Source organism: Engystomops pustulosus, chromosome 2 (assembly GCF_040894005.1).
Source record: "Engystomops pustulosus chromosome 2, aEngPut4.maternal, whole genome shotgun sequence".
NCBI lineage: Eukaryota > Metazoa > Chordata > Amphibia > Anura > Leptodactylidae > Engystomops > Engystomops pustulosus.
This window is the reverse complement of record NC_092412.1, coordinates 48,985,667-49,041,821: the sequence shown is the minus strand read 5'-3', so window position 1 is coordinate 49,041,821 and position 56,155 is coordinate 48,985,667. Positions and strand designations below refer to the sequence as shown.

Sequence of the window (56,155 nt, the reverse complement as noted above, 5' to 3'; positions counted from 1 at the left end):
TTTCGGAAACAACCGCTGTTCTTGTAACTTCCAATAAGGTAAATAGGAGTTTTGGAAGTAGCTGCTTCCATTACAGAAATTTCCAGAGAAATTACAGAAACAGTGTAATTTAAATAAAATCTGTTCTTCTGTTCCATCTACAGCTGCAGAAATTATGGAAACTGCATAGAACAGCAAGGCCTGAATAGATCCATAACTTCTGAACACCTTGAGAGATGGCAGATGAACAAATTAAGTGTTTTGTACTATTTTCTTTTATGTGGGTCATATCAGAAGATCCAGCAGTAGTCTGCTGTGATATTTAGGGTCATATATTTTTATTTTGGAAAAAATGAGATGATAAACCACTCACTTCCTTTATCTTTAGGTTTAGCTTTTAATACCTGGGAAAAACTGTTTTTTCTTCAATTTTTCTGGCATATGTTTTCACAGATCCATATAAATTTTAGGGTGATGCCTCAAGTGGTGTTTTTGGTCCATTTTTAAGCATGCATTTTCAGTCTGTTTAAAACATTTTATGTGTTTTACTGCTTTGAACATGTTTATCAAACAGGTTCAAAGCAGCCAAACACATGGAAAACAGTAAAAAATCAGATGAGTTTTTAAATGGACTGAAAACATATGCTTAAAAACGGACCAAAAATGCCACGTGTGGTATCACCCTTAGGGTGATGGCACACGTTCAGTTTTTCAGATGCAGTTTTTGAAGCCAAAAGCAGGTGTGGATTATAATGGGTGAGACAAATAATTGAAAGGTGCTCCTCCTACTTTTACTCCATTCCTGGTTTGGGCATCAAAAACTGCATCTGAAAAACTGAACGTGTGACATCATTCTTAATCTCACTAATTTTTTTAAGGATCAGCTGCATGGTCCAATGAAATAATGGCCATAGGAACTGAACCATTTAAAAGTTTTGCATTGAGTGCAGTGCACAGACAATTTACATTGTTGTGCACATCAGTCCTTACATAATAATCTTTATTTATATAGAGCCATCATATTACATAGCGCCTTACAATTCTGGGTGGCAAATAGAAATAAAAAAAACAAAAATTACATTGTAAATACAAAGCCCTGCTCATAAGAGCTTACATTCTATGTGGATGAGGGGGTGACACAAGAGGTATAAGAGCTTGGATAATGGCCCCGACATTCTTTATAAGGGAAAGGAATACAAATTATGTAATAAAGATCCTGTTGCTTGAACCATACATCAGCCTCCATCTTATATATGAAGTCTAAGGTCAGTGGGACTGCAGAGAAGCCTTGAGCTTGATATCTGGTGTCTTCTGGATAACTGAAGGGAATAACACCGGATGGGTTAATAATAATAATAATAATAATCTTTATTTATATAGCGCCATCATATTCCGTAGCGCTTTACAAATCATAGGGGACAAATACAAATATAATAAAACATGACAGAGCACAAACATTCGTATGGAACAAGAGGAGTGAGGTCCCTGCTCGCAAGAGCTTACAGTTTATGAGGAGGAGTGGGGAGACACAAGAGGTAAAAGAATATATATTGGTCAAGACATTTTTCTTAAGGGAATAGAACAAAATATAATAAATGGGATTGCTGTCGCTTGAACCAATCATCAGCCGTCATCTTATATACAAGGTTCAGGGTGAATCGGACCGCAGAGAAGTCTGGTGCCTGCTGGTTGCTGGATAACAGATGGGAGGAGTTTGTAAAAAGAGAGTGAAGTTTTAGGCAGGTGTGGAATGTTATAGGCCTGCCCAAAGAGTTTGGTTGTAAGAACATGTTTGAAACTTTGAAAGTTGATTATTAGTCTGATAGTCCAGGGTCGCACATTCCAGAGAGTTGGTCCAGATTGGGAGACGTCCTGGAGACATGAATGGGAGTTTCGAATTAAAGAAGAGAATAATCTATGATCACAGGCAGATCGAAAAGCATAGGTTTGGCAACAGAAATGGGAGAGGAGACGTATGGAGGTGTGGCAATATGCAGAGCTTTGTGTATGCGGGTTATTAGTTGGTAACTGTATTTGGAAGGAGACGAATAATGCATAGTACGAAAACCAGATTGTAGGGGATCAAGGAAGAAGTTAGCTGAGAGATAATGGGGGCTATTTATCATTAGTCAGGCTCCTTGGGACAGTTCATTCATTGTTCACTGCTGCCCATCAGATTCATTAAAGTGGCTTTGGCCCTTTAAAGGAAACCTACCACCACGGATCTGCCTATTAAGGCCTCTTTAGGGCTAATCCTTTACTCCATTGTATCTTTTATAATCTTTAATCAGGGTAATATGCAAATTCTCTAAAGAGGCTACCGGGGTGTGGAGTAGTCGGAGTTGAGGCTACACTGCGCGGCTACTGCACACTCCAGTATCCTCTTCGATCCTCCCATCCAGATATCTTCAGCGTGCCGCTACAAGGAGCTGTGCGCACTTGTCCACAAAGCCGGAGTTCTCTGCATGCGCAGTAGTTCCAGCTTCGGAGCCGAGATCTCGCAGTGTCGACCTTGGTTCTGCACATTCCAGCTGTGCGGATGAGAGTGCAGTGCTTGATTCATTCTGCCTGTCAGGGAAAGCATAGTGAATACAGTGTTCTCTGAAGTAGTGCATAATTAGGGTAAGGGGAGAAGCGCCGGGGCAGCCACAGGAGCGACAAACCCTCATTATACTAATTTTATAATTGTTTTTTCAGTAAAAGGAGATGGGGGATAGTGCACAGTTTCTGTGAGACAGAGAATGTTAATGGGACGTGGTTTCCCGGGATGTGTTATAGGTGGGCATATTCTGCGATGGAGAAAAATTATAGAGAGTAAAAGAGGAGAGGTTATGGTCTAACACAGGGACCCCCAAACTACGGCCCACGGCCCACATGCGGCCCGCTTCTATCCTGCCCCCGGCCCATCCAGCGCAATGGAGTAAATGATTAAGCCGCGGCCTATGATTAAACCGCGGCCTTCGGCAGTCGGGCAGGGGTCTCCGTCCGTCCGGACAGGAAGCTCCTGCCCGTCACTGAATAGTGCTCGATGCGTCCGGAAACGGCCGCTCGAGCACTATTATTGCAGGTGGAGCGATGTGGCCGGAAAACAACCCCAGCGCACATCGCTCCTATGCTGCCCCTTATGAGGGGCAGCATAGGAAATAATTAATGGTGGGGGGCAACATAGGAAATAATTAATGGTGGGGGCAGCATAGGAAATAAATAATGGTGGGGTGCAGCATAGGAAATAATTAATTATGAGGGGCAGTCTAGTAAATAATGGGGGGAGGGCAGCATATTTAATAATTAATTGACCCAATTAATTCATTAATTGGGCCAGTAAATAAAATAGTTCACAAAGGGGTGCAGTATATTAAATAATTAATTGAGGGGGTCCAGTGTATTACGGATGCGGTCACATGTACCGCTAGCACTGTGTTTTCAAGGAATTTCTTATATTTTTTTTATTTTTAAACTTCAGTCCAGCCCTCCAACGGTCTGAGAGGGACAGTGAACGCCCCCCTATGTAAAAAGTTTGGGGACCCCTGGTCTAACAGGTAGGATACATGAAGTCAGAAGATGAAGATGGTCAGGTAAAGACCAAGTCAAGGATGTTTCCCCCCTGGGGAGTAGGAGAATCAGACGGCTGTGAGAGACCTAAAGAGATAATAAGTGATGAAAGCGGAGAGACAGAAAATCCTGATCTGACAAATACACAACCTCCAAAGTTTCCAAAGTGCTCTTAAATCCCATTTCTTTTGGCAAGTCTATCACATTCCCTAACTGCAGAAAATTTCAACTCTCTTTTTACTAACCTAACCTATGTCATCATCCAGTCTGCAATGTAGTGAAAACAAATACCAAACTCCAGGCTTCTCTGCAGTCCCATTGACCTTGGACCTTGTATATTAGTGATTTGCGTGAACGACATGAGCCGGCTCACCTCAGTGAGCCGATGATTCACTAAACCCCGCCCCTAAATGGCTCACCACGCCCCTTATGACCCGATAAAATTGGGGAAAAGTGGTGTGGGGTGACTGACTGACCTGTGGCTCCCTACTACATATTTAATAGGGAGCCGTTCATGAGCCAAAAGAGCCAGCTCTTCTTAGTGAGCGGAGCCTATTGAGCCAGCTCGCTAAGAAGAGCCGGACTTCCCATCACTACTGTAGATAAGATGGTGGCTGATGGCTGGTTCAAGAAATTATTAAATTATTTTAATTCTGTTCCTTTTGTAAAGGTTGGACCATTATACAAGCTCTTATACCTCTTTGGCCCTCACTCCCATTGTTCCATAGGACTATGTTTTCACTTTGTAATGTCTTATTTTATTTCCATATGTCCCCCGATAAATTGTAAAGCTCTACGGAATATAATGATTGATATAAACAAAAATTATCATTATCTTCTCTTTTGTCTCACTAACATTTTCAGAGGATGAGTCGTCAGTAAGAAAAATGCATGGGGTCCTGAAAAACTAATATTATTTTTGGATTAAGAATCCCCTAATTTCAGTAAAGCATGTTTGCCAGTTTTTTTCTTTAAAAATAAGATGTAGCGGGATTATGTGTACTGGTCAGTAGTATTTGTTTCTCAAATAAAACCCTGAAGTCAGAGAACAGTCACGGCAGAAGAATATTATATAATAACAAGTACAAGGGAGATAAGAACAGGTTTCCTAAGTAACTTATTTTGTACAGTTGTATTTTCAAAATATTTGTAACCAAAGATACTATAAAATGCAAATAATATTTCCCATACACAACAATAAAAAACGGGAAATATCAAGTGTGTTAATCCAGCCTTACCCTATCTGCACACAAAGGAGTGCTGTTCTCAGATCTGTGGTCCGTCCGTCTTCTGTGTTTAATCTGCTTCTGATCCATACGTCTGCAAAACGGTCCATGTGTCATTCTCAGGAGCGTAACTACAGGGGTAGCAGCCATAGCGGCCGCTATGTCAGGGGGACCCAGCATCAAGGGTATTGGGTGAGTTTTGGGTGTGAATATGCTATACGTGTGTGTGTGGTCTGTATAAACTGTATTTGTATGTGTACTTGTACGCTGTATGTCTGTATATGGTATTACATATATGTGTGTATTTGCTCTTTTTATATGTGATGTGCATATTTTTGTTTGTATTTATGATGCATGGGTGTATATGTTACTATATGTATCTGTGTATATGATGTATATATGGTGTGAGTATACAAATATGTGGCATCCGTGGCAAATGTGGCATCTATATTTTCTACGAAAAGACATAGCCCTCAAACATAGGCAGAAATAGGACCTGCTCTGAGTTTTCTACACCTTACAGACAGATCCTCAATAAACATGTTAAAGTCCATGGGTCAATTTAAGCCTGTGTTCAAATTTTGTGTTTTGTTTGTGTTAATACATGTGTTTTGAAACATACCACAATAGCTGAGAAGAGGGGATTTGCCTAATTACAATAGATGTCCACATTTAATTTACAAAATGCAGGTGTTATTACATGTTAACATTATGTTAACAAACTCATGCTTTTTTTTACAATGTGGGGGACGTACATATACGTTGTATACATGTCCCCCATTGGCCGGCAACGGTGGCATGGAGCCGTACGGAGTGGTTCCGTACCCGAGAAAAAGATAGGTCATGTCCTATGTTTTCCCGTATTATGGCGCTGTGCGCCATGTATCGCTATGGAGAGGGGTGGGGTGAGCAGTGCTCACACCCTCCTCTCCTGTGACCAATGTCTAAGGGCAGAACTGTCCTAGTTGCCCATGGCGGCCAATCAGAGCTCAGCTTTCATTTTCCCACAGCTGTTCATAAAATCAAAGCAGAGATCTGATTGGTTTCCATGGGCAACTGGAACAGTTTTACCTCAAACACTTCTCTTTTCCCAGTAGCTTATTCTCCCGCCTTCCGATGCCATGACGAGCCCCTGTACCTGTCATTCCGCGGATCTCCCCTAGGTGGCGCTGTTGGCACCGTCCTTTTATATGAGGCGGTGGCAGGCCCAGTGACGTCAGTGAGTAGGTGGGCCGTGCAGGTGCGGGGGTTTGCGGGGCTGTAGCAGGTGCGGGCTGATCACGGTGTGGACGCTGCTTATAGTCCGGGAGCGGAGAAGACGCATCAGCGGCAGAGGAACAGAGCACTAGTCCGGCCCGGGTGAGGTGAGTCTCCATTACGTCCGTAACTGGGTCACACATGATGCGGGGCTGATGACCGGTAACTTTCCGTCCGTTCTGCGCCTCTAACTGCAGCTCCTGCTGGTGGCTCTTCTAGTCCTACTCTGATAACATATGTACCTGTGGAATAACCGCAGCTTGTGAACTTTGCCTTAATCATTGTGAGTATTTATTAACGTTATAGAGTTATGACATCTTATATCAGGTATATGTGATATAACCGTGCACACCTGGCATATACTGTAGTAGATGTTTGTATCCTTACATTTATCCATAATACAATCCTTCTATTTGTATCCATAATAATATACATTGTGTATACATAATAATCTTATGTAATCTTGATACATACAGGCTACCTTCTGCTATAGTGTATCCATATTGCTATACTATATATGTATACATTGCAGCTAGTGGACGATGTGTATATAAATTTTTTAATAAAACTTGATATTTGGTAAATGATAACCCCCCCCCCTCCCTACTATCAGCTTTCACATATATAACAGGGTGCAATTTGCCCTGCATAGGTCCACTCCCTATCCCAGGACTGTATGTCATCCACACCTGTTCTGCAGTATGTGAACTGTGCTCTAATACTGTAATAGTAGCAGGTGGGATGTAAGTAACCTGAGAGCTGCTGGTTATGCTGCACCTGTATCCTTATCATAGGACTCTCCTCTCTCTCCCTGCTAGCTTGCAGTACCAAAAATTCCCTGTATGTGAAGCTAATTACCATCTCCTATGTTTTCACTGTGAATCTTTATACATAAACAGCAAATATTTTTATAGGCTTGTGTGATATTCTAATATGTTCCAGGTGTAGATTTGACAGTCTGCTACTATAGATCCAGGGCTAGTCCTTTTTTTATAAGATGGTTTGGATAATCCTTCACCCCTGCCTGTCTGTTAACGGTGCAGGATGTTGGTGACCTTTGGGTTAATGCTTCTGGCAGAGAATGCTACTGTATGCATGGAGTTCTATAAAAGATGTCTGACCCGCCCTTTAAAATGGTGGAGATTTAAAGGAAGCTTCCAGTGAAAGCTGGATAATGCATTGAGCAATGCATGGTGCAGGGCCTGAAGGGAGGAGCATGTGCTCATTGTATTCCTAGAACCTTACTAGAAACTGGAGTCCTGCTGCTCCCTTCAGGCTCTGCTCAAGGTATAATTCAACAATCTGCTTTGACTGGAGTGTTCCTTTAAGGGAAGGGTGCAGTATTTTTTTTAATGCTGTATTTTGTTCAGGATTTCTAGCTTTAAAGAAGTGCTGTTGGGTCGTTTTGGAACCTTAAACCAGCTACAGCTCCTTGTGGAACAGTTTTTGCGTCCCAAATTGACCTTTTTCACGACTTTGTGTTAAAGTGTTAACATACTTGTCTAGATGTGAGTCTGATAAGGCGCATCGGACCCGCATCAGAAGCGCTGGTGCCTCCTATTGCAATACCTGAAGTTATGCCAGGGCAATATATCTACGGCGTCTGCGCAGTGAAGCTGGGTGTAACAAGACTTCACTTGCTGAAAAACGTACAGGGACTGAGTTGAGGATTTTATTTTATTTTTTTATCTGATTAAAAAGAATTTCAAACGGTGCGATTTGTGGCAGTAAACAACTGGTCCATAAGGGCCTGTGGGTGGTGTAGTGCCCCTAATTGCCCTGACGGGTTCTCTTTAACGTACCTTGTGTTCAGCATTTTGTGAATAACCGGTGGTGAGCTAAAATTGCTAGCACCAATATGTATAGTAAGACTACAAGCTACCAACTCGCCCTACAAGTAAACCTGCATTGTCCAGTCAGTTTTCAAGTTTCCTAATAATCTGTCTGTCATAAGGAAGATTGAATTTTATTTATTTTTTTTTTTATCCTGAAATTATTCCCGCTGTGCCTGCTGGTGGTACAGCAGTTTCCTTCTTTTTGTGGCAATTTCACGGTTTTAAAGGTGCTGGTATGGCTGTCTGCATAGAAAGAAAAGGTGTTGGGACTCTAGTAAAAGGGAGAATGAGTAGACAGGGCCGAATTCTCTGGAGGACCTCCTGCTGGCCCCATGATTCTCTGTGTACAGAGGGACACTGGAAAGAAGCTAAAATTATGCAAATTTTCCCTCCTTTCTACTGTGTTGGTGTCCTCAGGAGGCCAGTAAGATTGAACATTGTTGAACAGGGAGCAATAAGATACTGCTTTAATTTTTGCGCTAAATGAAGCAGATTTCGGTTTGCAGTTTGGGCACTCGGTCTCTAAAAGGTTCGCCATCACTGCTTTATAGTGACCCTTTAGGCAGGTTTTTTTTCCTCTAAGCTAATTAAGTGTAATAATATTATTAAAGTGGATTTATTTATATTCTAAGTGGAAATCCTGCCAGGCTGATTTTATTGTTGATCCAATCCTTGTTCCTATTTTTGTGTACAAGCTCCTTTGTGTAGATATGTTTATGTAAATTGATGATTTGTTTTGCTATCTTTTGTTTCCTCTGCCTGTAGGTCACCTTTGTAAGATGTGTATCTTTTGCAGGTAGACATTAGAGTTAATAATCTATGCGTGTACGGATGACAAATCATGCAGGAATGAGGGCAGTGATCCTACGGAAAGCTCATTGTGGTGACCTGGCAGTGACGAGTTTGTCTGGTTTTTCGCACTGCAGGTTATGTTTCACCACTTCATATATTTGGTTGCTCAGTATTTCGCCTGGAGATGGTTTATTCATGTGTTCAAGTCATTTGTACTTGTGCCTGGAGTGTATTTCTCTAGTGCAGATATCTGCTATAGAAAGTCGGTTTGCTATTACTCATGATTTCTCGGAAGTTCTCTAGGGCAAGTTTGCTTTATGGGTGTTCGAGGGTGTGTTCAGGGATTGGCATCGATTTAGAGGAAGGACGATGGGCTTGCACTAATAGGATTGATATCTATATGTTATAGCTATACTGCTGCTTACTTGTATGTGAGATGTGAACACTGCTCAATACACCCATCTTGTACTACTCCATTACTTAGATGTGACAGATTTATTATTTTTTCAAATCATGTTTACCAACAGAGCCCAAAAAGTCCCATTGAAATAGAAGCCACTGATATGGGCAGTGTCTATATTGCTGGATGTCAACTGCAAATTATCATCATTCAATGATAGTACACTACTTGTACTTGCATGTTTGTTCTGTAATGTTGATTTTTGTGAAACTTTTTTGCTTTATCTTAGAATGGTGTGATTATAGACGGTTTTAAAAATGTGAAAATTGCCAGCTACGTCACTAGTGCCCATCTATGTGCCCCCCCCCCCCTCTCGACGTCCCATAGCTACAGCTGGCTGAGAGCCATGTAGAAGATGACACCAGCTTGTCTGAATGATGGGTCCTCAACCATTATCATCCACTCCTGCTTTTGGCTTCAAAAACTGCATATGAAAAATGAAACGTTTGAATGCAGCCTCAAGAAGTCTGATCTGGGCTACTGTTGTCTATAGCCATGAGGCTGCAGTACAGCAGGCCATTAAATGCTGTAGTTTGGACAGGGTGGCAGCCCCCATAATCCTGGACACAAAATGGACAAAGAAAAATCTTCAGACCTTTTAAAATAAAAACTATAAGAAAAATGTCTTGATGTGCAAAAATGCAAATTGGTGAGGCCTTCCATAGTTACATCTGTCTGTATAGGCTTTTACATGTTTACCTTAAGCATTCGTGGTTAGTAGACTGTCGAATAGAGGGCAATTGTTTGCTTACTCTATCTCACCAGTGCTTCATTATGCAAGTATTTTCAGGCCTTTCTCTGAATCTATAAATGAATGACTTGTTGAAGTCTCTGTCAGCAAGAAGTTCTGCTTAGTATGTGCTTTTTTTTTTTTTTTTTTTTTACAAGATTAATAATAATCTATTTCTTGTTTTAATACCCCAGGTTTCTTAACATGGACACGTCTGGGTTTAAAAGAGGTCAGTGGGCCTCCCAGTCCCTCCGAGTAACGGCCAGAGAGTTGTCTCTTGTGAAGCCGAAGAATGCTGCTATAATGGAACGGTTTTCCAAGTAAGTTTTTTTTTTTTTTATTTCTTTTTTTGTTTGTAAGGAAACACAAGCCATTGGATTACAATGCTATAAGAAACTCATTCAATGTGTAAGTTGACTTTTGCACTGTTTGTACACGGTGGAGTCTTGTAGCTTTATCACTGTTCCTACTATTGTTTTAGAGAAATGGTAGTAAGCGTCTGACTCCAGAAAGTCACTGGTTCACTCTGAGTAGAAGGGCTGCATTCTCATGAATATTAAACAGGTTATCCAAAAAATTTAATAGCCGGTCTGGGAAGGAATTTATTGAAAAATTAAAGCTGCACTTGCCTGCTTCCAGTATCCCATGGTCCGTCAGAGCCACGCCCTTGTTTGTTTACCGGGGAACAGAAGCTCTGCTCCGACAACTTCCAATAGTCGGACAACCCCTTTAATACAGTTCATAAAATTGCTGATTTTCTTAACGGCTTGCGGTGAAAAGTCCCATAGATCACGGTAAGGGCTTTCACATTGTCGTTGATGATCAGCTTCAGTTGAGCATCTGTTGCGTTCGGTCTCCATTTATTTTATTTTTTTTTCTGCTTTGTCTCCATGTCCACAAAAAACTTTGAAGAGGAGTTTTGAAAGCAATGAACGAAAGTGTTTTTACCAGTTTTTATTTTTCTTACGCGGACTCAAAGACTTCTATTGCTTTTGTGATCCGCATTCGTGAAAGCAATGGGACATGTTTCATAATTTTTTTTTTTTTTTTTCCCCTACGGACAACATATCAGTGACAATACAAGCCAATGTGAAAACACCCATAGAAATCAATGGCACTTTGAGGCATCTGTACAAGTCATTGTACCAGGGATGTGAAAAACAGTCTTAACATTGTGTTTTTTTTGTTGTTTTTTTTTAGTCCTTCCTCTCTAATACACTTTGTCTCAATGTCAGAATGCATTCCTCCTATTAATAGCTCAATTTTTACTGATTTATATTATAAATTCACTTGAATTCACTATTGAAAGAAACTATGGCAAAACCCTACAGACTTGATGGTGTCTTTTAATATGAGACAAAATTAAAGATGTAAGCCTTACTATTCTGTATTAATGTATCTAGTTGGGAAACCTTTGTTAAAACCAGCAGGACTCTCATCATGGGTACAAAGACTGTGGTTGGTCCGCGTGCCTAGCATCTAACAGCCAGTGAATTAATTTATTTACTAAAGGATCTTATTTCCCAACCCCAGCCCACTATGTACATTTGTTCTCTGACAACATGATAGGATTTGACTGCTCATTGGGGGGTCTGACACTTGGGAAGATAAGTTCCTGATGAATGAAGCTCTTGTGCACATGTTTGACAAGTGCTTCATTCACTTCATTAGGAATGAGGGCTGATGGCTGTCCTGAAAGTCTTAGTATGAATTCCGTGCTGGTTGTGTTAAAATGTCTCTTGAGTACCTGTTATTCCAAGTTTTTGAGCTGCGAGTACTAGTCACACCCCAGAATGTCCTGGAGAGCTGATTTTGCCTTCTGAGTTTTAAGATTTATATTTTGTTTTCAAAATGACCACCCACTTTTTGATTTATTGAAGTTACCTGCAATACTATTCTTGTATGGGAATCTGGCATATCACACCTGATTGAACTTTGGATTTTGCTTCATGCCTGCATGGGCTTTTCTTCCCCTTCATGCAATGAGCCTTGATGTTTGTGTCTTAGTAGGGTAATGAGACCGCATTCAGATCTCAGTAGTACAGGAAGCCATTTATTTAGTGCCAAGAATGGGATCGGGTCCAGTCATGTGTAATGAGGAAAGCCTTTACCAAAGCTCCTTTTTAATTGGAGGGCATGTTTCTGTGATAAGTCCACAGGCCACATTCTGGATGGTATCTTGTCATGGCTAATGTGAGAGATTACAATCTGTATACATAGCCGCAGCATATTTGTTACATATCTGCATCATGACACAATTGACTGCGCAGCTGCTGTTGTAGCAATGTGCGATCCTATTACTGATGAGGAAAGTTTGTCTCATGTTCCAGTGCTTGTAGACAGGTAGAATCTTGCCCTGAACACTCCTGGGAAGGTTACTCAGGTTCCTCAAGAGAATTTGCTAACCCTTCCCTGTTGTTGGGAAGCCGCTCCTATGTGTGTTGTCGGAGGCTCAGTAATGTAACTGTAGGGGTAACGGAATATGTTTTGACAGCTAGAAATCATTTATTCAATCAATCTTTGGTGTAACTGTTATGTCGGGCACCTTGCTGTTAAGCTACCCATTTATGGATCTAAAGCGGCGACCTTGGCCATTCATGCAGTTTTTTATATTTGCTTTATCCTCTAGTATAATCCTATTTCATGGCATATTGACACTTTGGCCACCAGCCTCTGGTGCTTTCTCACACGCAGTTTTGGTCAAAACTAAGCAGGATCTGACCTAAATAACTTCTGGCTACCTTATGCTCTACTCTTGACATTGACTTCATTTACTGGGTGGGGGGGTAGTTCAGTAAAATGTATTTTAATATGAAGAACTGCTCCCAATCCCCCACAGCACTCGATTTTCGGGTTATATTGTTCTAATGAGCAGTGGTCTCCTCAGCTAGTAATTTTCCCATTATATATATCGATCTACATGGCTCACTCTGCTCTATAACATGGAGACTGGGTTGCTTAAATATTTAATTTTATCTGAGTTCTTGTATAGATCTTTCTGTTGTTCAGTGAGATTCAATATTGAAGTGTTTTTAGGTTGACGGTAAAATTATCAGCTATGAAATTCCAGTGATGGCCGAGCACATAGGTCGCTCCATGATTTATGAGGCTTGAACATTGCGTATTTATTTTACCCCCCACCATTACTGTTTTACATAACTAAGGCTGGCTATAACCTCACGTTACCAGGGTTAATTATTCAGTGACATTCTCGCTAAGGTAACCTATTGCAATAAAGGTTCACTTCTTTCTTGGTGAAGAATGTAGGGCTAACAGGACTTCACTAGACTTGCCTTAGAGAAGAATGACCTTATTGTATAAGTTAAAAACAAGGCCTTTAAACGGCATTGTCCCTTATAAGTGTGCCACCCCTGTGCCTGTATTTCATTGCAGCTTGAGTCAGTTTTCTAATTCTTTACCACTTTACCACAACTGTCCATATTTTCAGCTATCACCATTCTAGAAATCTTGAGAACTCTTGATTGAATGTAATAAAATTAAGTAATTTGTAATTGTACAATATACATCGTCATTTGTTTTCTTTGACAACCATCTCAATTCATAAATTTGTACAGTCTGACATTGTCCAATAAGTGATTACACTGTGAGCCTATTCCAGGAGGAACAGTGGAGCAGCACAACATGGCTACCGTAATTGTTTTGAGGTGAGGATGGGGGTCGCTTTAGGTTTGCTTCCAAAGATAATGATTCTCCCCCTGACTCTGACCTCCACTGGAAAGGGAGGGTTATTTACGAAGGCTTCTAACTGTGCAAAAGTAAGAGGCTGTAGATATAAAATTTTTCTTTTTGTCAATTAATAAACGCAGAAATAATCCTGCATTGGGCCAGGATTAGATCTAGATGACATGCACAGGTAAGGTTGCCTGGAAAACACGTCTTGAAGTGTCAACCCACAGGGGGACAGTAGGTAGCTACAGTGGTTTGATATAGCATGTATCAACACCTATGCCGACTAAAAGATGTAGTCAGACACAGCTGTCAGCAGGTCAGGCTATCAGATTGTCAGCACTTTTCTGGCGTCACACACACAGATTTTAGTTTTGTACTCCTACTGCAACACATGCACACCCCACCCCCTCCTAGTCTGCCCATGATTCTAGTCTAAAGTACTCAGTCGTGCACGTAGTCGGTGGATCCTGCTATTTAAAACTTATTGCCAGAAGACCCCCAACATGTTTTGACGATTGCATGACTTCCTCATGGGTAATGGGCTAAGACTATAGTCTTTCAAGACTATTGTGGAGCAATAGTCACAGCACACGCACATCTCCCACAACAATCTGCCCTACTCAATTTTGAGTTGCTGCACTTTGCAGGTACACCACTATATTTGTCCAGATTCGGTTGCTAGTCTGGCTACCCGGCAAGACCAATTCTAGCTGAATCATTACACTCCAATGGTGGCTTTCCTGTGTTTTTAGGTCTTTACATTATCCTTTTTTGTTTGTCATTCATTTTATTAATATATTACTAATAAAAGTTACATTTTAATCTCCTGGCTATGGTGCCTTTGGGTTGATTGATACCCCTTTTTGGATTTTCTTTAACCTGCCTAGGAGAGATCCCTCTCCCCTCTTTAAGCTTGTCAAAATCTAATTGATTTTAAAGGAAATCTACCATTAAACTCAATTGTGAGGAACCAGAGACACTTGCTCATAGATCCAGGCACCATGCCTGTGGAAATCTTCTTATATTTGGGCACCTTGCTTCTAAAATGAACTTTTACATTCATGCTGATAATGAGGGGGGGAGCTATTTAATAATCTAGGGTTGTAGATGAATGTACATGAAATTGTGTGACCACCTGTGAAGCTGCATCATACAAGGGTTCTGGTAACACAACCCCTCCCAGTGCCTGGATCTATATGTCACTGGTTTATAATGATGAATTTTGATGATGGATTTTTTTAAAATGGTTATGTATGCACATGTGTTTAGACACAAGTATTCTTGAAAATCTCTACTTGGTACCCTGATGTGTTCTTGCAACCTAGAAATTTACAAATAAACTGAGTTGTCCAGCTTGTTAAATTCAAGTTGTTTATCTGTTCTTTTTTTTTTCTTTCAGATATCAGAAGGCAGCTGAGGAAGCCAGTCAGGATAAGAAGAAAACTGTAAGTAGCCTTTTGATCATGGATATTAGGAGTACATTACATGTGTCTTGAGGGCACAGGTCCCTTGTAGAAGCTCGTGATTCAGTAGCTGCTGCAGAAAATAAATCTGGACCTGAGATTGATGGCTATTGCCCTTTGACCTGGTAGTGTGTTGTTTTGTTTTTTTTTATTCCCCTTAATGAGGCACCCCCTATGTAAATTATAACCTACATCATTTTCTGGAGAGGCAATGGCTATTTAGTTTCAAAGTTGAGGAAAGTGCACCAATAGTTGTGGGAAGTGTTAAAAACCTTTGATAAACTACAAAATGCCTTAACCACTACAATTCTTGTTTAAAAGCTAAAATGCTCCTGGTATCTTCCAGTTGCATAAGAGGCCATAAGGGGGAGACTTATAATTTTTAATCCAAAATACCAAAACAATCTTCGCTATTAAAGGGATTGTGCAATGAAAGACACTTTCACCATTGCCAGTTCTACTGCTTCTCGGCCTGCTCTCCTTAAAAAATACTTAGCTGTCCTAGAAATTTCCTAGTTGGGAATGGAGTACAGGTTATGCACTGGTTTTACTCTCAATAGTGGCCTCTTTTGTCATACAACCCCTATCATGAAAGCTGCCACTTTTGCAATGGTTGTCAAAAGTGTGTACATTAGAGTGTATGAAAACTGCAATTCTTCAGTTTGGCACAATGTTCAGCTTTCACATGGCCCTACTATGGTCAAATGTCAAAAACCTGTGCAAAACTCCACCAGCTGTCAAATGTATCAGCTTGGCACACATTTTGTGATGGGCTTAGAAAATCTGTCAGGTCTTGCTACCACCTCGCTGTCCTGTTTGTTATGGTGCAGATCCTCAATCCGCAGGATAGATGGTAAGTCTGCTTGCTGAAACGCCCACTGGAGGAGAGCATGTGACCCGCTACTTCCATTAATGTGTATTAGCGGGAAGGAGATATTCAAACACTTTTTCAGCTGTTGTACACTACATTTATTGGGGAATGGGACCCCATTCAGGCTGGTATCTTGACATCTGTTGAACACCATTTCATTTCTTAACTCAATTTCTGGACCATGTTTGATCTCATCTTTAGACTTCAAGACTAATTCAGCAGAATTAACACTGGGTGTTTTTTTTTTTTTTTTTTTTTTTTATAACCTATTATAAGGTTTCTTATATTCACTTGTCAGGTGACCATCCATGCCCTCGATGTTGAAAGCTTTTTGACCATTATGTGATTTCAACCATGCTAAATCTTTTGTAATCCTATTAATATTTTGGCTTTATTGATCTGACATTTATTTTTCTTCCCATATGATTAAACACTCCCCCCCCCCCCCCCCCCCCTTCGATTAGATTTTTGATTTGTATTGAATATAGAAAAAATTCAAGATGTGTTAAGAGAAATGAGAAATGCTTTGTAAGGCATGGTGGGCTAGCCTGTGTGAGCTTTTCAGGGTCTACAAAATGGTGTACAACCCTAATGTGAACGGAGTGTGAAAGCTTGCACTTGTATCAATTGTAATTATTTGAGAAATTTGAGGCTATCCTATGACATAATAGATGAAATCCCCTGATATGTGTTACTTTGAATGTCCGGTAGTTTCCCAGTACAGTGTTTTAATAAAGAAAGTGGAAACCCCCAAGCTTGTCAGTTCCAGGACCTTTGTATTTCTTGTCTTGAGAAATGGGCCTTTTCATCGGGATGCCAGTAATGCCCTAGAGCTGCTGAAAGCTAGATGAGGCCATTGTTGTACTGTATGTCTTTTTTCCTCTGATTAATCGCATGAGCACTTGAGCTCCTTGTGAGGAGAGGTGACAGACATTCCAGGGATGGACGGTGAGGAGTGAGTAAGCGGAGGGCCATGAGCTGTAATCCTGCCCAGATTGACTGATTGCTTTAGAAGTGGCGTTTTTCTTATCTGATAACATTCGACTTTAGCGAATAAGATTTTCCTCGTTAAGAAATGCTGACCTTTTTAACTCAGATTTGTTTGATTAAATTAGGGAAAAAAAACCTGAAAATAAAACATGGCTATAAACGCAAAACAAAGTAATATGAAACTAAAACCAAATGAGTAAAACATTGTGTTGATAAGATTGAGTCAGTTCTCATGTACTTGTGTCATTTGAGTCTAGGGAGATGTACAGAGTATAATATCTATACTAGAAAGACCAATCGTTCTATAAAAATATATATAATTTTTTTCTGGAATACATGAATTGAAGAATAAAATTCATGCTATATGTGCTTATGTATATAGGGACCAAAGCATAAAATTGCTTTTATGTCAAGTGGGCCATGTGCTGAAGATTTTAGGCAAATCATATTCCATAGTGCTTGATAAATCATGGGGGACATGTGTAGATAAAATATTACATAAGAGTAAAAACGCTCATTTGGAGCAATAGGATCATTGTCTGCATTGCTTTGTGCTTCGAGGGGAAACCTTTGATAATATTTAAGTGTGATTTATTTGTAGTGCACCATGGATAACTCAAATTCCAAGACAAAAAATCGGTGTGTCATAAGGCAAGATACAAAAACTACTTTATTAGATTAACAGTAACAATGTACAGAAAAACACACACAAGGTTAAAATCACTTAAAAGGTACAAAAAGTACATACAAAACATGCAAAGTTGGCTGCACAGGTAAGTATAGCCAACAACACCCCCTCACACTCTGAGTGAAGTATCTCAGGAATAATCAATGGTAACCTGACTCGGTGAGCTAGCTAGTCCCATAACTGGACAAAAGGCAAATGAAAAATCACGATATGCGGATAGCCAAATCCTACAGTAGGTCAAAATACATTACGCTATGCTCCACTCGGAACTATGTGGTTCCAGTCAGTCAAAAACAGGTCAAAAACGTAGCATCACAAGATAGCGGTCTTGTGATGCTACGTTTTTGACCTGTTTTTGACTGACTGGAACCACATAGTTCCGAGTGGAGCATAGCGTAATGTATTTTGACCTACTGTAGGATTTGGCTATCCGCATATCGTGATTTTTCATTTGCCTTTTGTCCAGTTATGGGACTAGCTAGCTCACAGAGTCAGGTTACCATTGATTATTCCTGAGATACTTCACTCAGAGTGTGAGGGGGTGTTGTTGGCTATACTTACCTGTGCAGCCAACTTTGCATGTTTTGTATGTACTTTTTGTACCTTTTAAGTGATTTTAACCTTGTGTGTTTTTCTGTACATTGTTACTGTTAATCTAATAAAGTAGTTTTTGTATCTTGCCTTATGACACACCGATTTTTTTTTTTTTTTTTTTTTTTTTTTTTTTTTTTTTTTTTTTTGTCTTGGAATTTGCGATATTGTTTATGGTGTGTCGGCTCTTATTATATGTGACTAGGCTGTGCTAGGTCATTTTTCTTGGCACCATGGATAACTCTTACAACAGCTTTTTACAGAGCTTTTTGCGTTTCTCCAATATTTAGTTACAGATGGTGATCCAAGGACCCTTTCAAAATATTTTTTTTCCCGGTTTATAGCTCAGTTTTTACTTTAGACCAGTGGTTCTCAACCTTTCCAATGCTGTGACCCCGCAATACAGTTCCTCATGCTGTGGTGACCCCAAACCATGCAACTAGCAGTAAAAACACAGTAAAATTGCAGCTCCGATGGCTTTAGGCAACCCCCGGTTTTGGTCGTTCGACCCCCACTGGGGTCCCGACCCACAGGTTGAGAACCACTGCTTTAGACTATAGTTCTGCCGGTTGGCAGTCTTTGCCATCAGTTTAGATTGCGGAACGGTATCTGTTCTATGAATGGTTACCATATGTAGCTCAAATTGGACATTGTAGAGTTGGACATTACTCACCAATAAGCAGTGCAAAAGCTTTTATTACTGTTCCTTTGCTATGGCTACGCTTTCTTGCGGGAGCAGCAGGGTTAAATTTTTTTTTTTTTTTTTTTTTTGAGGGTTCTTCCTATTCGTGTCTTTCACTGAACTTAAACATGGTGCTGTTTCTTTGGCATGTAATAAGGTGAGAGGGTTTAGGGTTACAATCCCGATATAGCTGCTAATCGCCTCTAATTCTTTAAAGCCTGGCAGCCTGTCACTGCGGCTACACTCCTGCTGAAAGCTCTACCAGGCAGAGGCCGCAGCCATGCACCGAAAACAGGTATATGGGCTCCTGGTTTTGGGCATCAATCCTAACACCCCCCCCCCCCCCCCTACCAATTTTTGCTTCTAGTTTTCTAATGAACTACACAGTGAAATCTCTTGCCCTCATTGTGGCAGGGCCCTTGCCATGCTCTACATCACTATCATGGGCTTCTCCTGTAATTGGGCATCTTGTTGATTGCACCCACCCTTTTATCTGCATGGCTTGATTAAAGCTGTCCTTGCTTGCTCATGGCACTGAATACAAATTGTATAATTGTTAAAAGTAACTTTTATAGTTTTGCATTTGGTTTTCTAGAAAATGTTCCTGTTGTCAGCATAAACAAGACTGAATCTGACTTTTCTCTCCCATTTCATGTCATGGCTTCTTCCTTGTTACATGAGTCACTTTCTCATAAATTTTTTTTTTGCCTTGTTCTTCCCATCTGTTTGCCCATATAAGGATATCCTTTTTTTTTTTTTTTTTTTTTTTTTTTTTTTCCCTTAAACTTCCTGCCTGATCATTCCTCCGCCTCTCATCCCCCCCTGGGCTAAATGCTTTTTTTTTCCCTATATGTGGCAAAGACAAAAAAAAAAACTAGTGAGCAGCTGTCTGGATGTGGATCTGCCGGAGACTTTTCTTTTCCTGACTTTAAGCAGCCACCTCCTTAATCATTCGCTTTATGTTCTTTCTAGAACACAGAAACTCTTCCATCCTCTTTTAATCGAGGGTCCCTGAGCGTGTTAAGGAAGAAGTGGGAGATCTCTGGTCCTGTTGCACGGACAGAAATTAAGCACAGTAGCAGCTTTGCCATAAGGCAGAGAGTCAGCAGCCCTAAGATAGAAACAGTCCCTGCTGACCGTCCTGAGATCGAAACCACCAAGATTCGCACTCCAGTGCAGGAACAAAGCCGCTTCCGCTATCCCAGTGCCTCGGAAATTCATTCTTCCTCCACTGAGGTTGAAAGCATGGAACAGGATTCGGAGACTACAACATTGGATGTCCCTGAACCTTCTCCAAAGATTGAGAAGTTTAATGTTCCTTTAACCAGCCTGAAGATGATGTTTGAGAAGGGTGAAGCTACCAACAATAAGGTAAGACTTGAGCAGAACCTGAGAGCAATCCTTCAATCCATTTAATCCCTCATTGCTTAGCAGTTGCTCTTCTGACAGCTGGACCACAGTCCCTCCAGTGTCATGTCCAGGCTCTTAGCCCTGGTGATCTGTGGATTCAACACTTGCCTTAAATTGCCAACCTTTTGTGAGCTCACGCAGCTGTCCATGGCTCTGCTGGAAGGAATGGAGGGGACTTTACCAAATTAGCTTATAGCATCTTAAAAACCTTCCCACTAGACTAATCCTATTTAGAGCCTCCCTTTTCTTTTGAACTAAAAGTCCCAGCAATATTTTTTTGCCATGTTGCCTCCGTGTTAGAACAGAAATGACTCCAGGGCATAATTCCCTTATCCCCCTTCTTGTGGTTTCTGTAACTACTCCAAGGAGATTATTCATTCTGTAGAACATCCATGTCTGCTGTAAACTTCCTCCTAATGGTAAAACAGATATGTCAGCACTTTGGAAATGAATCGGCACATGTGAGCCGCCTGTGATCAGGAAGCAGACTGAGTGTGAGCTCACTTTCTTTTCCTGTGTATTGGCTGAAAGTGTCTGTATAGACGTAATATACATTGTTTCCATATGTATACTTTGTTTCCACTCAAAGCTTTGTTCATATAGCACTTCAACATGGCTTGCTACATAAGTAACACTCCTAATATGTAATCCATCTTTTCCAAGACCCTGAGTAGTGAGCCTGTGAATTAATATGTAAGGGGAAAACTACTAGTGTAGTATCTAGTACAACTGGTTTCACAGCCCTGCTGATGTATTTTCGGACACCCAGCTTTTTCAGTTATAAATGTGCTAGATAAGGATTTTAAATGGGGGGAGCTGAACAGAGGTATATATTTATTTATTTATTTTTTATTTTTTTTATTTTTTTTTTGGATGCATGTATGTACTTGTTATAGATCTTCAGTCTCTGTATGAGCACCTTTTATAAAGGGAGAAGTTGGTGACAAATATGCATACGCTACCAAAGGGCACTCAGCCTTCTCCTGGTGTCGTATGTTTGGCCCAATTGTAGACCCCAGTGGTCAATGTAGATAAAAACCTGTCTGATTCAGCAGTTGTTGGTAGGGGAAATGTGCAAACAAGTTTTCCAGGGAGGGGTTTGGAAATCCATGCCTCTTCTAGCTACCTTTGTAAGGCAGCTCCATTAACATTAAGCATGACCCTCAGGAAGCCTTATGACATGATGTGGGATTAAAATCAAACCAGTATATCTATTCCACAAGGAACAGAGAATCCCAACTTGGCAGATGGTACACTGTTGAACCCTTGACCCAATTTATTGTAATGAAATAAGTTCACTTCATGCCAAATCTGTAGTTACACTAAAGGAGCCTTAAGATTTGTGGGGAAATCTGCCTTGTAATATAATAGCTTCCAAGTAATGTGGTTTGGAAAAAGTATTGTAGTCAATGCGTGTGTATCCCCCCTCTACCCATGCCGAAAGTGGTGCACAGGGCCAAAAATAAATCTATCACTTTACTGCAGCACCTTGCTAACCATAATGGACACCACAGAAACCCAGCCGACCCCATAATTGTCAGATCTTTTGGCCTCTGGCATTTCTACCCTATTGAGTCCACTTGTATCTTTAGTACAAAGGGAAGCTTGATGAAGAGAAAATTGCATTCATACATGTTGATATGTGTGACTAGTGCTGCTAGAGGTAACTGTAGATGTGAATGATAGTGTTCTGATTACCTTCTAATCTAGGAGAAAAACTTAAAAGTGAAAATGAAAGTTTGGGTCACTTCCCCTTTAAGTCAGCAGAGCCAATTCAGTAGGTGATTAACCAGATGTGGAGCGGTTCAAAGGTTAACTGGGCATAGCCTATTCCCAGCATGCCTGGGTCCTGATAAGATTCAATACACAGATAATTGTCAGGGTGCGTCTGCCTCTGCCTGGCAGGAAATTTAATCCATTGACTTGTGTATGCAGGCCTTTGTCCAGCAGCAGTGTGTGCCCTCCTTGTGGCCTTCTCTTCCTATCCCATTCTCTATCTCCAGGCTCTGGTTACAGTGCTTAGAGCTGCTATATATGAGGTCATAGACTGTAAATCCCCCCCCCCCCTCCCCCACCCGGGGTTTAACAGCAGGCATCTGAGCAGCACTGGAGATGCTTAACACTTTGTGTTCTTCCACACTGACTCATTGTTTCTTCATTGCTCAATTATAAAAGTGCAAAAAGAGCAGCATAATGGCACGGTGTCCATGAATGAGAACTGGCTTAATAGTGCCTTGTTTTTGCAGGACAAGGGGCAATTATGAGATAGAAAGATCTTGGGGCTGACAAATGACCAGCTCCAGTCCTCAATTTACACAGAAACACTCTATTGCACCCCATCACTGTAAGAGGTCAATATTTAGCATGGCGACAAGGATCAAGCTTTTGGGTTCCTGCTACTACATGGACCTTAAAGATTCATGTTGGGGTGCATTCACACATTCAGTTTTGCTGATGCAGTCTTTTTTTTTTTTTTTAAAAGTATTTATTTTTGCAGTTTTTGAATTTTTATACAAACATAATAAACAAAACCAGAAATCAAGATTGTCTGTCACATATTTCCTTCCCCCCAATACAGGATTATTATACAACAGCCATGGTAACAGTCAGGTTCTTACTGCGTTTCAAAACTACCTGAGGGATATTACATAGTAGATAACAGCAGGATACTGCAGCCAGACATCTTGATACAACACAAATAACTATTGACACGTAGACAATCAGTCACACACACACACACACACCAGCACGCTCAGTCTCCTTCATCATGGAGAGGAATATAAATCACATGTGATTATAAGGCTGTATGGGGAGTCGCGTGCTGATGCAGTCTTTAAAGCCAAAAGCAGTGGTGCATCAATATGGATGAGAACATGGAGGAAGATTAGCGCCTCTCCATTAGGTTTCACTACACTCCTGGTTTAAACATCAATGAGGAGATTTGCCAAATTACGCTGCATTTACGCGTGCGTTTTTGTAATTAGGCAAATCTCCTCTCCTGAGCTGCTCTGCATTTGAGAACACAAGCGTTAATGCAAAAAAACTCAAGGTGTGAACACTGCCAACGTCCGCAACATTCTTCCCCCTTTTTGTTTTGCTCATTCTGCAAAATTGGAAATGCACATCCCTAGTTGTTGCAGAAATGAATTTGTATCTGTGTCCGTATCGCGTTTGGATAAAGAAGATCGGTACAAATCCCATGCACTAAACTGGTAGTGTATTGCTGCAGGCTTTTTTGCTGTGGCCAACCTTGGTCATGGTCATTATCTCCTTAGCCTTGAAGGGGTTTTCCTTAGCTGCATTCTGAGGCCATGATATAGGCAGGAGTTACCTGCGATTTATGCACAAGCACCACATGTTTTGCATTAACGTAAACGCATATATAGTCGCTAGTATGGTAACTCCTCCATGTAGCAGTCGAATTAAGTTTAGTTAAGAGCAACTAAACTATCATGGGTGATCATGGTTTCACATCCACCCACCTGTAAAAGGTCTAGTTCAGGCACAGGAATGCAGAAATTTCGGATACCTGAATTCATACAAGGCTTTTTGTCTTTGTGGGTGTGTTTTGTGTCTGAGCGGCTTCATTTACAAACTGCTGAAATGTGGTATAGATTTCCATTTTGTTAGGTTGAATGTGCCTGGTACCATAGGTACAAGACAAGATGCAAGTTTCTCTGGAATGTGCATGTTGCCTGGTAAATGTAGGAATCTCTTGGGAGACGGTTCATTACTCATCTAGCATAACCAGTTACTTCCTGTATTTATTGGCCAGAGTTTCTGTATTCTGCTGGCGTTTTATACTTTTGAGGCAAAATCCTTTTGCACAGGAAAGTAATCTGTGCAGAAACTTCTTCATTATCGGGGTCGGCAAGGTTCAAGAGGTTCTCCCACCCAAATGATTCTGTATACCAGGGGTATGCCATCACTTGTGAGATAATGTTGCCACTTCTGACCGATCCCATTTTTGTTTTAAATTTAAAATGGGCAATTTAGCTAAATGTATATATGAATTTGGAGCTTCATGATGCCCATTTAACCAACTTGTAAACCAGATTTCTACAGACCTGATTTGTATCAGTTTTCCATAGACCTCTATTAATGTCTGCGAGCAATGAATACAGATCACTGTTATCCTTCTATGAAAGAAAGTGTTAGCCCCAAACTATGATACATGTGCCCCCATTAAGTTTCTTGAAGTTGGCCTACTTAATCATTGCAATGTATCTTAATTGTTTTCCCTTTGTAATACATGTGACAAGTTGCCTGTTTTTGGTCTCATTTTTGAGACCTTTTTGTGATTTCAACTTTTTGGTCCCAAATAGTAGCTTCCAAAAGTAAGTCGGGGACAAGCATGCTTTGTTTTGGCACTTATTAGGTTCAGGACCATTTTAAAGCTCACTAGTTGAAGAAACATCTGGGCTACTAAGATAAATACAGCACCCTGCATTAAATCCTTGAGGCAGCTAACTTTGGTACACGGCTTGGTTCTGCACCTAAATTTTTGCATCACTCCTATTGCTTTTTGTGTATGTCCCCCCAACGAGAACTTTTTATAAATTGAATAATTTTATTGTCAACTTTTAAAGGGAACCTGACACCACATTTTTCACAATTACAGATAGTTACTAGGGCTCTAAAGAAATCTGCCACTATCTGACCCCCTTCTTTTAGCTAAAAATGTATTTCCCTCCAATCACCACAAAATCAATTATGAACTTGCTTGGTATCTAGTGAGTCGAAGGGTGTGGCCTAATGTCATGTGACCAGGGTGACATCACAGGGTCACAGGGCCTTTAGCCTCTTAACATTGGCAAACTGTAGCCCATGCACATATCTGACCCACATAAAAAAAAATCGCAGTAGCCTGCATGGACCTCGACTTCTCTCTATGCAGGCTGCTATGATTTGATGATATATGCTTGGTGTGCAATTTTCTAATGTTAGAAGGGTAAAGGACCTGGGATTTTGTCATATGACATTTAATATAGGAATCTGAGGGGAACAATTTTTAGTTAAAAGGGTGTTGGTTTGTTTCTACTGCTCTATGGGAACCTGCCACTAGCTGTATTTTTAATGTGTCGACAGGTTCCCTTTTTGAACCCAGCGGACCCATTTTAAGCAACCCCCTTTGTGTAAAACCTAAAGAGATTTGCCCATTTTGCTGCATTTAGGGTTTTTTTTTGGACAAATCTCCTCTCCATCTGAGCTGCTCTGCATTTGAAAACGCAAGCATTAATCCAAAAAAAACTCGAGGTGTGAACACAGCAGGGGACAAGTGCCTAGTCACAGAGCACAAGGCATTGAATGTACTATATAGCATATAATTTTTATTTTCCTGTAAAACATTTTTATACAAACTTTGGCATATGTTCTATGCTCTGGGGGTGCTAAAATGGGTCTCCTTTAAACACTATATATTAATCTACAAAAAACAAAGGGTTTTTTTGTTTTTGTTTTTTTTTTTTGCTATCCTCAACTTGAAGGTATTTGTATAACATCACTTTTAGATCAAATGGGGATGGGCTGTCATGTTTTTCTATGCATCTCTTTTTAATATTTGACTAACTTTTTTTTTTTTTTTTTTTCCCCCTCAATGGCTAAAGCATTCCCAACGTGAACCAGGCAAAATAAATGTTGGGAGGTTGAACGCTGAAAATCATCTTGCAAATGAAGACTTAGATGCCTGCTTCTCTGAGAAAAGTAAGGGTGTGTGGTGTGTGGTGTGTGGTGTGTGGTGTGTGGTGTGTGGTGTGTGGTGTGTGGTGTGTGGTGTGTGGTGTGTGGTGTGTGGTGTGTGGTGTGTGGTGTGTGGTGTGTGGTGTGTGGTGTGTGGTGTGTGGTGTGTGGTGTGTGGTGTGTGGTGTGTGGTGTGTGGTGGTGTGTGGGTGTGGTGGTGTGTGGGTGTGGTGGTGTGTGGGTGTGTGGTGGTGTGTGGTGTGTGGTGGTGTGTGGTGTGTGTGTGGTGTGTGTGTGTGTGGGTGTGGTGTGTGGGTGTGTGGGTGTGGTGTGGTGTGTGTGTGTGTGTGTGGTGTGTGTGTGTGTGTGGTTTCCACAATTTTTTTTTTTTGTGTATATAAATTTTATTTTTTTTTTTTTTTATATACTCTGAACTGAAACTCAATATTTCAGTGTTTTGTGCACTGTTTTTAAGCCTGGAATAGTCTTCTGGCCAGTATGATCTTCTGACAATGGGATTTATTGGTGAATAGACCAACGTAAAGTTATATTTAGTGAAAGATATATCAGTAGTGTCTGGTTGCCATGGGCAACGCTTTGAGGACTTTGAGATTATAAGCCAATGACACATTCCGAAACTTTTTGGCTTGGATCCAGAATATATGGAGTTGGTTGAGAACTTGTCATCCACCAATTTCAATGTACAACACCTTAATTCTATATAAAATGTTATGTAGCTTTAATTAGATTTAATAATGAGCATGCAGGGTGCCTTGATTTCTTCTGGTGCTATTTGACTTGCATATTGGATGCTCCCTGGCATAACCCTCTCATATGAGTGTCTCTGCGTAATACTGCAGTTCTGTGCCATGTACCATGGGTTTACCAACACATGGAGTTTCTTGTATAATCATTGATTTGTGACTCGTTCACATTCAAGTTTAATAACAGGTTTTGACTAGAGGTGAGCTGACCCTTTTTGGCTGCGTGACTTGGACGTATTGCCGGCCGAACAGCCGATTCTGCAAACTGACGTCCCTAGCTGTAAATTGACGGGGGTGTCCTCCTAGCCAATCAAAGACATTGCTAGGGGCGTCAATTTGCTAGATTCATTTTGGGTTGCATGGCCGAACGGGAACATCTGGTGATTCCTGATCTTATCTTATGACCATGTTCTAACTGGTATAACCACTGGGGGAGATGGCAATGGTTTATTGACTGTGGTGGCTAGGTTAGTTCAACTCCATTGAACAGTAGAGCAATCTTGATAAGTTTAAGATATATATTTATTTATATTTTTTTTTATTTATTTTTTTTTTATCTTGCTTAGGTCACTCTTCCATTGGCTCACCTGACAGCAGTCCTGGTAAAGTCACATCTCAGACAAGTCTTGAAATCTCGCATGTCCTGGAAACCACCTCTCTTAAAGACAGAATGGCTAAATACCAAGCTGCACTGAGCAAGCAGACCAAGCCTGCCTCTCCTACGGTAAATCTTGATGTTTATACATTAGATGTGCTAAAACACTTTGTCACATGGGTGTTAAGTAACAAATATTCTCCATGAAGGAGGTTTCCTGCAAGCAATAATTACCCGCTTTTCTCAGCAGCTGTATCTACAGTGATCATTTGACTAATAGTCTGAGTCCTCTGTACACTTGGAGGCTTTGTGGGTTTACTGCTACTGAAAAGCAGAACATCCTGTTACTGATGGAAATTTAAGACTACCTGATAATGGAAAGAGGAGCCAAAACTATTTGTGGAATGAGGGGGAAAAAGTTCAGCTATAGTGTCCTTGCGTGTAATTGTACTGTGCATTATATATTGTTGGTATCTGGTTATAACTGATATTCAGCCAAGTGTAGTAGTGTCGTTTTTTTTTTTTGTTTTTTTTTTTGGTCGAATGTTTGCGGATCATTACCACAACTCCTATGATGTGTTTATTACAACTCTGCTTCAAGACGTACCTCTAGTATCAAAGGATGCAAAAATTTATTTTTCTATACTATGAAATATATAGCACCTATTACTCCCAGACAATTGATATCTCAATTTTCATATCTGCTGGGCAGTACCAGTCCAGGGCCACTGAGCAGGTAGAGGAGCCATATTAGTATAGTTTAACCTGTAGTTTCAGAAATCAATGTCCATACCATCATATGGGCGGTCCGTTGCTGGAGATGACAGATGCCATCAAATTAGAGAATTGACTATGATGGGGAACTAGACATATCCAGTTGTACCATAATTGGCAGAGTAATGCATATTAAAGGAGTTTGGGTCATAAGGGTTACCATCATTGACTCCTTAAATTATTGCAGTGCTGTGCACAGGGATTACATATGGCTCGGTCTGGATCACATTCCAGGAAATCTGATAGGAAATTCTCTTCCTGCTGACCTGCATTTATTACCCAGCTTAATGAACATGGCAGTTTAACTTATTTGTCTATTCATTTGTCATCATGCCACTTGTGCGGAAATCTGTATATCGCCAGGGCATGTGTCCTGTCGCTCCCAGTGTGGGGCTGGATACATCCGATCACAAATGAGTGACTCAACAGGACGTAGGGCCCAGCGACTTCCTCTGTATGTTTTGCCTAGGGATCTCTCGCCATTGTACTGTTACTAAGTAATGACTTGTCATGCAGAGAAACCAGTCTGACCACTTCTGCTGGAACAGATCTGCCAGCTCCTCGCCTTTTACTCATCAGCCGTATCCTCTGCCATCTAGACTCTGCATGCTATAGTTCCATAGATGTTTCCATCCTATACACTTAATTGTATTTAACATAGGGAAAGCAGAATGATGTAATATTGAGGATGCAGGTAAATGCAGAACAAACAATACAACCCCGCCTTACATTCACTTGTGACGTTAAAAATGAAAATTAAGCCTTATAATGGTAGCAAATCCTAAAGACCCCAAATGGCCATCTCTAACAGGATGATATTTAGGGATGCAAATTGGGGAGGAGCCTGGTTGTAGGCATACACTGACAGTGAGTCGTGCTCCTCCCTTCAGGTCCTGTACCATACATTATTCAATGAATTGTCTGTGGCTGGAGTGTTCCTTTTAAGCTGGAATTCTGTGGGGTCTCGTTTTAAAGCTGAATCCTCAATATTTCATAGAAATAATTTTCTAGTTTAAAGCGTGACACACACCTTGGTGCATGGAGTAGGCAACTTGTTATGAGGTCCCCCCCCCCCCCCCCCCATATTCTGCCATATATTTTAAATTGAGCCGATCGCATGTTTGAGCACTGCTAGACAGATTGCAATATTCACGATCTTGTATAACAATGCACCAAAACATGGATATGAAACTTATTGCACACCCCATGGATTATATGCCAGCCCATGTATTATTTATTTTATTTTTTTTAATTTATTTTTTTTTTTAAACCAGATGAAATAAAAGAAATGGTGCTGGAATTAAAATCTCTCTTCCTCCTTGCAGATTGTGGAAAAAGACTTGGTATAAGTTATTATGGGCTAGGGAGTCCAGTTTGTGACCCTACTTGGTGATTGATGTCTGTGTGGTTGACAACGTGTTTGCGCACACTGGACACCTGAGAACCTTTTTGTTCTCTTGGTAATTTATGTTGAATCTTTTCTAGTAAATCTGTATTCTGTTCAGCCTTATAACATGCTACGTGTATACGTGTTCAGCCTTATAACATGCTACGTGTATACGTGTTCAGCCTTATAACATGCTGCCTGTACCTGCAGAAGGTGTCTTTCCTCAGAAAGTGGCTTTGTGCTATGTACCATTTTACAAGCTCCTCCTGCTCTAGAACATGCTGCCTGCACTTGCAATGCATGTAGTGCACAGAATGGTCCTGTCAGCATCTTTAATCTGCCCAATCATTTGCATCAGAAATGGAGTGTGGTGACCACCTTTTTCTTTTGGATGTAAGCTGTTATATCTTGGACACCACTTATGCAGAGTACACGTTGGGACACGTTGCACCGTGTTTTCATATTTACTTTGCATATTTAGCCGCCTAGCTCCTTGGATTCGTATGGTTCAGCCTATTGGTAGGATGGTTGTTGACACAGCTGTTTCCTCTTCGGACTTTACAGTAAATTTTCTCTCTACTTCTGTAGCATGACATGAAAGCGATTTGGAACGACATGAAATCGGAGCAGAAGGAAAATGTTCCACCTAGTCCAGCACGCTCCAGCTCTTCTGTTGAGAGTGAAAAGGTAAGAGCCTTATTCAGAGAATGGACACCATTCTTTATCAGCATGTTTGTTTTTAATATGTTGTGCCTTTTCAATTTTTGTAGAGATCTGTGACTGAAAACAGTCCTACACCCCGGAGCCTGCCCGATAGCAATGGTAAGTTTTACAGGCAGTAAAGCCTCTTTTTAACTGTGTGTGTTACACAAATTGCATCTTGTGGATAATATTCAGGACAATCATTTAATAGCGTGTATAGTGTAGCCAGGGTTGTATGGTACCATTTTGGGTGCAGTTCACAAGTCTTCAGTAATTGGCATTGGTAACTGTAAGCTGAAACTTGATTGCTGCTCATAATAACTGAATGGGGATGTAACCTTGGCCTTTGTGCCCGTAGAAAATTACCTTCACAGTATGGGTCTTGCTGATTTTATTTGGCCTATAATAAAAGTAAGATAGGAAGATTTGCAATAGTTCTGTATGTCAGCAATTCTGGCTCCCTTGAACTAATGCAAAAAAAATAAAATTTAACAAATGTAATGAGAGATGTGAACTGCCCCTACAATGCTTTTTTCGGGGGAACTATACTGATGGCCTTTCACTAATGTCCTCTCAATATGGCGTCAATACTGAGAAGCCAGAAGATTGTTGTAATGTTTTTTGTCCTTTATTTCTATATAGATCTATCCTTGTCCAGAGTATCAGAATAGATACTCTGGGGGTTAGTTATTCTATGCCAGGTCTGGTCTGGTGTTGAATTGTGCTCTTGTTTGCGCCTGTTTAGGACTGTAGTAGTGCAGGCTTTAATTAGTGCACAGGGACAGGAAGGCCCAAGTTGGTCCACTCCACCACCAAGCCCACCCAGCAATGCCCCAGGTATTGCCATTATTTTATGGCTTGTATGCCAAAAAAGTGTTGGATTTCATTGTTAAATAAAAATTTGCCCTTGGGCACCTATCTGTCAATGAAGAACTGAGAAATTCTCAGGCCTGACAATTGCTACTACTCTTCTTGCTTGACTGTACAGAGACTGGTACTGCTAGGTTTGGACCACCGTGCCTCCTCCTGGTTCTGCCATAAGGAAAATTGTACTTTTTTTTTTTTTTTTTTTTTTTAGCACTCCCATTTGTTGAATCCGTATTGTGATTTTTAAGGTCTGAGCCCTAAGGTGACTACTGGATCGACTCCAGATGTACTGTCGGGTTTTACATTCTTTTTGTGGTAGTGATGCATTTAATAATGCACATATCTTTTATTTGCAGGAAAAACCGAGGAGGAGGTCCAAAGACCCAGCACTTCTCCTGGTTATAACCCACAAACAAGAGCTCTAAACCAGCTGGAGAGTACTCCTTCCAAAATCCTTAAGGTAAGTGGCTCATCTGCAAAAGGGTGACTGGAACACTGCCCTTGGTGTCATAGTTGCTGACCAGCTGGATTGGGGGTGCACTGATGTGCAGCACATTAGATGTGAATTTGCAGTATAGAATAGGGGTTTGTCTAGGTTTGTAAAATTATGATTTGTACTGGTCTTTGTTCATTTTGGTGGTAAGCGGCTCAGTGCTGCACCCCTCAGTCTAGCAATTTGGCCAATAACTAAAACTTTGACAATTTAAAGTTCTTAAAGGGTACCTGTCTCCATGAATGTAATTTTATTTTTTGCCGGTGACTGGTTCCAATTGCCTTTGCTATGCCAAATTTTATAAAATGGCTACATTCTGAATCATTTAAGTAGTTTATAAAAGTTTTTATTTTGCGTTGCCTGACTCCCTGCCAGCAGCATGTGGGGGAATCCCAGTTAGTGGGAGCAGCAGCATGTGTGTGCCTGTATCTTCTCATACATTCTTGCTCTACTCCACACCATTCCTCACCTGCCTGCTTCATACACATGATGGGGTCATAGGGAATGAGCTGCAGGAGAAGAGACGGGCACACACAGGCTGTGGCTGCCCCCTCCCACGGGGACTCCACATGCTTCTGACAGGGAGCTGGTTGATGTATAATAAACGCTTAACTACTTTAGTTTTATTTCAGGAGTTTAATTACTAAGGGTGGACATTAGACTCTGAGGAATATACCTGTACTGTACCCATCCTCTGAATACTTTGCAGGTCCCTTGGATAGACTTCAGCAAAATGTTACCCACTTGCTAGTCAACTTGCAAAGCTGTTTCAAACCTGTTACTAGAATAAAATATTCATTAGGAATTCTGAAAGGCTAATGAATAATTACAATGGGAATCCCCGTTTTTAGAATTTCCCTTTAGAATAACCCTTGTTTCACTGTAGATTCCTCCTTAGATTTAGGAAAAACCTATTTAACTAATAAGGCAGAATCTGTTAGATTGTAACAATCCAGACTTGTGCTTATTGTTAAATGGCTTATTTTCTGTGGCATTTAGATAATTTCCCAGTATGAATTATAAGTGTATGGAAATTGTGCAATTAACTACAAAAGAGACCATTGTATACATTATCTATGTTAATGTGACTTCCTCAGTTTTAGTTTCCTCTTAAACCATAAACTATTTGACGGCTTCTTATTTCTCTTCCAGCTTCTGTGTCCTGACTTCTATTCGCTCCTGTCCTCTTCTTCTTTCCTTGTAGTCTGGGTACTGCAGTGGTATAGGCAGCTTGTACAACCTTGTCTCTGTACGTGACTTTTCCATGCTGCGTTCTTGCATTCACCCATAGAATTTAATGAGGCCTAGGCCATAATTAATTCAGAAGTCACATGAGAATGCTTTGTTCAGTGCATGTTGCTGCCCAAGCATGAAAGCTATACATACAGGAGGATTCTAGCACCACAGGATGTCATTAGTGAACATGCTTAGAACTCATCAGTTTTCTGTATAGGGCATGGACAGTCCAGCATGAGTTTTTTGTTACTTTTGCTTTAAATCTTCTTGCTGCTCTTCCTTTCTTTTTTGAAGCTTTTTCCGTCTTGTTCAATCTTTTTGCAGTATTGAGTGGCTCATTGTACAGTAGGTAAATTGCATATTTGAGCAATTTATACTTAATTAGCTTTAATGTTTTCTTTTGCACTCTGAACAGAAGTTTCAACCTCCTCCAAGAGAGATCTGCTTTGGGTGTCAGAAGACAGTTTACCCTATGGAACGTCTCTTTGCCAACCAGCAAGTGTATCACAATGCCTGCTTCCGCTGTCACCACTGCTCCACTAAGCTCAGGTAGATTATTGGGATGGGTTTGGGTTTCTGAACACGTAGGGAAGTTGTTCTTGTATGAATTTGACTCTCAGGGTTTGCTGTGTCCGACAGCATTTTAATGGACTGTGAGTTCGCCCTGGGAGTTGTTGTATCACCTGCGCTTCTTCGTCTTGCCCCGGTTTGTACCGGTGACTAATGGAATTGGTCTTTATTTTCTGTTTTCTACAATAAGTCATATATTTCCTTTCCATTACACTCCTTTATGGGACAATTTTTATTTTGCCCTCTGCGAGAACAGAAGTTGTCTTAATTTGGGTAAACAGGGTGACAATAAAACTATTATATTCTCTAGGCTTAATTCCTAGTAAGGCCTTATCTATAACAAAAAACTTGTGAATGTTGTTTGTGTGCTTAAAGGGAACCTGTCACCAGGGACCTCATTGTCACTACAGACATGCGCGATTCAGCCTTCTCTAAGCATTTGCATTACAATATAATTGTGTTGCAAATTACCTTGCACCCTGACAAAATCCTCAGCCCCGACCTTTGTGCTCCTCAGGAGCTGTAAAAGAGCACACAGGTGTGGGGGCTTAGAGCTGAAGAGTGAGCAGCCCAGACAAGTCACATGGTGGATTTTGAAATTCATACAAGCCAAAGCCAACCTCCGCTTTTTTTTTTTTTTTTGTCTGATTTTGTCAGGATGGAAGGTGAGTTATAATACACAATTATGCTTGGAGAAGGTGCAAAGACATATTTGAATTGCAATTGTAATGGACTTCTGCGACCTGTATTTAGAAAATGAGGTCCCTGGTAATGGGTTCCCTTTAATGTCACATTTTCCCACCACAAACTTTGTGCTTATTTACAGACATTGAGCAATTGTATTACTATGGCAAGTTATTCCTTAATCTTGGTTTAAGTTCTAGAGAACTCTCCATAATGTCTAAATCTTGGTGATGGATAAATTGTTCTGGTTTACCTTGGCTTTCATCTGCAGTGCTCTTTAGAAATTGTGCTGGACTTATTCTCCTCCCTTCCCCCTCTTCATTGCCAAGATCAAGACTCGTTGGTAAATGCTGGTAAAGAAAAATCTCACTTGACAGCATTGCATGTCTGTATCACCCCTAAATTGCACTCAAATGATAAGATGTAACTGCAGTAGTGGCTACAGCTTACTATTTGTCAAAGACTACTTTTAGTTTAAGGTATTGAGCTGTGATCACTGTGTGATGCACCCATAAAGCTTCTAAGGCCAGTGCATGCTGCCAATGTGGGAAATTGATTAAAAACCTCAATGGTTTTTGTTTTTTTGCTTTGCCCAAATGTTACTTTACACTTATTAGGTTTAAAAAAATTCACTTGCAAATTTTAAGCATTCTGGAGCTGCTTATTGTGTACATGAATGTTTCCCTGGAAGTTATGCAGATCTTCTCTAAAGCTCAGTTCACACCTGAGTCTTGGTCTCATGTTATGCTCTTCAATAATGAATGGGTGTAATAGAAATGTAACAAGGAGGGCAAATTAATAATTTTGTCCCCACCCCCCAAGAATATCATGTAAGGAAGGTTAACTTCTCTCAAGCAACTGTTATTTAAGACATAAATTATAGATTGCTATCTAAAGGTGGCCACACTTCTGGAATTTGTATGACCGCTTCTTAAAAAAAATGCATGCTGGGGTGTATATGTTCTCACTGGAGAATACTTTGTTGGACAGCCTGACAGCGACTTAGATTTCCTCACTCCCAACCTTGTCTTCTCAAGAAAGATAAGTTCCCCTGTATGTAAAGTGAATCCTTAGAATCCCTCATGCATGTTAGCTGGTATTCTGTTCATCCAATGTGTGTGGCTACTTTTAGAGATGATCCTGTGATGGATATATTATGCGAATCCATGAGGTGGAACTTGTATTAGTCCAGATCTTAAACCTAGTGTAGTGTAAAATCGCTGATCGGGAAGAGCGCCTTGGATAAATGCACAAATTCTCATATAATGAATAGGCTATACAATAGAAAAAATGGGAATACCCCTCAACTGTTGTTCATACTGTAATTAGTATTAGCTAATTCTGGTACAGAATTGAGAATACGGTTGATCGGCAGACTTCAGTATGCCTCTCCATGGCCACCCTATATGATTGACTGAATTATTGTAAAACTAAAACCTTATCAAAGTATTGTATCTAAACTGACTTAAAGCACCTATTAATTTAAACTTTAGCTTTATGAACAAATTGCATGATAAGTTGCTTGATGACGTTATTTATAGTCTGGCTGGCTGAGTTTTGCTTCTGAAAAGTAATATATAATCTGTTTTCTTCACCAGTCTTGGAAGCTATGCCTCACTCCATGGAAATGCCTACTGCAAGCCTCACTTTAACCAACTCTTCAAGTCAAAGGGGAACTATGATGAAGGTTTTGGGCACAAACCACACAAAGAATTGTGGGAGGGCAAGAAAGAGGACAGTGAGAACAGAGAGAATGTTGTTCAACAGAGTAATACCACTGGAGACCCTGGCAGCCCTGTAGTAGAAGAGGCACCAATTGCCAAAGTCGGTGTCTTGGCTGCATCCATGGAAGCCAAGTCTGCAATTAATGCACATGATCAAGAAAAAAAAGTTGAAACCAAAAGGCTAAGAGTTGCTTGGCCGCCACCAATGGAATCATCCGGCTCAGGTAATGCTCTGGAAGAAAACATTAAAGTGTTCAAGCCCAAGTGGCCACCAAGCGACGAACACGTAAAAACCGAAAATGAGGAAGATTCTGACCTTAAAAAGCTTAGGAGAAGTTCCTCACTTAAAGAGCGTAGCCGTCCTTTCATGCTTAGTGTAGCAAAACCAGTTGTCGCCAAAAGCAAGAGAGAGCCAGAAAGTCCAACTGAGTTATCACCAGTATTACGAAAGCGTGATTCTGTAAAAGCAGAGGAGGATTTGGACGAGGTACAAAGTAAGGAATCTGAGGATGAAAAACCCAAAACTACCATAGACCAGCATGAAACATTGCTCATAACCCCTAAAGCCAAGGCTGACACTCCTTCAAGTACTGAAGATCGGAGTTTCTTAGAAAACGGGGATGATTCTGAAACTGAGGTTCCCAACCAGGAACTCTCCCCAGAGGAATCGACCCATTCCAGATACTCAAGCACGGAAGATCTAGTGCCCAAGGAGCTTTCTCCAACTCTGAATCGAAGATCCCAAGACAATGGATACTTTGAGGGAGAAGATGTAGAGGAACTGAGCGTAGAAGAACAGATCAAAAGAAATCGTTATTACGACGATGATGATGATGAGGAAGAGGATGATTAAACATGAAATTTGAGAAGATGGTTTTAAGCTGTTCATGGCTCAGCCTTAATGTCCCTTTAAAACTGATTTCATGTTGTAACTAGTGTAAAGACCCATTTTAAAGATTTTCCCACCTACTTGTCAATATTCATTGTTCTTCAGAAACTACAATTATAGAATGCTGTGATTTGCTTTAGAACAAGATCCCAGTTTTGTTGCATCTAGAAATCAATCTCTTGAGTTTAGGAGATCACCTTATAAGTTTGCAGAGTAATAGGGATGTGTAGCACTTTGTAGTACAGTTAAGGTATCCCTATAAAAAATCTGCCTTCATACTGCCAATAAGATAAGCCTAATAGCTGTTCATTACTTACACACAGCCTGCTGGTGGCTACATGCAGTGTACATTTCTGGCCCCTCTTGTATAATGCCCTGCGGCAAATTGTGGGATACTCGCCAATGTGTTGCCTTTATCGATTTCCACTGAGGAAGGTACACTTATTTTAAGGGGGTTTACATAATTTTATACTAATCTCCCATACAAGAAATGGTATGATGAAACTAAGCTTGGTTCTTCAATGTTGTCGTATATGTATTCATGTTATCGCTGTAGCCAATGAATAGCCATTGATTGGTTGCAGCATTTACATTGATGTCATTGCGGCAGAATCCCCTGGGACTGCCGGATCAGTTTACAGGTATAAGGGGGACATTGATTAATTTTTTTTGTATACCATTCATTGCTGTTTTTTGTAGTTATTCTCAAAAGGAAACTTTTTGGTGGTTTTGTCCTTCATCTACTTCCTTCAACAGGGAAATGACTGGAAAAATGTTATAATAGGATATATTGTACACAAAGTTTTTCTTATTCATAAGGTGTAGGGCTATAGCGATGTATAGTTTTTAAGTGGCATAAGATTATAAGGCCAACTTTTGATGCTACCAGTTTTAGAAATGGTATTTTGCACACATCTATCCCCACGCTATAACATTCCAGAGTTTGGTGCCATCTTACCTGGCATGGCAGGAGGAAAGCCTAGGGGGTGCTCATTTCCAAGGAAACCCCAATTCTTTGTTTTGCACATTAGGAAAAGCATAAATGTGATATTTTTAACTGGCAGAAGCGGTGTTCATGTCTAGACATTTTATATAGAGTATATGGTTGTTCAAAGGCAGCATCTTCAGATTTACAATTCCTCTTCATTTTAGGTGCTTTTTGTGAATAAACTAGTATTTCAGGCCCAATATACACTTTATTCCTCCGGGGGAAAAAAACTTAATAAACTTAAACCTATTCATGACCTGGAAGAAAACAACCAAAGTCCTGATGTTTAGAATGGTTGGTTTGTTTAAAGGGGCTCTCCAGGATTAGAAAAAAGATTTTATTGTAGACATGGTCTCTCCTCTGTCCATGTTGTATAGCTCTACACTAGGCTGCAGATCATGAGTGGTTCGGTTTCACAAAGAATAGAGCCTTGGTTTTTTTTTCTAATCTGTACCACCCCTTTAAATCTAGTGTTCACCCCAATGTGGGTCATAAAGTGCAATGTGCTGCTTCTTTAGTGTCCTCTGCAAAAGCAAAACACAAATGTGCTAAAATCTTGGTGAAGAGGAGTTGAATCTGTAGTCGTGAGGATACTGTCTGCCCATTTGGGGTTTAAAGGACACCATTTCTGGTTTTCGGGCTAGAATCCCCCTAGTTTAAGTATCATTTCATAAGATTGTTGCCTCGTTTGTGTATAGAGAACATTTTGTAGTAGGACCAAGTTATGTTACATTTTGCACTGGAAGCAAATGTCTGAACTATGCAATATACTGAATACTTGTACATTCCTGTTATACCGCTGATGAATGTATCGGAGACTTGATCAGGATCATCGGAGACTCTTTACATGGAGATGTGGTTTTTATATTGAGTTTTGCAGCTTGGGTGAGCATGAATCCAGTATAGATCTGTCACTACAAGAAGTATCTGGAGAGAAAGTGGTATGTCCCAGTTCAGGAACACTACACTATTATAGGCTATAGTATTTTAGAGGGCTGTGTATGTTTTTTATGTGGCTGATTTTATCCTTTCCTTTCTGGTTTTTATACATGATGCAGCGTTTTCTGACTTGCTGAATGAGTTAAAGTTGGTACTTTATTTTTTAAAGAAGTTGTAATATATTTGCTTCCCAACCAATCTGACAATAAAGAGATTTTTATTCAAGTTTGTGTGTTCTGATTGTTTGGTAACACATGAAATGCTTCTATTTAGGGGATGTAAGTATGACTAAACTTGCTGACATTGCAAAGATATATCTGGAGCAGTTCAATATATGTAAATGATACTGACTTAGGCCCCATTCACACTACCGTTTTGGGGGGGGGGGGGGTCGTATGTATGGCCGCAAGCTTGTGGTTGTACACGTGGCCGCACAGAGCGATATGTGGCTCCATACAAGGGGGCACCCCTACATTGATATGGTCACCCTTCCTCCTCTCCTTGGCGCCGGACATGTGCCTGCTCGACTACGGCTGGGCGGTCAAATGTTTGTGTATGTTGCATTACTACTGCCTGTTTAACACATTAAATCTAGACATAACTTGCTAACGGCTCATTCACATGAATGTAATGGGGACCATTATGCGGCAGAGCCATTTGTGGCCACATATCGGTCCCATTGACGCCCATGGCCCCGGTCACTGTGTAGTGAGCACACGTTGTCTATTTGCACGGTGAAATATAAGTCATGTCCTATGTTACGGCACCGGCCACTCTTCTCAATGGAAAGGGCATGGGCGAACAGTGGTCACCCCTCTCCAGCGCGTGGCTGTGTGTTCCCCTGGGCGACCAGGTGTTGTGTGACTGTACCCAAAGTTATAAGTAGAAATATAGTCAACTCCAATTGGAGAGCCTGCAGCTTTACATGGCCATGGCAAAATACTTCAGGCAAACGATATCTTCACACGTAGTGTAATGGCTGCAGCATTTACCCCAGTGTTGGTTACACATACATCAGTAACCACATAAATCTCTTGATTTCTCATGCAATTTATGCTGCAATTTTGCCGCAGCAGGGGGTGACGCTCAAGAGTTGCACTGCATTTCCTGCTATGAACTGCAGCAAAAAACTTTTTTTTTTTTTTTTTTGCCATGCTATTGCTACATATCCCATGTTACCACTTGGAAGTTGTTGTAGGAAGGTTTATTTATCTAGTGGTCAGACCAGGTTACGGCAAGTCTGCTCCTATAGATTTGCATGTGCAGTGACTCTAAACCTCTAATGTCTGCTGGTGAGGGGAGCTGATTTATGGATTTCTAGTTGATAGACTGCCACCAATCCAATAATACTAATAACCTTTCCTTCTGATAGGTCATCAATGTGTTTTTTTTTTCGTTTTTTTTTTTTTTTTTGGTCCGGAAAACACTTGATTTTTGCTAGACTATGCACAGCAGGGATGTTTGTACCAGCCAGTTGTTTTACAGCCAAATTTGGGATGGTGAGCATAAAGCAGAAATGGCTAATCCACAGAAAAATGTAATTTTTAGATCTTTTTACTGTAAAATTCCAAACAGAATAACACTTTGTAAATGATGTAAACATATAAATTAACCCCCCCCCCCCCCCCCAAAGCCCTACTTAAAACGTTTTCTGTGCAGCACAAGGACCACAATGGCTGGGCCCCCTTTACAATGAACAGGAAGGGTAGATGTATAATGACTTTGGGAATTGGAGCCTCCAGTGCTTTTATTTCATTCAGCATTAGTCACATGTGTTGGGGGGAGGCAATGTATCAAAGGAAGCGTTCCCTGTAAGCAGACAAGTGCTGGCCTTGTTCCTGAGGACAGCGGCCTCGCATCCTTTTTTAGAGTAATTGCTTTTCCATCATTAGTCAGATAAACATAAGCAGCTGATCTGGTACTGACCAAAAAACAAATAGAAGAGTCAATGTTTGTTCATTTCTCCACCCTGCCCCCCTCAATTATCTTTTTGGGATGATGCCCCCTTTTTGCATCACTTTACTCTCTTCAGTAACACTTTCTGACCTTAATCTGCATTTCTAGAATCTACTCTGTACTATGATGGGTGGATCATTTTTGAAGTGTAATTCATTGAGTCACACGGTCACGTTTCTATAGCAAGGTTTTTTTTTTTGTTTTTTTTTTGTTTTTTTTTGGGAGAATCTCTGCCCTGTGAATTCCGATCACTTCTGTCATGGTCATCATTTTGCTTCCAAAGTGATTGTATAACCTGGGAGATTTGCATTGCAAACCAGGAAAATGTTGATGTACCAGACAATAATTGGGTCATCTGCTTGAGATGTGCTCAAAACACTGCAGATTTTGTGGATTCGTGCAGAAAATCAAACCGATTACATTATAACCAAATTCTGTAGACAATACATCCGCTATGACTTTATGTAGGCAGTAAGTCAACTTATGTTGTGGATTTTCATTGCTATGCCAGGAAAATCTGCGTTATTTCCAGACTGAAGCACACGAGAACTTATTTTGGTTTTTATGCCTACGGATTCCACGAGAAATGTTTCTAGTTTGCTGTGGCAGAAAATCAGCAATTTTATTGAGCCTACTGTCTAAAAAATGGCTTCTTTGTCCCAAGCAGTTCTGTACGCTACTACGAGGCTTTTATCCTTGGGCAATGCCATAGTCCTGGCAGGTTTATAACATGGGAAAAGAGGGAGTGGGTGCTTAAAAATAAACATTAAGATAAGGTTTCTAGTGGTATTGCCTCATTGTTCGTATTCCTAAGAGATAAAATACTTGATGTGACAGTAAAGTGAATAACGGGAGTCTAAATTTATGTAGAATATAACTGTATAAATGCTTGTTTTCGTGTGGTGTAATATATACCTAAAGGAACACTGCCACCTTGTGGACAAAATAACAGCCATGTCCAGTATAAACCCCTTTGGATCCTTTCCTATTTTTTTTTTCATCTTCTTGGTCTACAATCATGTGAACAGGAAGCAATTTTGACTAATACCTTGAGGGTGCAATACTGAAGACAAAGAAAATATTAACCTAGTAAAAAATGATGCCTTAACCACATAAAATAAACCAATGTACAATACATATAGGATAACTATTCCTAGAACCTTGCTACACCCTGGAGTATTCTGCACAAGGTATAATTTAATTGGCGTTGCCTCAAGTGTTCGTATATAGAAAAGTTTGTTTCACTGATTCAGTAATACAAGGCTGCTATGATACTGAAGGGAAATAAGGACCAGTTGCAATTATCATAACATTGCATCCATTCTATAGACTGTGCAGGCTTGCATTGGTCCACAGGAAAATCCTCTGGTATGAGACCCTCTGCTCAGTAAGCCAGGAATACATTGCACATGGCAAAGACTGCATAGGCTAAAGGCAGGGAATTTTCAAGATGTTACTGATGGGTTTCTTGGGGCTGTAGGTATCACTTCTCCAGACAAGATGATGAAATAAAAGGTTATACTTGTGCAACATCCCCCACCGGGGCCTAGCCCTTGAGGTGAGGCCTGGATACAGCCGGGGCCCGCGGTACCGGAGTGGCTGGCGGTTGCGGCCTAAGCACGCTATTGTCACGGTGCTTGGTACGGGGGAGCCGGAGGGCTGTCCTACAGCCTGGCAGGTCTCCAGCAGGGTGGTGTTGGCAAGAAAAGATGAGGGAGCGGCTGCTATAGCTGATCTCCCTGGGGCAACCCCTTAATGTCCCGAGTGTGAGTCTCTGGGTGATGGACAGGGTGCCGGTGATGAAGGCAGCCGTATTAGCAGGGACCAGACGGAGACAGAAGTTGAAGAAAACAACTTACAGTTCTTTATTTGAACCGACAGGAACCGCAGCAACGTGCCTTTAACAGGTAGATGGAGTGCTGAGATGTGAGTTGGAGGGAGCCTCAGGAGATAGTTCACCAGCCTGGATGTAGAGAGCAGGCTGGGAGGCAGCTGTGTCCTGGGAGGAAGCTTCAGCTTGTCCTGTAGGGCTTCAGGTATCACCTTTAAAGGTAAGATGATACCCCTTTTCCTCACCACACTAACTCTAGTCTTAGACTCCACTCTTCAGAGGCAGGGGCTAGGCTCTTCCTGCTCTGGTATGGGCTAGACAGAGATTACTCACTCACTCACTGATCTCTAGGATTCTCCTAAAGTCCTCTAGAACATTCCTGGCCAGAGGTTTTTATTACCTCCCTTTGGTCAGGTGGTGGCTGCTCCTCCAATCACATCTCAGCTTACAGAGCACAGGATGTAACACATATCATTGGATAACAGCATCTTGCATCATACAAAATACTTAACCTCTGCCTTGCCAGGCAGGATTCACCACTGCAATACCCCTATGTCCTATCAGGACCATGTAGTGTAAGGTGATTACATGCAGGTGGGACGTATTCGCAAACCCTACCTCGCCATTGCATCGGCGAGGGTGTTGCATACCCCGGGGGCAATTGAAAGAGCCGCCCTCGGCTCGACTACAGATGGTTTGTGGCACAGAGGGGCTAAGGGCACTTCTAGGAAGTGCAGGCTATGTGAGGTGTAGGGACAAACCGCCCATGGTCCTGGAGACAGGCACCTGGGTTGGTGTCGGACTAAGACAAACATGTAGCTGTATGACAGTTGGTCGCTGACGCCATTAAACCGAACTGTACAGTAGGAAAGGTGTGGTGTCATGTCCTGTAATCCACTCCTTGCACCAAGGCCTGTATATTTGTTTTATCAACGCTTCTTCCCTGGCGGCAATTATATATAAGGTGTCTATCTGCATTGCGTTAGCATATGCGACACAAGTACCTCCTGACTGGCATCCTTACCCATGTATGAGTGGCATCCAGGTGCTAACTTTGTAACACCCCCGGTCCCCTAAAGACCCGCAGTTTACAGACTACCCCCATGTGCAAACCTCGGTTTGAGGGATCAGGTAGCGGTCAGTGTTTTACACAAAAAGACGGTCCGACACAGCCACACTACAACCTGAAAAGCCTATGAAAGGGTTAATGCAGACTACTGGCATAAATGACAGTGTGCAAACATTTTGGTAAATTCACATTGGCTTAGGAGCCCAATGGGTACACATCTTAAAACGTTACAAACGTTACAGAGGTAGTTAGGCTACTCAGGGTAGCAGGATAGCAAATGTCTCTCTTTTCCTGCAAAGAAAAGGCATAAAAGTGCAAGCAGAATGTTCATACCTAAAAAAGGAAGGCATTAAGTGCAAAATAATAGTCAATAGCAATAGCAACTTTTCCTTTGAGTATCTGGCAAAAGTCTCTCAGAAGGTCTTTAGTGACAAAGTCCATCTTCTGGGTACAGCCCTTGATGTGGGGAAAAGTGCACTGAAGAAACAAAGGGTCTCCTCTATATGTAGAGGGACAGAGTCCTCTGAAGAAATTCTCTGCTGTGGCAGAGGAAGGGGTGCTATCATAGCACAGGACAATAATCAGTTCAAGGTATGTCTCTTGACTGAGATAAATAAGGGTAAGAGTCTCAGGAAAGTCTCTGGCTCTTTGGGGAAAGGACAGAAATAAATATACATATGTACAAAGTACCTGGAGAGGGCTACAGCCCTTCAGGGGTTAGTCAGATGCACCTTCGCTGGGTTCAGCAGGGACAGGATCCAAAGTCCGCAGGGAATCCTGTGCGTCCTCAGCGGGAGTAGGTGCCGGCTGGGGACACCCGGTGGCAGTAGTGGGTACTGCAGGTGCAGCAACATCCTCCGAACCTTCAGGGGGAGGAGCGCTGTCGCCCGGGGTGTCGGCTGTTCCAGCCGGGGGCTCAACTGAGCCAGGGACCACGGAGGGGTCCAGGAAGAAATAAACAGAGCCCGGCGGCCGTGCCGCAGCTCCTTCCAGCTCCGGTTCTTCCGGGGCCGGGTCATCACCCCATTGGTAACCGGCAAGGGGAGATGTGGGCCTAGATGGAACCTCCGGACAAGGTTCGCTAGCCGGGATGTCTTCTCCCACAGAAGAGCCGCGGGACCTGACAATGCTCCCAGCAGGGGAGACGGTGGGGGTGGCGCCCTGGATCATGCCCGGCCCATGGATGGCAATGGGACCCGTACTCACGATTACCGTGGATGGGGCATTCACGTGGGTCACCGCCCGGGGACTCGCAGCCGAGGAAGAAGAGGTGTTCGGAGATTCCGGCCACTCGTCGTCCTCATACCAGTCATCGTGCGGGAAGTAGCAGTCCTCATCGGAGTCGGGGATCCGGATCACACCAGCCGCCCAAGGTCCTCGGGGCCCCTCTTGCAGGGAGAATTCAATGCACTCGCCTGGCTTCAGGTTGTGCTGGCTCTCCGGCAGATCAGGCCTCTTGACGGACCGGCGGGGTATAAATACTTCCCGTCCGGTGTAGTCCTGGGTGGCGAAGCCATAGCCACGCTGCTTGTCGAAGAACCGGACCATGCCGGTGGTGCGGTTCTTCTCCACCCAGGCTCCAGCTGTAGACCGGCCGGCCATGTAGCGTTGGGCCTCCTTCTCGCGGCGTCGCTGCTCCGAGACGGCGTCCCGGAGTCGCTGGCGGGCGGCCTCACCTCGGCCTCGAGGCTGCGGAGGTGCCGGTGCTGGGGCTCGGGGCTCCGGCTCGGATCTCCGTGATGGTCGGGCAGGTGCCGGAACAGGAGCAGGAGCAGCCGGAGGATCAGGGACCGTCACAGCAGGGCTAGCAGGTCGACCAGCAGGGACCGTAGGCCTCGGAGCAGGTGGCACAGCAGCAGTAGGCCCAGGCGCTGGCTCGACAGGAGTCGGGGCCTCCCCACGTGGCGCCTCCACGTGGGCCTGCGGTACCGGAATGGTAACCGGGATAGGTACGAGGAACCGCCCGGGTGGGACTTGGTACTGCGTCACCGTTTGAAAACACGTCCTGGTGACGAAGGCCCGGGTCAATCCTCGGTGCAGCCGATGTCCAGCGGAGGGTCTCCGGACCGGCTGCGCAGAGACCACCACCATAGTCTCTAGCACTTCATAGAACTCAGGCCGCTCCACAGGAGGGAAGGGCGGAGGACCCCACATGATGTTGTCCACACTGTCCAAAATCCACTCGAGTTCTGGCGTTTCTCTGAGGCGGGGCAGGAAGTCCGCCTCGAGCCAGTGGGAGGAGTCCAAGTCCTTCCCGCCAAGAGCTGTGGCGGGCTCTAATTTTTCCTGCGCCACAGGAGGCGGGGTTCGCGCCATTCGCGCGTGGGTGGAGCTTGATGCGTAATCTGGGTTTCCCGCCAGTGAAGGTTTTGGCGGGCTTGAATTATTTGCTGCGCCACAGTTTCTGAGGTAAAAATCTTCAGGCGCGGCAGCGCCGGATGTAGCAGAGCTGGTACAGTTCTTGCCAGGATTAACCTCTGGAGTGCTGGAGCGGCGCTCGACAGCACGTGGCAGCAGTATAACACAGTTCATTCCAGAAACACACAAGCACTTGGGGCCTAAACCCGAATGGCAGCAGGGTTAGGCAGTACAGTCTTTTAATAAAGGAAAGTCTTTAATGCCGTGATAAGGCACAGAAGTATCAATCCTGTTCGTGACGCCACTTGCAACATCCCCCACCGGGGCCTAGCCCTTGAGGTGAGGCCTGGATACAGCCGGGGCCCGCGGTACCGGAGTGGCTGGCGGTTGCGGCCTAAGCACGCTATTGTCACGGTGCTTGGTACGGGGGAGCCGGAGGGCTGTCCTACAGCCTGGCAGGTCTCCAGCAGGGTGGTGTTGGCAAGAAAAGATGAGGGAGCGGCTGCTATAGCGGATCTCCCTGGGGCAACCCCTTAATGTCCCGAGTGTGAGTCTCTGGGTGATGGACAGGGTGCCGGTGATGAAGGCAGCCGTATTAGCAGGGACCAGACGGAGACAGAAGTTGAAGAAAACAACTTACAGTTCTTTATTTGAACCGACAGGAACCGCAGCAACGTGCCTTTAACAGGTAGATGGAGTGCTGAGATGTGAGTTGGAGGGAGCCTCAGGAGATAGTTCACCAGCCTGGATGTAGAGAGCAGGCTGGGAGGCAGCTGTGTCCTGGGAGGAAGCTTCAGCTTGTCCTGTAGGGCTTCAGGTATCACCTTTAAAGGTAAGATGATACCCCTTTTCCTCACCACACTAACTCTAGTCTTAGACTCCACTCTTCAGAGGCAGGGGCTAGGCTCTTCCTGCTCTGGTATGGGCTAGACAGAGATTACTCACTCACTCACTGATCTCTAGGATTCTCCTAAAGTCCTCTAGAACATTCCTGGCCAGAGGTTTTTATTACCTCCCTTTGGTCAGGTGGTGGCTGCTCCTCCAATCACATCTCAGCTTACAGAGCACAGGATGTAACACATATCATTGGATAACAGCATCTTGCATCATACAAAATACTTAACCTCTGCCTTGCCAGGCAGGATTCACCACTGCAATACCCCTATGTCCTATCAGGACCATGTAGTGTAAGGTGATTACATGCAGGTGGGACGTATTCGCAAACCCTACCTCGCCATTGCATCGGCGAGGGTGTTGCACTTGTATTGGTCCCTGTGCACTTTAAAGGATGTCAATATAGCTTAAAGGAAACGTGTTATAGTTTCATTATTAAATCTAATGATCGCTTCCTGCATTACTGTTTTGTCATTCAGATTTTATTATAAAAATCCATAACTCTTCATTACATCAATTAAAAATAAAGTCCCAGGGTCAACATCTGCAAAGAGTTTGTATGTTCTCTCCGTGTTGGCGTGGGTTTCCTCCCACACTCCAAAACATACTGGTAGGTTGATTAGATTGTGAGCCCTATTGGGGACAGGGACTGATCTGGAAAGCTCTGTGTAATCTGTGTGCGCTATATAAATAAAGGAATTTATTATTATAAAAGTAGTTGGCACTTTGTCAGGAGGCTCACTGTATCATATTTTCTCTTCCCAAAAGTCTTCCTTGGTTCCCTCCCTGTAGAATTTCTCTGTCACTCACACACAGCCAATGTTTCTCAACTCCCTCATTCTTCGGGGAGGGGGAAAGATGGAGCTGAGAGAGACTTTGGAGAAAACACTCCCCCTGTAACTAGGCGAGTCTCCTTTTTCAAAAGTGATCTAATAAAAATGTAAGCTATGGATTATTTTCAATAAAAACTCAGTTGGAAACAGTCTGTGGGAACCTGTCATTGGGTTTATTGGTGAAAACCTGGTCACCAGTTCCCTCTGGTAGCTATGGGAAAACCCTTGTTCTGCCATCAGAACTTTGCTCAGGGCACCACAACTGGTGCAAGAGATGGAGTGGTGATTTGAGTTCTCTGGTGTTTTTTTGCTTCTTTAAGTTTGTTATAATAACCTTAAAAATTTCTTTAATTATATAGCGCCGTCAAATTCCATAGGTTTAATGGTTTTATTTGCCCTTTTTTTTTCCCCTCTTTCCTTTGATTCTTTATGTTCTGCACATATTTGCTATTATGGTTAATACAAAAGTACATCAAAATCTGTTGCGTTGTTTAAAGTGCAACACTAGAGTATTTGACAAAAAATTGTTTTAGCAGACCTGGAGAGAGCCTTAGATATAGGAGATTGTTGTCAATCAGCCCCATCTGTAAAATCATCTTGGCGACTTCTGAAGTGGGCCGGATGCCCTTATCAGCAAAGGGCAATGAGGCCAGAGCATTGAGGGCAATGACATGAATGTGTGCAACCAATCAGGACACAGAATCGGCTACTGTTTGTACAGAGATCTAGTGCAGAGCATTGGAGCTCTTCATCATATTAATACAGCAATCTACTGCACCACATGTCCAACTACAGTATAAAACCCCTACATAGGAATAAAAAAAAATAAACACATGGTAACATTACAGTATGTGTTATATATACATAGATCACACAGTGAAACCTCGCCAGAAGACCACTTCTCTGAGAGGACCAATCACTAAGACTTTTTTTTTTTTTTTTTTTTTGCCATTCTACTCTGTGGAAGCTGTCCTTTGCAGACTAGATAGGGGGGCAGTATCAGGGGTGTAACTACACCGATTGCAGCCGGCATTGGTCTCAAATGTCAGGGGGCCCTGTAATTTGAGCTGATGGGATGTGCACAATTATATACATATATGCGAGACAATGTGCAGCATGAATATGTATATAACATATATGTGATGTATATGGGTGTGTATATAATGTATTTGTGTTTATTTGCAGTTTGTATATGGCACTGTATTTGTGTGAGTGAATAACTATATGGTTATGTATATAGGTATATAAAAGTGAGTGTAATATGTATTTTTTTTAAGTGGGAAGGGGGCCCAATTCAGAAGCCTATGGGGCTGCCTTCTCCTAGTTACGCCCCTGGGCAGGATCTGATTACTTGTTTGATATTAGAATTGATGGAGAGCCTAAGCTCTGTCTATTTGTGACTTCAAACTTTCACACAATTCTACTGCATTCTAACTTTCAAGCACAAACAGCTCTGCTACATACCATTCTTGGAGCAGTATAAAGAGACTTCCTCCTATTAATTGGATAACCTGAAGCGTGTGATCAGTCACATGCTTATGACATCACTCAAGGTGCTGGAGATTTCTTCTTACTGACATTCTCCTGCACATAGCAGGCTACAGATCAGGAGCGCTCTCTCTTATTGGTGCCCCTCCCAACAAGAACTATCGCCTACTCCTTTCCAGCTACAGATTCCCATGGCAACAAATCAAAACAAAGGCAGGGAGAGCAGCTAGGAGGACAAAGTAAAACCTTTGCTAGCACACAATCGACTACAGATGGCTAATAAGAGTAAATTAGAGAATTGCTTATATTAGCTTAAGGCAGAGTTAGGCAAAAGTTTTTTTTTTTTTTTTACTTTACAGTTGTTCTTTAAAAGGGTTGTCTGGGATGGGAACATTTTTTTGTAATGAAAATAACAAGCAGCCATCTGCAACGTCCCTGCCAGTGCGCATGGCAGAGGAGTAGTTGCAAATAAGCCCTTTTCCTATGCAATACATATAGAGGTAATTGAGCAGCGGTAGATTCTGCCTGGATAGGCAAGGGTTAAAGCAATGTTAATGTTTTTATCCAATGATGTTCCATTATTGTAACTGGAGTCTGATTGGAGGAGGAGATCACCTGACTAGGGAGTAACTAAACCCTTAGTCAGGGGAGGAGTTAGGTCTCTTGGGATCCAGCTTCTGACCGAGGAGCATCATCTCCTAGAGCACATGCTCTGCACACAGGCCTCCTAGGCCTCAGCTCCCTCTATAGAGCTACAGAGTGTTAGTCCACCTTCATGGCTAACATTGAACCGTCACAGGACAAAGCTACATCCCAGCCTGCCCCTGCATCCAGGCTGGTGAGACAACTCCTGAGGTTCCTCTCCAAGATCACTCTAGTACTGCACTTTTACAGAATCGTTTGGCTTGTTTTTACCGTTGGTTGAATAAAGAACTGTAAGTTACTTTTATGCACAACATTGCCTACGTCTGGTCCCTACTACAGCTGTATCACCACCAAGGGCGCCCCATCTATCATCCAGGGACACATACCAAAGACTCTAAAGGCTGCCCCAGGGAGAACCAGTACCATAGCCTCTCCCTCTACATCATTTCTTGCCAACACTACCTGCTGGAGATCTGCTAGGCTGTAGGACAGCCCTCCGGTCCCCATACAAAGCACTGTGACACTAGCGTGCCTAGGCAACAACCGCCAGCCACTCCGGTATTCTGGGCCCCGGTTGTCTCCAGGCCCCAAGAAAAGGCTAGGCCCTGATGTTGCACATCTATGCTTCTAGCTGGGGCTTTATTTCTTCATGGCACTACCAGTCTGTTAGTATACAAAGGCTCAGTAGTGGCGTTGCAACAATCCTAACAATACATTTTTATATAGTGTCCATCCACCAAGTCTAACTATGAAATTGTATGGGTCACAAATGGCAAGAACAACCACGCACTAAAACATAGTCAAAAGGAACCATCAGTGTTTGCCACCTACTAACATTGGTACGAGAATAAAATCTGTTTGTTTGAACATCAGTAAAATTTACAGACACTGCTTCAAGTCCCTTCAGACATAAATGTTGTCCTGTTAATTACCCTTGAGTTCTCCACTTTCAATTTTCGTGTACTATTGTCCTGAGGAATCTGTCCCCAATCTGTGAAATTAGCAAACCTTTAACTTCATAGGGACCTGTCTCCTCTCCTGATATCTGTAAATATGTGGATGTTTTTTGTTTGTTCTTTTATTACCATTGCTCTTAAAATTATTGGAATAAATATTGAATATTGAATCAAACCCAGCACATTTGTGCCTTTACTGTTTATGCAAATTTTTTAATGTGGCTTGACTTTTAAGCGTTTTTATAATACCTATACAATGTCCACCTATACATTAGAGAGCACTTATTAGACACGGATACCATGTCTACATGACTACAACCAGCACCGATATTAAAAACATTATTTTTCTTATTTTCTAGAAAGTGTGATTCCTGCTATGGCGTTTTAGTTCCTAGAGTTACTGTGAACTAAAGGACATAAAATCTTCCGCCTTCGGCAAATCATCCTGCAAAGATAGATTAGGATTAAAGTTCAGGATTAGCGAGCTGGCACGATGAAGACCTGAAATAGCATATGGCTGGGGGAAGTAATACATGACATTCATAGATAGTTCACCAAACCAAATTATCAACACAAAACGCGAAAAATCATTTGTCCTAAACAAATCCTTGTTATTTGGACCCACTGTATTTACAATTCAAAACATCACTAGAGTGAAAACCAGTCCGTATATATCACATCACAACATAGTTTAAAAATATAATTCATTTTATTAAAGAATATAATTTAAAAAAATATGTAGTTGCTGTTTTTAGTAAAGATATAAGTGAAGTATTCTATATTCCTGCTGAGATATTCCTGCTGAGTCAGGGGTGGGCTTACACTGCGGTGTATGGCTGTAGTCTATAATTACAATCCTTTATATAACAGCAGCACATTGTGTAACATTCTCCTCATCTAGATCCTGTTTACATCTCCTATCAGCTATCTCCTATCTCATCGCGAGCTGGGAAAATTCTTTACACGGATTCTAGGAAAAATCTGTAACAGGAGTATAAGCCCCTGATGGGGAGTGCCACAAAGCTGTCACTGGCCCAATCCAAATGAAACCTAGGGGTTTATATTGTGACCCCAGTGCATTTTTTATAAACTGCCAGGGTCAATTTTGTGTGACCCCAGACCAGAACCACATTAACCACATCATAACATGACAGTACATACACTCAGCGCTTGACATCAACACTGCCTTTCACATCCTTGACACCAAAACATTCTGCCATTACTATTGGTGCCATGCACAGGTATAATGCCTCATTCACACAGTTATTTTCTGCTCAGTATTAGTAAGGCAATAAGAGGTATGTGTGAAATTAACCCCTTCTAGCCCCCAAAGAGGTGTAGCTAAGTTTTTCTCTACCCGGGGCACAGAATAAGTTTAGCGCTGAGTTTGGGGCTCCTCTTAAAAAGAAAATAATAAATGTGGCTTTATATGTATGTACGCTATAACCTTTCAGGTTATTTTACTATCTCCATGCCTAAAACATTATAATTAGACCTCTTTCACACTAACGTTTTTTTTTTGGTTGTATGTTATCCTTTTGGTACAGGTAGCATTAAAGCCACATGCATTTCAATGGGCAATCCATTTCAGTGGACATATTGGCCATAGTACCGAACTTTAGCGTACGTGGGTAAAAGATGGATCTTGCTCCATGTTTCTCCGTACATAAGGCCATGCTGCCCTGCTCCCGCACTCCTCCCTCCTCAACACGGCTGTATGCTCACCCGGGATACAACCCGGACGGGAATATGTGTAAAAGAGGCCTTATGCATGGCGCTCATAGCAACGTCAATTAAGCTTTGCAGGGTGTTTTAAAAACACGAAGTCAAGGGTCGTGGGAAAATATGCAAAGTTTTCCAGCATGGGATAGGGAAAACCACAACTCTTTTAGCTCCCTAAAGCATGACTTTCAGGAAGCCTTATGACATGATGCGAGATTAAAACCAAACTAGTATAATTATTTCAGAAGACATAGACTTCCAACTGTAGACAGCACTGTTTGGCCTGGTTGGGTCTCCTCAGTACAGTGTAGGGAACTGGTTTGGCTGAGTGAGAGGCTTGTGACTAGGGTCAGGAAGTGCCTATTAAGACCACTGTGTAGTCAATGGTCAGACAGTTTGGGCTGGCTGCAAACGTCATTAATGTAAATTTCTGCTGGCTACTTACAGGCGATTTGTTAGCAGCGTGTTAACATTGCGTTTTGTAAAAACAAATGTTACCGGCAAATCTTCTACACCCAGCTGTTGTCTTGTCTTTCAAAATCCAATGTAAATGTCACATGTGAAGTCATTCTCAGGGGGAATGTACGGTGTATAAAGTGATGCTACAACTCACAATCTTTCATCTTTTATAGTGGCAGCGCATTCAGCTGTTCCTCCATCAGCACTCAGCCCACTCCTTACAGTTCTTTATTGGAACCGACAGGAACCGCAGCAACGTGCCTTAACAAAATGGTGAAATGCTGGAGATGTAGTTGGAGGGAGCCACAGGATGGAGATCATCAGCCTGGATGCAATGGCAGGCTGGGCGGTAGCTGTGTCCTAGTAGGAAGCTTCAGCTTGTCCTGGAGTGCTTCAGGTATCACCCTTGAAGGTAGGATGATATCCCTTTCCTCACTCACTAACTCACTACACTCAGGCAGGGAGCTGAGCTCTCCTGCTCTTGTCTGGTGTGCTGAGTGCACAGACTCCTCTCAGTCTCTAATCTGATCTGTTCAGACTCCTTGGTCTGACTGACTGAACTCTCTTCTGAGAGAGAACTGACTTCTAGAAGTTTCCTGACCAGGGGTTTTGTTACTCCCACTGGTCAGGTGGTGGTGGCTACTCCTCCAATTACATCTCAGCTCACAGACATACAGTATAACACATGTGATTGGTTGCTGGAATTACATCACACAAAGCAATTAACTCCTGCCTTACCAGGCAGGCTCTACCTCTGCAGTGCTTATCTGTGTTAAGTAGTGACATGGTGTGGGGCTGATCAGACCCTTCACAGGCTGCAAGCTACATGGTGGGACGTATTCGCAACCACCTCTCTGCCTTGCATCGGCGAGGGTGTTGCACCTCAAATAAGGATGTAGCCCATGTAAATGGACCAGTAGGTTGCTCCGATCTCACAAACTGCACACATTAAACAGGTCGGTTGTTTTTTCATTGTACTTAAAGAGAACCTGTCACCAGATTTTGACCACCCTGACTAACAATATCTGCTGATAAAGGGTTACAAGTCCTCCCTTTATCACCTAAAATTAGCTGCTAGTGAGGCTCTGTACCTTAATTACAGGCTTTTTCTGATATGCAAATTAGCTTTTCTGACTCATCTCTGGTATCTGTGACTCTTCTCCTCTCCCAGGCTGTCAGTGAGCCACTTCCCATTATTCTGACTGACAGCTCTGTGTCTCTTCACATTACTGCTCTGCCTCCTTGTACTGAGGGACCATCTGCTAAAGTTCAACTACATCTGTGTACAGATGGGAAATATTGAGGGAGATTTATCATCAAGTTTCTGAGGTAAAACTATTCTAGTTGCCCATGAAAACCAATCAGAGCTCAGCTTTAATTTTATAAACAGCTCTGGGAAAATAAAAACTGAGCTCTGATTGGTTGCCATGAGCAACTAGAACAGTTCTGCTCTAAAAGACTTATGATAAAATATCTCCCATTGTGTAAATTTTTTTACACAATGTCTTGTGTTACATTCATGACATGTGACCAGTGACATCATCCCATGTGCTTCTTATAAAAGCAAACTGTACACCATGTATTTGATCCCATGAAGTCACAGCGGCCTCCATGGAGGATGGAGAGGAGTACAAGTCCATGGAGGCTGCTGTGACTTCATATGGTCAGATACATGCATGGGGTGCAGTTTACTATTATTAAGAGGCTAAAGGACCTGAGATGATGTCACTCTGGTCACATGACATGAACTGTGACCAGTAAGGAGGCATAAGGCATGGGGAGGATTAAATGGAAGTGGCCGGCTGAGCAGGACACATCTCCTTTGATGCCAGGTAATATTAGAAAAAAGGTGATTTATGTGGATGTAAGCGTAACAATTTTTATGAAAAAGAAGGGTGTCAGTCGGTTAATAGGGCTCTATAGGAACCTGTCGATTGCTGTATATGTGCAAATGTGGTGACAGGTTCCCTTTAAATATAGGAAAAAACAGTACTGGGAGTATAAAATGGTCACAGTGCTGGAAGAAGTTCGGCTAGCAGACAGGGAGTCCTTGCATCATGTTACAGTATGAAACAAGGACTCCCAGTGCTTTGTGTGCAGACTGTGTGATTGGATCAACATACAGGAGTGTTTCCATGGGCTGACCACATGTTCTGCTGGCCTAAGCCTTATATCAGCCTGGTTAGATTACCATAGTTTTACATTCCAATTATTTTGCTAATTGTGGTTTGCAGTGGGTCAAGTCAACAGTAAAAAGCCACAACATATATTAACATGATGTCTCCACTGAGGATTTTTTTCGTATTGTTTGTATGCGATTGACATCAATCCTATACACTACAGTTAAAACCATAGATACCGTACAAGTTCATAGCAGCTAATCCACTGCATATAAACCCAGGTAGATGCTGCATTTGGCCATACAGATGTGGAGGAGGTAGTATGGTCACAAGCTGTAGCCAACCCAAACTGATGGTTGTCATGAAGCTAGTAGTGTAGATTTGTACCGTGTTAGCCATGGAGAGCAGAAGAAGAGTGAAGAAATCAGGCGATACCTTTTTGAGGGTAACTGAGTATATTTGATGGTGAGCTTTCGAGAATACTAGTTCTCTTCGTCAGACATGATGTTATGCATGAAACAGAAAACTCACAGCATTTTATACACACTAAACAGTGATCATCAAAGGATATTAAAAAAACCTCTAAAACAACAGATTGATAAAAACAGGGACATCTTATTAACAACAGGATGGCAATAAAAACATTAAAAACCTATGAGGCGAGACACATGAGCCCTGGCTCTTATCTGCTTGTGGCCTCCAGGTCAGAGGTAGGAGGTCATGAAGCTGGCATATTAAAAATGAAAGGAAAGATCTGCCAGTGGCTGCACATTTCTCCAGAGAGGACCACACTATGGAGGATTTGCAGATTACTGTTTTAATGGGACATTTTAAGACACAGAGGGAAAGGAAAGAATGGGAGTATAAATTGATGAGGAGATTCAACACCTTGCAAAGTGGTCTTAACATTCATGCCAGCTTCATGACCTCCTACCTCTGACCTGGAGGCCACAAGCAGATAAGAGCCAGGGCTCATGTGTCTCGCCTCATAGGTTTTTAATGTTTTTATTGCCCTCCTGTTGTTAATAAGATGTCCCTGTTTTTATCAATCTGTTGTTTTAGAGGTTTTTTTAATATCCTTTGATGATCACTGTTTAGTGTGTATAAAATGCTGTGAGTTTTCTGTTTCATGCATAACATCATGTCTGACGAAGAGAACTAGTATTCTCGAAAGCTCACCATCAAATATACTCAGTTACCCTCAAAAAGGTATCGCCTGATTTCTTCACTCTTCTTCTGGTTGTCATGAAGTACAGATAACTAGTAAAATGCTGCAAGGGAGCCCTCTAGTGGACAAAGGAAAAAACACAGAAGAAT

The 56,155-nt window shown here is 42.0% G+C and overlaps 1 protein-coding gene and 1 long non-coding RNA gene across 6 annotated transcripts; one reads left to right on the top strand and one right to left on the bottom strand.

The window, feature by feature from the left end:
* Nucleotides 1-5,839: 5,839 nt before the first annotated feature.
* Nucleotides 5,840-38,732, top strand: LIMA1 (LIM domain and actin binding 1). 5 transcript variants are annotated; one of them, XM_072134532.1, is made up of 11 exons: nucleotides 5,840-6,116; nucleotides 10,026-10,151; nucleotides 14,921-14,966; nucleotides 19,779-20,177; nucleotides 25,823-25,919; nucleotides 27,226-27,383; nucleotides 30,004-30,102; nucleotides 30,186-30,237; nucleotides 31,341-31,444; nucleotides 33,129-33,262; nucleotides 35,566-38,732. In XM_072134532.1, exons 2-11 carry the CDS (start codon nucleotides 10,036-10,038, stop codon nucleotides 36,542-36,544), a joined length of 2,184 nt encoding a protein of 727 aa, XP_071990633.1. In that variant the 5' UTR covers nucleotides 5,840-6,116; nucleotides 10,026-10,035; the 3' UTR covers nucleotides 36,545-38,732. The 5 variants fall into 5 exon arrangements, with proteins under 5 accessions (XP_071990633.1, XP_071990631.1, XP_071990636.1 ...); XM_072134530.1 differs by having other exon boundaries at nucleotides 5,841-6,121; XM_072134533.1 differs by lacking the exon at nucleotides 5,840-6,116 and adding an exon at nucleotides 6,188-6,297.
* Nucleotides 19,903-22,225, bottom strand: LOC140117626 (uncharacterized). Its single transcript, XR_011853046.1, has 2 exons — nucleotides 21,915-22,225; nucleotides 19,903-20,372 (listed from the first exon to the last, which is right to left on the bottom strand). It is a non-coding gene; the product is annotated as an uncharacterized lncRNA (long non-coding RNA).
* Nucleotides 38,733-56,155: the final 17,423 nt, after the last annotated feature.

Coding starts and splice junctions, on each gene's coding strand:
- LIMA1 (XM_072134532.1), top strand. CDS start 10,036: ATGGACACGTCTGGGTTTAAAAGAGGTCAGTGGGCCTCCCAGTCCCTC. Junction 14,967..19,778: donor GTCAGGATAAGAAGAAAACT/GTAAGTAGCCTT, acceptor TGTTCTTTCTAG/AACACAGAAACTCTTCCATC. Junction 27,384..30,003: donor CCAAGCCTGCCTCTCCTACG/GTAAATCTTGAT, acceptor CTACTTCTGTAG/CATGACATGAAAGCGATTTG.